Source organism: Bufo gargarizans, chromosome 4 (genome assembly GCF_014858855.1).
Source record: "Bufo gargarizans isolate SCDJY-AF-19 chromosome 4, ASM1485885v1, whole genome shotgun sequence".
NCBI classification, from domain to species: Eukaryota; Metazoa; Chordata; class Amphibia; order Anura; family Bufonidae; genus Bufo; species Bufo gargarizans.
This window is the reverse complement of record NC_058083.1, coordinates 291,574,929-291,647,017: the sequence shown is the minus strand read 5'-3', so window position 1 is coordinate 291,647,017 and position 72,089 is coordinate 291,574,929. Positions and strand designations below refer to the sequence as shown.

Genomic DNA, 72,089 nt, shown 5'->3' with positions numbered 1-72,089 from the left:
CTCCCACGTGGCAAGTATTCTCCCCTCTCCCTGACGACCCCCCCCAACAGTTGAACAGAGCAGGCTCCACATTTTCCTTGGTGTTAGTGGCCAGCCGTGTCACAGTGGGAAGGGAGCAGTGGCCAGTGGCGTCGCAAGGGGGAGGCCACGGCCCCCCCTACATCAAGCTGTGCCCCCCCCAACAAAAATGTCCCCCATTCATTTTAGTACTAGTTGGTCTGTGCTGCCTTCTGCGCTGCTGCGCATTGTACCGGACATCATCTTCGCATCTCTGATGATCTGACTGAGTCTCGGTGCCGTACTGCCGTTGCGGTCTCACTCTCTTCTCTAGTCTCACTCTCCACCCACCGCCGCCCCGCCCCCAGGACCTGACCAGTTGAGTCAGACTCAGTGGTAGCGCTGTGCATAAATCAGTGCGCCGCTAGTCGAGACTAGCTCAGCTGATCTGATTCATTCAACTACTGGCAGCAGTGCGGGCGGCGCTCCTGCTCCTCCTCCTAAGCGGGCCAGGCGCGTGACGTCACCGTGGGCAGCCCGCCAACTGCCTGTAGTCTAACTTGCTTAAGCCAGCCAGGCCCAGACTAGAGACTGAGACAGATGAGACAGTGTGTGGCGTGGCGTGACCTGGCGTGGCCCTACCCAAACCTACCGATACCGAACACACAGACTGGACTGAGACTGACCTAGTGGTAACGGTGTGTAGCAAGACACTCAGGTTAACTTAATAATATAAGGTACAACTTAAAAGTAGTGACTTAGTGCACTGACTAAGTCTCTTTCTATTCTAACTAGAGAGATTAGATCTGACTCTGACTGAGTCTGAGAGGAGAGCTGGCTGGCGGCTGCCCCTGAATCTTCCCGATTTAAAAGTTAAAGGGGTTCTGCACTTTCATTTAACTGATGATCTATACTCTGGATAGATCATCAGCTTCTGATCGGCGGGGGTCAGACACCCAGGACCCCCGCCGATCAGCTGCTTGAGAAGACACCGGCGCTCCAGTAGCGCCGCAGCCGTCTCAATGTTTACCGCCGGCCCAGTGATGTCACGAGTTACGACTTGTATCAACTAGCGTGGGCGCGGCTAAGCTCTATTCAAGTGAACAGAGCTTAGCCGCGCTCAGGCTAGTTGATACTAGTCGTGACGTCAGTCAGTGGGCCGGCGGTAAACAGTGAGAACGCTGCAGTGCTGCTGGAGCGCCGGTTCCTTCTCAAACAGCTGATCGGCGGGGGTGCCGGGTGTCTGACCCCCGCCGATCAGAAGCTGATGATCTATCCAGAGGATTAAATGAAAGTGCAGAACCCCTTTAAAGTTAATGTCAGTGCCGCCTGGATGATTACAGTCTTTACTACTTTACCGTTTAGAGAAATCATGTTCAAATGTGAGCGATGGGAGGGTGATCTGTGGATGTCATGAGTCATTACACTGTTATATGAGGGAGGGATCTGTGGATGATACTCTTATAGTGTTATAGGGAGGGGGGATAAGGGGTCTGTGGATGTCATGACACTGTTACGGGGGGGGGATCTGTAGATGACACTGTTATAGGGAGGGGGATCTGTAGATGACACGATTATGGGGGGGGGGGGGGGGGGGAATCTGTGCCACTCTGTGGATGACACTGTTAGGCTCCATTCAGACATCCATAACAGCGGCAATGTGTGGCCCCCACCAATCCTGAGAATGGGACATAATTGTGCCTGGAGTGAATAGTGGGGACACCTGCGTGTCCACCACTCCATCCATTCCCTAAGCATGTCTACATTCTCAGGATCGGCAAGGGTTCCAGCAGTCAGACTCCCACCTATCTGCTTGGTATCCCCTATACTGTGGATATATATAACTTAATGAGATGGGAAAAACCCTTTAACCCCTTCCCGCTTCAGGACGTATGCATACGTCCTGCATTCTCACTGCACCTCGAGATTGGTGGCAGAACCTGGCTGGTTGCAAGAAGCCAGTGGATCTCACAGGCGAACTGTCATAATATACTGACAGTTATACTATACTGCAGTGCTGATGGCCACAGGCCCAGCTAGAGTTGGCACACCTTTTGCACTTAGGAGTTTCTGCACTTTAATGTTATTCTATCATTTTGACAGGAACCCCTGCTCTTCTACTGTAAACAGGGATACGCTATTCAAATGTGTGTGTGTGTGTGTGTGTGTGTGTGTATATACAGTATATAAAAAAAAAAAAAAAATAATCAGCAGCACTATAAAGGATGCCGGGTGCAAATGCACAAATGCTCCTGGATAGGGAACAGTGCAATAGAGACAAGCTTGACAAAGGCTCCATTGAGAGGGCTGAAATGCTGCATTGCGTTGGAGTGTGAATAAAACATCACTGGATTTTCACAAGACCGGAGTGCTGCCCATCTTTCGTCGTCTCTATACAGTATTTTTTTTATCAATGCTGAAGGTCCTAAGAATACAAGATAAAACCCTGTGACACAAACTCTTGTATTGTGAAAGGGCAGTGGGTAAGGGCTCAGCTTCAGGGTGGCGAGCCCATGAGAGCTTGATGCCCCCCTGCAGAAAAGAAGGGAAGACTGCAAAGGTATGTATAAAACTGAAGATACCGTATTTTTCGCCCTATAAGACGCACCGGCCCATAAAACATTTTGGGGAGGAAAATAAGAAAAATATATATTTTTAACCAAAAGGTGTGCTTTTGGTGGGTTTGGAACTAATGGTGGTCTGTGGATGACGGACACTGTTATGGGGGGGATCTGTGGATGACAGACACTTATGGGGGGGGATCTGTGGATGACAGACACTTATGGGGGGGATCTGTGGATGACAGACACTTATGGGGGGGATCTGTGGATGACAGACACTTATGGGGGGGGATCTGTGGATGACAGACACTTATGGGGGGGGATCTGTGGATGACAGACACTTATGGGGGGGGATCTGTGGATGACAGACACTTATGGGGGGGGATCTGTGGATGACAGACACTTATGGGGGGGGATCTGTGGATGACAGACACTTATGGGGGGGATCTGTGGATGACAGACACTTATGGGGGGGGATCTGTGGATGACAGACACTTATGGGGGGGGATCTGTGGATGACAGACACTTATGGGGGGGATCTGTGGATGACAGACACTTATGGGGGGGGATCTGTGGATGACAGATACTTATGGGGGGGGATCTGTGGATGACAGACACTTATGGGGGGGGATCTGTGGATGACAGACACTTATGGGGGGGGATCTGTGGATGACAGACACTTATGGGGGGGGATCTGTGGATGACAGACACTTATGGGGGGGGATCTGTGGATGACAGACACTTATGGGGGGGATCTGTGGATGACAGACACTTATGGGGGGGATCTGTGGATGACAGACACTTATGGGGGGATCTGTGGATGACAGACACTTATGGGGGGGATCTGTGGATGACAGACACTTATGGGGGGGATCTGTGGATGACAGACACTTATGGGGGGGATCTGTGGATGACAGACACTTATGGGGGGGATCTGTGGATGACAGACACTTATGGGGGGGATCTGTGGATGACAGACACTTATGGGGGGGATCTGTGGATGACAGACACTTATGGGGGGGATCTGTGGATGACAGACACTTATGGGGGGGATCTGTGGATGACAGACACTTATGGGGGGATCTGTGGATGACAGACACTTAGGGGGGGGATCTGTGGATGACAGACACTTAGGGGGGGGATCTGTGGATGACAGACACTTAGGGGGGGATCTGTGGATGACGGACACTTAGGGGGGGATCTGTGGATGACGGACACTTAGGGGGGGATCTGTGGATGACGGACACTGTTACGGGGGGGAATATGTGGATGACGGACACTGTTACAGGGGGGGGGGGGGAATCTGTGGCTGGCACTGTTACAGGGGGGATCTGTGGATGGCACTGTTATATATGTGCCATCCACAGACCCCCCACCCCATAACAGTGCCATCCCCGAACCCCCCCCCCCGCCCATAACAGTGCCATCCACAGACCCCCCCCAGCCCATAACAGTGCCATCCACAGACCCCCACCCCTTAAACTGTGCCATCCACAGATTCCGTGTGTGTGTCCCCCGCCGCCGCCCCCCCAGTATACAAATATAAAATGTATTATTCAATTAAAAGTTATTAAACATGCCCCCCTCACTCCTAATAGTACCGTATATCCCAATTGCTTCTGTATAATGCCAGCAGGCGGGCCGGGCGGCCGGCGCGTCACTCACTGATGTCACTTGCCTGCGCCGCCTACTTCATTTATAAAGTAGGCGGCGCAGGCACGTGACATCAGGGAGTTACGCTGCCGCCCGGCCGGCCTGCCGGCATTATACAGAAGCAATTAGGATATACGGTACTATTAGGAGTGAGGGGGGCATGTTTAATAACTTTTAATTGAATAATAAATGTTATATTTGTGTAGCACTGGAGCGGCGGGGCGGGGCTATAGTACAGTGACTGCACCGCCCCGCCGCAATTACCGGCCCCCAGCTCCTCCTCCCAGTCCCTCCTCCGCTCGCACATCGCAGCCAGCGATGTTAAACATGTCAGCATTCGCCCCATAAGACGCAGGGGCATTTTCCTCCCATTTTTGGGGAGGTAAAAGTGCGTCTTATGAGGCAAAAATACGGTAATGCATTCCGTTTCCGTATATACGTTCCGTTAAAAGATAGAACATGTCCTATTATTGCCCGCAAATCACGTTCCGTGGCTCCATTCAAGTCAACGGGTCCGCAAAAAAAACTGAACACATACGGAAATGCATCCGTATGTCTTCCGTATCCGTTCCGTTTTTGCGGAACCATCTATTGAAAATTTTATGCCCAGCCCAATTTTTTCCATGCAATTACTGTATATCCCTATACGGAAAAACAGAATGGAAAAATGGAACAGAAACGGAAACACAACAGAAACAAGAAACGGAACAATGGATCCGTGAAAAACGGACCGCAAAATACTGAAAAAGCCATATGGTGTGAGAGAGGCCTTAAAGACTATCCGAACTTGAAGTCTTGCCCCTATCAGCAAAACAAGGGCTCAAGAAATTTTATGTGGCTAAAAACCTCAGTAGTATTTTGCCCATGTATCATGTATTCAGATGTACAATGTACTGGAATCTACAGATTAAAGGGAACCTGTCAACGGGATTTTGTGTATAGAGCTGAGGACATGGGTTGCTAGATGGCCGTTAGCACATCCGCAATACCCAGTCCCCATAGCTCTGTGTGCTTTTATTGTGTCAAAAAACTATTTGATACATATGCAAATTATCCTGAGATGAGTCCTGTCCCTGACTCATCTCACGTACAGGACTCATCTCAGGTTAATTTGCATATGTATCAAACCTTTTTTTTTCACACAATAAAAGCACACAGAGCTATGGGGACTGGGTATTGCGGATGTGCTAGCGGCCATCTAGCAACCCATGTGCTCAGCTCTATACACATAATCCCGGAAAACAGGTTCCCTTTAAGGCCTCTTTCACACGACCGTATGGCTTTTTCAGTGTTTTGCGGTCTGTTTTTCACGATCCGTTGTTCCGTTTTTTGTTTCCGTTTCTGTTCCGTTTTCCCGTATGGCATATACAGTAATTATGTAAACTGCAAGGTAGCGCAATCCACATAGTATTCACTATGAAACTCCCGTACTAGCAGGCACTGCAGACTGCCCGGTCACTCACGTGCCTGCTCCGCCTGCTTCATTAATAAAGTGGGAGGAGCATGTGCGTGAGGAAGTGAGTGACCAGCCAGCCTGCAGTGCCTGCTAGTTCGGGAGTTTCATAGTCAGTACTATGTGGATTGTGCTACCTTGCAGCTTACATATCGATTACCTACAGTTTACATATGAATACTGGTGTGTGCAGGGCCCTGTGTATTAGAGTACAGTGACTGCACCGGGCCCAGCCGTGAGTTGCCGGCCTCCAGCCCCTCCTCCCTCCCCGCTGATACATCGCAGCCAGCGATGTATCAGTGTTAGCGGAGTAAAAATTTCAGCTTTCGCATTTTTTTGGGGGGGGGGGGGGGAGAGTGTGTCTTATAGGGTAAAAAAAAACGGTAAGTTTTATTTAAAATATATATATATATATATATATATATATATATAGATAAAAAGAAACGTATGGCAGCACCAATTCACACCATTTAGACCGGGTGCTATGTCCAGGGAATTCACTGCTTACCCTTGCATATAATCGGAAACGGACAGCAACTCCAATGATACCAAAAATATTTATTGGGCCACAGTGGCACAGTGAGGCGACGTTTCGGCTCCAAATCCCGAGCCTTTCTCAAGCAACAGTTGCTTGAGAAAGGCTCGGGATTTGGAGCCGAAACGTCGCCTCACTGTGCCACTGTGGCCCAATAAATATTTTTGGTATCATTGGAGTTGCTGTCCGTTTCCGATTATATATATAGATAGATAGAGAGAGAGAGGATTTGCTCTGGTAGGCAGGGTAAGCAGTACAGAGGCAAAACAAGTTCGTAAATCTAAATGTCAGTGTTTATTTTACACAAAAGGCATAAGAAAAACGACTTAATACAGTCTTGGTGTTAAATTCACACAATGAAAAGTCCATAGAACAGTCACGTCACCTTTCTAGCCGTTTTATCCCCGGCAGTCCACAGCAGGCTTTAGGGGGCTGTTTCTCAGCATGCAGCCCTCATGCGGCTCTCAGCCCTCTAGCACAGCACCATGCTTTAGATCCCAGAACAGAGACTCAGCTACTGAGCCCAGCTGCCTATTTAATGGACAGCCAGGTGCTGCCAAAACCCAGACTGGCACTTAAACTCCGGTCCGGTATTTGATCTCACCTGGCTGGAAATCAGCCCAGCCGCCCATGTTGGGAGGAAAATACCTGCCTTCCCAAACAAAACCCCTTGCTATGTCACTATATATATGATCAAACCATTGGTGCCAAATAACACCAAGAGTTAGTTGAAATCAGAACATACCTGAGCCGTTACAGGATCGGAGATCCAGGACTGTCCAGTCAGATCTGGAACAGTTGAGAGGTACAGTATGCATTATGTGATTCTGCCTGAATAGTGCCATTATAGGGAGCAGGGGATCTCTGTAATGGCCCCAGCGCTATATAGAGAATGCCTAAGCTTGTCCGTGGTTGCGGACAAGAATAGGACAAGCTCTATCTTTTTTGCGGGGCCACGGAACGGAATAACGGATGTGGACAGCAAACGGTATTCTGTCCGCATCTTTTGCGGCACCATTGAAATGAATGGGTCAGCACCCGTTCTGCACCATTTATACGGTCGTGTGAATGCACCCTTAGGGCTCATGCACACGACCGTTGTTGTTTTGCAGTCCATTTTTCATGGATCAGTAGTTCCATAGCTGAGGTTTTTGTTTCTCTGATTTAAGTCCTCTTCTGTTCCGTTATTCCACAAAACATATCCGTATGGTTTCCATATGCGATCTGTTTTTTGTGGATCGGAAATGGAAACAGTAAAAGTAATTAATCACCAAACACATGAGCAATATGGGCTGGGCATAGCATTTCTACAGTATGGATCCGCAAAATATGGATAAAATACGGATGACAGACAGATGTGTTCCGTGTGTGTTTTGTATTTTTTGCGGACCCATTGACTTGAATGGGGCCTCGGACCGTGATTTGCGGACAATAATATGGATACGGAATGCACACTAAGTACCTTCCGTTGTTTTTGCGGACCCATTGAAGTGAATGGTTCCGCATACGGTCCGCAAAAAACCCCGCAATGGAAGCTGAAATAAAAACAAGATTTTTGTGAAACTCACCTGTAAAATCTCTTTCTCGCGTGGTTTATTGGGAGACACAGGACAGTGGGTATAGCTTGCTGCTGCCACTAGGAGGCGACACTAGGCTGAAAAAAGACTTAGCTCCTCCCCTGCAGGCTATACCCCCTCCAGCCTGGAGAGAGCATGTCAGTTTGTGCTCAAGCAGTAGGAGCACTAGAAAACATGTGCCAAGTAAAAGAGAATGCAACAACGCCGGCGGAAGCGAACCTGCTAAACACCCGACTGACAACCAAACATCACAATCAACAATAATAAATACTGGGTGGGTGCTGTGTCCCCCAATGAACCACGCGAGAAAGAGATTTTACAGGTAAGTTTCACAAAAATCTAGTTTTCTCGCTGGTATCATTGGGAGACACAGGACCGTTGGACGTCCTAAAGCAGTCCACGGGGAGGGGAAAAAAAATCTACGCCCATGGAAATAGCACTCTCGAGAATGCTTAATGCACTGCTGCCTGCGAGACCCGGAGGCCCGAAGCAGCACTGGCGATGCCTAGGAAGCACCTGGCAAAAAACTTGGTGAACGTGCGCCAGGAAGACCAAGGCGCTGCCTTATACAACCGCGAAGCTGATGCAGAGTGAAACATGTATCTCATGAAGAGCTGACCGCTGGTCAGATGTCCCGAACTCCACTGGGCGGTGCCTTGGAGACCATCGAGCCCTTCTAAGGACCTCCAGGAATGACTTGTCATGGACAAGCAAACCTCCGAACTTGAATTCATACCCCACATCCCCTGACGAAGCCACCGAGCGTGGCGAAACATGTCGGGAGGGGTGGTATGACGTCCTGAATTTTAAAACAGTGTCAGGAATGTTAGGTACAAGCATTCAAAGAGTACGCTGCAGAGGCAGCACCAGATATTGAGGAGTGGAACAGAGCGAGCCATATGAGCCATTAGAGCGCGAATAGTGACCTCTATGGATTAAATAGAGCAGTCAGAAGCACTAAAGCGGAGAGCACAGCCCAGAGAAAAGTGATCTGAGTGTATCAGAGGCAGCCCTGCAAATATATACAAACTTAGCAACATTGTTTCACTATTGTCCAGCCTGAGTATAAAGGCTGAACGTTTATAGGACTCTAACAGGAGCGCCCAATCTGCCACCATACCGCTTGTACGCATAAACAAAGTATTAGAGGATTGCAAGTGTGAACATTACCCCACATAAATGAGTGGGAGGAACTGCACTCTATAAGGGCTACACTTGATAAAAGGCGAACGCAACTATACACTCCAATTGTACTCTTTACAAAACCTGACACTGACAATTTTAATAGGTTATTTTTCTATAGTGTGTTTGGTTCTTTTATTTTAAAACAATAATTAATAAAGAAATATTTTTATTTTCAGTTAGGGACCCCTACAGGGAATTTTGGGTCCTAATAGACCATTGATGTGTTATTATTAACAATATCCCGAGGGTTCCTAAAAGGGACTTTATTTAACAAATCATTCTGATGGAGAACTCACTCTCTCGAGTGTGAGGGAGAAGGAAAAAGAAGGGAAAACAATGTCCTGTCGACGTAGAAGGCGGCGACTACCTTCAGCAAAAAAGAAGGTAATGGGCGGAGCACTGCCTTATGAGAGTACCTGACAAGAAAAACGTACGTACAAGAAAGGCGCTCCCAACTCCCAAATTCGTTGGGTGGTAAAGCCCGCCCCCAGAATGCCACCTTCCCAGAAATAAAAGGAGGGGAAGAAGATTTGCAGAGAGGGGTCATGTTTCTCAATGAAACGCCACCAAACGACCCATCGGTCGTCTGGACGAAACCAGGTACCTGGCCCTAACTCTGGATGCAGAGCCAAAATCCCAGACCACAGGATACCCCTGTGCAAGAGAGACGCTCCACAGAAACGGTCGAGTGGAAGACCGATGCCCCCAGAGCCGAAGAGGCTTGCAGGAAGGCTGAAAAGCTGGTTGATAACCCATAGAGAAAAATGCCTGAATCAGACACGCCCCACCGCAGGCCAAGGAACTAATACATGTGAGATAGGTAGAGTAAAGCTGGAGCAAGAATCGCCGACGGTGAGGAGCTCCGTCAGTGACCATATATTGACAGCGTGGCAACGCCGCTCGACGAAAATTTCGACCAAGCCAAGATAAGAGAAATACCCCTGCTGGATGGAGTGAGATGATGACGTCCAATGCCCCACCAGTACCAGAGAACACTGGTCAGATAGGAAAAAAATGATGAGGGGAGTCCAGAGCAGTGCCACGCATGGCTACTGGTCAGATAGATAGAAGGTAGAGACAAGCAACCAGCGGCTTGAGGAGGAAGAAGAAATAGAACAGGTGTTCCGTTCCAGGAACGAAACGTCCATAAGCGGTGGTAAGGCATGACAGGACCCCCGCTCCGTAGTCTACCCACGGAATGGGTAGTGAAAAGGTATGATCACCATCAGACTGACATGACAGACATTACTCATGCCGTAAGAGAGATAATTGTAGATACAGGTAGCGCACCCAGAATCAATAGGAAGGATTCACCTGTAGAAGGACGGTGTGGAGGCGTCACAGTCCACCAGCCAGGATTGGAACTAATACCCCATGCTAATGCAGATGAGGCGAAAGTAGTAACGTAGGAGCCACCAAGGCTTGCGGGGTGGCCGTGAACCCGGAGCCAGAGAAGGAAAAAGATGGAAGGAGAGAAAAAAAGTCAGGGCAAAGCTCACTCCCCATCTGGGACTGTCACTATACAGAAGAAGCCACAGGATGATAGTGGCGGTGCCATCCTTCGCCTAAGAAGGAACCCATGCAAGGGGAACCACAAGTATATTGCTAGCATCACATTCCAGCTGATGAGGGGGCCACACGGCAGAGGCCAGCGAATGCGGCGCTAGAAGAATCCGCCATCAAACGAAGGAGCTGTGGAGGATGGAGGAAGAACCCTAGTATGTTGTGACAACGTAAAGACCCCTCATGTCATTGTAGTCACAGCATGTCCCATCAATGCTGAGGGGAAGGTCTGAGGACTTGCAGTATAAGTCATGGAACCCTACTGCCCCAGTTAAGTAGAGCTAGCCTAAAACTCCCCACCAGACAAGGGCGCTGAACAGGAGCAACCGTCAAGCTAGCGTCAGGGAAGAAGCTCTACCTGAGGGGGGACGCCTCACTGCAACAGCTACGACCCTTAGCACCAGCGTAAAAGGTGCACATGCGGAGGAGTACACACTGTAAAACTTAAACCAGAGTGTCAGCATAACCACTTTCCCAGATAAGGTGGAGTGGAGCTAGAGAATACAGAGTCAGTGCGACCCTCGACCCGCTGGAGCGGAATCACAATATTATGTGCAATGGCGTACGCCCTCCATATTGTTGAGGACAAATACCATGACCAAATGAGATGTGGATCTCTAGGATACTGAAGTGTTGCCGGGTAACTCCCTGAGAGGACAGAGGGTGACATATTCAAGCCCCAAACCAGTATCGGCAAGAAAAAGGGCCACAACGGGGAAATAGCCACGGTATCCACTGGAGGCATCCATAGTTACCAGATGAATAGTCCAGGGCCCAAAAGAAGCTAAGGCATTTAGAGCCCTGGCACAGTGGAGGTGTAGCATCTCAAGATGCTTAGTTATCCACCCGTTAGCGATCACTAACAAAAGGGTAAAATAACAGTAAGCATGGAGATGTCGATGTGACTGAAGAAATAACCTCCAGTGGTAGTGCAATATTCCGCTTAAGGAAGGGGGTAGTGCAACCTTCAGAACCCTATCCAACGGTACTGGAAGTACCCCATCAATGGAGTTTGACAATGCCTACGTTGAGCAATGCCTCAGAGGTAGTGCAAAAATTCCACCCTAAAAGGGGAAAAACGCATGCGGCAAGAACTGTATCCTGAGGAAGTGAAAGCACCCCGCCTAAGGAAAGGGGTGATGCATACTGCAGGAACTAAATCCAATGGCAGAGAGATTATGCCACGTAAGGAAAAGGGTATGCATATCGCGAGTCCTATACCCGGTGAGAGTGCAATTACTCCACCTAGAGAGGAGTAATGCCTACGGGAAACACTGTGCCATAACGCCACCTATGGAAGAGGCTAATGCATACGGTAAGTATTGTACCCATGGAAATGCAATTCCACAACCTACAGAAGGGGGAACGCCTACCGCCGGCACTGAAGCCCATGCTAGCGCCGTTAGTCCACCTATGGAAGGAGGTAATGTCTAAGGCAAGTACTGTATCCAGTAAAAGTGCAAATACTCTGCCTAAGGAAGGGAGCAATGCATATGACAAATACTGCTGCGTACCATGAACGCAAACTTGAAAGATTGCGCTGGGTAATGACAGAGTCTGAATCAGTCTGAACCTCTCCAGGGAGGAAGGGTGCGTCTGAGCGGGAGGAAGGTTGGGGGTACGGGAGTGACCGAGGAGGAATTACATCCTGCTCTGGTCCGCTTGTGTGCAATCTTGACTCTCAGAGACTTGTCCATGGCAGCCACAGACAGCCCTGGTGGGATTTATCATCCAAACTACCCGGGGGTGGAATGGGAACTTCCAGAGGTTCACTCACCGGACTGCATAGGCAATGTCTTATCAACCAAACGACTCCAGAGGGTGGATTGGGAAGGTCCGGAGATGCTCCATTGGACTGAGCAGGCGGTGCTTTATCAACCAAACGACCCCGGAGGGTGAGTGGGAAGGTCCGGAGATGCTCCACTGGAGTGCGCAGGCAGTGCTTATCAACCAAGCAACCCCGGAGGGTGATTGCGAAGGTTCGGTGGTCCTCCATTGGATTGCGCAGGCAGTGCTTATCAACCAAGCGACCCCGGAGGGTAATTGGGAAGGTCTGGGGGTCCACCATTGGATTGTGCCGGAGGTGCTTATCAACCAAACGACCCCTGAGGGTGATTTGGAAGGTCCAGAGATGCTCCACTGAAGTGCGCAGGCGGAGCTTATCAACCACACGTCCTCGGAGGGTGAGTGGGAAGGTCCTGCGCAGTCGGTGCTCATCAATCAAACAACTCAGGATGGTGGATTGGGAAACCACAGAGGTCCTCCTCTATCTGGGATGCACTTTTGTCTTAATGTTATTTATTTATTTTAAAATGGATGCCCAGCCTCAAGTGGGCAAGAGGCAGGGAGGGGTTTAAATGCGCAGCAATAAAACCCCTTGCACCGCAGATAGTATAATACTGTGCCAGCCTCAAAGCGGTGGCTGGCCAGAAAGGGATAACCTCCTGGAGGACCGGGGGCAGGGCTCAGCGAGCTACTGCAGGAGGGGAAGGCTCCACGCCCCCCCCCCCCCACATAACTGGACGAGAGCTGCGGTCTAGGAGGCCGTGAAGCCGGGGCCTAAAGTTGTGGAGCACGGCCGACCGGGATGTCACTGCCGGCCGGAGTACAGAGCGACTTGGAGCTGCTGGGACCGGAAACGGAAGGGAGGTAGGCTCAAGTGAAGCCAGGGTCCGGTCGTCCTGTGCAGACTTTAACCCTTCCGGAGCAGCGCACACGGCGCCTGCTGCCTAGAAGGGTGGATAATAGCTCTGGGGAGCAGGAAGCCTCCTCCGCTCCCCTCCCTGCATGACCGCTGGCATTAAAGGTCCGGACCGCAGCAGCACGGACAGCCGCCCGCTGTGTTCGGACAGTGTCTGTGGGACGTGGCCATTAACCCCCTATGCACCGTGAGGGGTAGTGGAGGGATGCCCTCAGAAATCCTGGGCACAAAAATTGGAGCCCGGTGTCTGCCAAATTAAAAATGGGGGGAGAGTGGAGCCCGGTGTCCTGGCCAAAGAGCGAGAGGGAAGAGGGAGTCCGGTACTTGTCCAAAGAGGGAGGGAGGCAGGGAGAGGGTTAAACCTACTTACCTAGTCCCATGTACTCACCCCATCTTCCTCCTCTTCTCTTCACCCTCCCTAGTGGACCGGCAGGTCAGCTTTTCCAGCAGGGTCACCTCCTCAGCTGCTGGCACCGGAGTAGCAGGAGTCTGGCATGGCGGGAGGGTCTTCTTCTTTGGTGGACCTAGGTGACCCCTTGGCTGGCGGGAAGCAGGGGAGCGAGGCTGCCCCGATCCACCTTTTTCTTCTGTGAGGAGGTAAGCAGTGGATTTTCTCACCGGTCTTGCTCCCTGGGATAACAGAGAGGCTGAGCAACTCTGTTTCCCAACCTAAAAGGAAAACTATAAAATTAAAAAAGAATCAAATAAGAAAGCCTAGGTCTGCCTCCTACGACACTAAGCTAAAAACTGACATGCTCTCTCCAGGCTGGAGGGGGTATAGCCTGCAGGGGAGGAACTAAGTATTTTTTCAGCCTAGTGTCGCCTCCTAGTGGCAGCAGCAAGCTATACCCACGGTTCTGTGTCCCCCAATGATACCAGCGAGAAATAAGTTTGTGTGCATGAGCCCCTAGGGGCCTTTGACGAGCAGCACAGGACCAGATCGGGTAAGTTTATCCACTTTTCTCATGTGTTTGGGAATTGTTTTGCAGATTTTTTTTTTCTCTTCAATACAATGTGAGAGCTGTGTGTGACCCTCTTCGGCCCCCAAAAATCTTCCTGAAGAGCAACACTCAACATCCTCCAATTGAAGAATCCCAGGAGAAAGTGAAGAAGGAGCCTTCACCTCCCTTAAAGTGCCAGAGCCACAGAAATCCAAGACCATTTTATAAAAAAAATAAAGGTTTTTGTTTGTTTAAAAAAAGATTGTTGTTTTTTCTTAAATATTAAAATGATTCTGTCACCTCGTTTTCGGTTATAGAGATGCGGACATGCACGGCTAGATCGCCGCTAGCATGTCCGCAATATACCTGTCCTTTAGGGCTGTGTGGTTTTATTGTGTTCAAAAAAATGATTTTAGAGATATGTAAATGACCCTGGTAAGGAGCCCAAGGAGCTGTACGAACTTTCCTAGTGCCCAGCACCACCTGTATCCAGGAATCTCCTCCTTGCTCATGAAGTCAGATCGCAGTAATCTTGCGATGCGCGAGCTCGCGCATGCGCAGTTCCTTCTCTGAGGCTGATGCCAGCACAGGGAAGGAACACTATACCGGCACTGCGCATCGCGAGATTACGGCAATCTTATTGTGAGCAAGGAGGAGATTCGGAGGACGCAGGCGGTGCTGTGCTCCTTCACAGGGGGGCGTGGCTGGGCACCAGGAAGGTTCGTACAGCCCCTTAGGCACCTTACCAGGGTCATTTACATATCTCTAAAATCATTTTTTTGAACACAATAAAACCACACAGCCCTAAAGGACAGGTATATTGCGAACATGCTAGCGGCGATCTAGCCGTGCATGTCCGCATCTCTATAGGGTAAAACAAGGTGACAGAATCCCTTTAAATTATGCCATTTCTGCTGCACAGCAGCTTTTATAGGTATCCTAGGGGTGTATAGATGGGTACCGGGCTAAATCATTGAATGATTGGTAACCAATAAACTCCAGAAAGGAATTTTATTAAAGGGATATTATTTAATACCACTAGGTTATGCAATAAATGTCAGATAGGTGTGGTTCCTCTCCATTCACTGCTATGGGCCCCCTGTATTTTTAATGCTGCCGAGTACCCCCAATATTTATAATGCCCCCTGTAGTGCCCCCAATAGTTAAACTATCTCTTGTAGTGCCCTCAATTGTTATAATGCCCCCAGTATTTATAATGCCTCCTTAGTGCCCAATAGTTGTCCTGTCTAGTGTAGTGTCTCCAGTAATTATTATGCCCCTTTTCGTGCTCCCAGTATTTATACTGGGAGCATTAGAAAAACTGGGTGCACTACAACACACAGTATAACTATGCAGCAAGCCCATGGGAAGCCAGAGAGGAGGATGGTAGTAATAGTGGCTCTGGCTGTCCTCACACCATTGCTCCCTACAGCCGTGCAGTGAAAGAAGGACTTACCCTTTGTTCCCTCAGGGAACACCCCGATTCTGGGGCTCCTGCCTGATAGACGTCGGAGTGCCCATGATGTTAGGTGTCTGAATGGGCTCATGTAAGGGTGTGGAGAATGCAATGGTCAGCATATGGTGTAGGAGTAAGAACAATAGACCAAAGGTAGAATAATAAATGTCTCTTCTTATTGCACAGCAAAATTGAAGTTGTAGTGTATTCAACTACAGCAAAAAACAGTTCCAAAGGTACACAGTGCAATCCTCTACCAGACAGGGGTGTATGGATTTAGGCAAGGGTGGGAGTTATGACCCTCTTTGTACACTCTTAGTAAAGTCTCTCTCAGTAGAATCTATGGCTGGCAACAGTACCTTGGCAGTAATGGGTGTAATGTCCACTGCGGTACACAGGGTTGTGATGGCACATCTGCCCAGGGTGTGTCCAGATATGAAGGGTGTCTTAACAGTGTCCCTCACAGCAGCAAATTCCAAATGGCTGTAGTTGCAGATTACCTTGCTGACTCCTGTGCTTGGCTTTGCAGATTCTAAGTTCTTCTTTTCCCTCCTTCTCTCTCTATCCTTCTCTCTTTCCGTAGATCTTGCAGAGATTTGTTAGATCAGTAGTTTCTTGGGTCTAAGAAGAGGGAGAAGAAGGCACAACTTCCTTCTTCTTTGGACTCCTGGATCCCCACCCAAACTGATTCACTGATGTGTGAAAGAGACCTTAGGGTGTCTGCACACGTTGCGGATAACATTTTATCAGTGCGGAAAAATTGCGGCATAATACAGTTCTATATGAGGATTTCACCCTTTATTAAATACAAGAGTGAGACTGCACACAACCCTGCTGCATGCACAGCACACGCGCCCACACAGCCCTGTTGCATGCACACACCGCGCACACACAGCCCTGCTGCATACACACCGTGCATGCGTGCGCACAGCCCTGCTGCATGCACACCGTGCACACACATAACCCTGCTACACGTGCACACACAGCCCTGCTGCATGCAGATTGTGCATGTGCGCACACATATAGCCCTACTGCACGCACACAGCGCTGCTGCATGCACAGCACACGCGCCCACACACATAACCCTTCTGCACGCGCACACACAGCCCTGCTGCACGCATACACACAGTCCTGCTGCATGCACAGCCATACACACAGCCCTGCTGCACGCACACAGGGTGCTCCTACATGCATACTACTGACACAGCTATACCATATGCACATTACATATACACGTGCATTACATTGGCACAGTACACACACAGCTCTGCTGCACTCACACCCCTACTACATATACTTCTGTACACACACAGTCTGAGGTACAGCCTGCTACAGCCGCAGATGTCACACTGTAGAGTTGCACGGCTTCCAGGCAGGCAGGTTACAGTGGGTCACGTGACACCGAGACACACGCGTGACTCCTCCCACACACGTGACTGATCACATGGTGTAAGGTCCTGTAGCTCCGCGGTGTCTAGTGGCTAGTAACGGCCATAGATACAGAAGCAGCATGACCCAGTCTATAGTGGTGCAAGGTGAGTCCCGGAGCGGATGTTCCGTACGTTGTGCCGCCTGCCCCTGACTTACCGGATCTATTTACAGAACCCGGTGGTGTCCATAAGGACCGCATTGATTTACCCCTTGTCATTCATTACATAATAATGTGATTTATACTCTGTCTGGATTCATCAAATCTGCCTAGTAGTGTAACTGCCCTTGTTGCCCATAGCAACCTATCACAGCTCTTCTTTCATGAGTTGTACTGGGGACATGAGAGCTGTGCTCTGATTGGTTGCTGAGGACAAGACCCGTTTCCCTATATGAGATACCTGAGCTGCTTCATGATTATTCCTTGTGCCGAACTCTCAATAATTTGAGTTCACACTGGTGTCATGGATCCATTGATGGGAGTTGTAGTCTCCTGCTCTACTCTGCCTCATAGAAAATAACAGAAACCTTTTATAAGTCAATGGGAATAAGTAAGAGCCGACGAGTCACATGCAGAAAAACAGGACCCATAGCACCAGTCTGCACAGAGCCTTATATATGTATAGTTAAAGGGGGGTTCTGACTGCCGGGACAGGGGTCCCTGGTCCCCCATGCTCTGTGTGCTCTGCTGCTCCTTTCTCTCATACCGTTAGGGACCCATTCCCACCCGTATGAACGGGTCCACATCCGTTCCATAGTTTTGCAGAACTGGTGCAGACCCACTCATTTCAATGGGGCCGCAAAGAATCGGACAGCACATAGTGTTGTGTTTGCATCTGTAGTTACGTTCCGTGGCCCCGCAAAAAATATAGAGCATTTTCTATACAGCACCGGCCATGGGTGGTCCACAAAATGAGGAACGCACACAGCAGGTATCTGTATTTTGCGGACCAAAAAACAAAACACACATTTCCCTTATATTTGCGCCTGCGCCATCTGTTACCTGATTCAGGCAGCGGCTTCAATAACTGAACTGCGCATGCGCCAGTAGTATTTAGTTCAGTTATTAAAGCTGCTGCCCAAAGAAGGTGACAGACACACCTAAAGAGCACCTGTGCAAGATTTCCTGCGGACTCATGATGTCACCGCGGCGGGGAGATGCAGGGCTCAGTTCTAATGGGCTCCAGCACCCTGGGCACTAAAACATGTTTTTTCTTGGGGCTAGAAAACATTGATTAGCACATAATAGTATATTTGTAAAAGGCGATATGAGAGCTACGGTCACAACCGGTCCTGGTGGATTTGCAGCAGCACATCCCCTGTTTACATGTGGAGATCTGCTGGCGACAAGCGCTACTTTTTGCAGGGGTGTGAGAGATGCCATCAGCCCACCTTCCAGCTCATCAGTCTGCTGACTGCTTCCCTGTTTTTTACATTGGGCGATGATCAGGAAGACCTTAGGGTACGACCACGCAGTGCGATCGTGTTGCAACGCAGCCATGCTACAGTCATGTACCGTTTAGTCAGTCTGCATTGTTAATGACTGCGTGGCGGTGCCTATAGGAAAGGTTTTTCAGCTGATCACTGGCCCCAGTACTTCTCACACTGACAGTAAGGGCTCATGCACACAACCGTATGTATTTTGCGGTCTGCAAAAAAATACGGATGATGTCCGTGTGCATTCCGTATTTTGCGGAACAGCTGTACCCTAATAGAACAGTACTATACTTGTCTGTAATGCGGACAATAATAGGACATGTTCTATTTTTTTGCTTAGCGGAAATACAGACATATGGAAACAAAATGCACATGGAGTAACTTCCGTTTTGTTTTGCGGACCCAGTAAAGTGAATGCTTCCGCATACGGTCCGCAAAAAAAACCAGAACGGACACAGAAAGAAAATACAATCGTGTGCATGAGCCCTAAGTCAGTCAGTAAGATTCGCGTGAGGTTTTTCATTTGCAGAGTAGAAGGTTTGTCTCATGGGAGAAGACCCCTTTCCATACGGAGCTCAAGCATCAAACAGCTGATTTTTCCAAAGGCAGCCATGTTCAGCCGTATACTACATAGGCAGCTCGAGTCTGAACAGGAGCCACTCATATAGTGGGATGTCTGTTCTAAGCGGGGAGACAGAATTTCATGCAACTAAGGGCTCATGCACACGACCATATGCCCTCCAAGACATACGGTCCGTGAGCGCCATACATCGCGCGCACAGCATCATAGGTTACCATGATGCTGTGCGTATCGGCCCGCCCGCGGGGCTATTGTCCCGCACTCATATGATCATATGAATGCAGGACAATAGTCCTGCGGGCGGACCGATGCGCTCCCGTGCACGCGATGTATGCCGGACCGATGCGCTCCCGTGCACGCGATGTATGCCGGACCGATGCGCTCCCGTGCACGCGATGTATGCCGGACCGATGCGCTCCCGTGCACGCGATGTATGCCGGACCGATGTGCTCCCGGACACGATGTATGCTGCTCCAGGACATATGACCTGCTCATGGATCATAATGTCTCAGAGGGCATACAGTCATGTGCATGACCCCTAACATGTATGCGGCACACTACAATGGTGGGAAATCTTCTCTTTGCCTTGGACATCCCCTTCGCATGCCCCATGTTAGGGAATGAGAATATAGTAGAGTTCCCAATGCTGTATTTCCTATGCACCAGCCCTCATGGTCCGCTTCTCTCTGTAGTAACTGCCATTTTACAATTTTCCATTATTTTTATGTTTCTAGTTGGACAGTGTGGAAACCAAATTGGCTGCAGGTTCTGGGACCTTGCCTTGAGAGAACATGCTTCAGTTAACAAGGTAAGAAATGGAGTTCACTACTTTACCTTCTAATGCCGGGACCAGTGACAAATCTGCTGCGTGGTCGTTAAGGCCTGGGCTACACTGCGACTTTTTGTAGCGTGACTGATTTTAACTATTGAATGGCAGCTGCAGTCCACAAGATTACATTCGCTTGAGTGCCTTCATGTGGACTGCTGCTGTAGTTCAAGAGTTAAAATCAATGAGTCGCTCTACAAAAAGTGGCAGTGTAGTGCTAGCCTAAGAATCGCAGCTCTTTCTCCCACGAGAACTTGAGCTCCTTTGGATGCGCTTGCAAACAGGGAGAAGATGACCACGCCCAGGAGAAATACAAGTCTACGCCTAGTATAACCGAGTCGTCTCATTCGCATATGAGGCGCCAAAAGATACAGCGGACAAACGGGGCGGTTCTTTAGAAAAAGAAAGAAGTGCCAAGACATCAGTAGGGGCCGCACTATAAGGGCTCATTCACACTGCCGTGCCGTTTTTTTGCGGTCCGCAAAAAACGGATGCCGCCCGTGTGCCTTTCGCAATTTGTGCAACGGAACAGGAGGCCCATTATAGAAATGTCTATTCTTGTCCGCAAAACGGACAAGAATAGAACAGGACTTTTGCGGGGCCACGGAACGGAGCCACGGATGCGGACAGCACACAGAGTTGCGTTGCGTGAAAATCGCAACATGTTCTATATTCTGCGTTTTTCATGCAGCCCTGGCTCCATAGAAGTGAATGGGGCTGCGTGAAAACCGCATAGCAAGCAAGTACGGGTGCGATGTGTTTTTCACTGATGGTTGCTAAGAGATGTTGTTTGTAAACCTTCCGTTTTTTATCACGAGCGTGAAAAACGCATCAAAACGCATTGCACCCGCGCGGAAAAAACTGAACGCAATCGCAGACAAAACTGACTGAACTTGCTTGCAAAATAGTGCGAGTTTCACTAAACGCACCATGAACGCATCCGGACCTAATCTCACGCTCGTGTGAAAGAGGCATAAGTGCCACCAGCCAACTATTCTCCTGCAAGCTGTGAGAGGGGGGAGAGATCCAGCAGAAAGGACCCCCACCCTTCCGAGCTGTGAGAAGGGAGCTGCACCAGAAAGGACACATCCCCTGAGATGTGATGGGAAGATAGCTGCAGCAGACAGGACACATCCCCTGAGATGTGATGGGAAGATAGCTGCAGCAGACAGGACACATCCCCTGAGATGTGATGGGAAGATAGCTGCAGCAGACAGGACACACCTCCTGAGCTGTGATGGGAAGATAGTTGCAGCAGACAGGACACACCTCCTGAGCTGTGATGGGAAGATAGCTGCAGCAGACAGGACACGCCCCTGAGCTGCAGCGGAAAGGACACGCCCCTTGAGCTGCCAGCTTGATATAAATCTAGCAGAGCAATGAATGGGGAGATCTCTGGATCCATGTGAGGTACAGGGCTGGCTATAGCTTTGTTAGAAAGAGATTGTCATGTCTGGTTTTCAGTTTTTACATTAATTATGGGATAATCCCTTGCACCCACGAAGGCCAGTCCAAGCCCCTTCCTTTCCTTGATTGACAGGCGAGATGACTATGCAGGTGTGACATGACTTGGCCCTGTCAATCAAGAAAGAGAGAGGAGCGGGTGGAGGAAGCGGGAGGAGCTAGGGTGCGCTGAGTGGCTTTGGCCCACCCCCAATGCTCTTTACTGCTCATTAGCATAAGGATTAAAAGTACTTTTTCTCTATAATGAAACAATGGAGTAAGTGAAAGGTACCATTGCATTCAGCTGAGCTAGCCCTACAAGGCATTGCGCCAAAAAGATACTAACATCACAAATCAAAAGTGGTGATTTATTTCACCTCATACATCAAAAGGCACGCTCCACTTTTAAAATGTGACTTTTTAAAATATAAACTTGATGATTCGCCTATTTCTCTCGATTTGCGACATTTTAATGCCAATAGCAGTAAAATGCAACTTCTTAAAACCAAAATGCGCCATCTCAACCAACCCTTGCGACTTTTGAAGCATATTTGCGACATTTCCACTGGTAAATTGCAACTTTTGCCTCAGAATTGGGACGTTTTTGTTATTGTTTTGTTGAATGTCAATTTACTGCCAGAACCCTGCTGTTTAGCTCCGTTATATTAGATAAAAATAAGCGCATCCTGATTTAATACTTACCTGTCACTTGTTCCCACGACAAGTTGGTTTTCTTTTCATAAATGTAAATTTTTTTACGCGAAACACAGCCAGATAAGCTGGCCTAATTGTCTGCATTAATTTGTGGATGATAAATGAGGCGTAATATATGCCAGTCTGATTGCCCCGCCCACTTTGACATTTATAACTCATTTCTGATGCATTCTTTATGGTGAAAATTCTGGAGAAAACTGTTGATATTGCTGGCGTAAATCAAAAGCCCATTCTTTTTGGCACATTTTATGCCATAATTCTGGTGCAACATGCTTCGTAAATGTCCCCCGTTGTGTCTGGATGATAACTTGATGATGAGCCACCTGAGGGGTCGTCAGATGGATTTCACACTGAAGAGAACGTAGCAGCCTGCATTGAGCGTGAACACATGAAGGCAGCAGAAGACACCCTTCCCGACATCCGCTGTACATGTATGACTCTTTAGTGCTGGCGGACACTTCGGAGCACCCTGCATCACGGATGCGGACCCCTTTCACTTGAATGGGTCCCCAATCTGGAAGGTCCGATGCGGAACGAAGGTATGGAACCCCACGGAAGCACTACGGAGTGCTTCCATGGGGTTTCTCCCCATTCCTCCGCACCGCAAAAAATTAGTTCTATTTTTTTGCAGTGCGGACGGATCACGGACCCATTCAAGTTGATTGGGTCTGGATCCGATTGTGGAATCCGCACGGATGTTGCCCGTGCATTTGTGGCCCCCAATGCACGGAACGGCTGACCAACAGCCGCGTGCATGAGCCCTAAATCATCATTTCTGGGCAGCAGATTGTGCTATCCAAACATGGGGACGAGGGATCGCAGGAGCAGTAGCTTGTCTCCATGCATGTAACTGCACCTGTAGGAAATGAACGGTTTGTCCCCAATAATTGCCCGCTGTGACCACCTGTGTAAAGGGCTGAACCAGGACATAAGCTGCCCTTCACTTATTTATCCTGTATAGGTGAAGGGGAGGAATGCTGTAATGCTCCCCCTTGCCCTGCGCTGTTTGTTTACTGCTGTGACGTCCCCGGCCTTTCCTCGGCGGTGCCTTCTGCCTAGCAGTAATCCCAGTAACATCACTAGCACTAATGGGCGGCTGATAGCACTGCCCTAGCCTGTAAAACAGACTAGGGTTACCGTTAGGCTATAGACCGCCTATTTGTGAAGAAAAAGCCCTTGCCCTGCGCACTGAAGGGCAAGGGGGAGCATCGGGGCATGAAATGCTCCGATGCTGCAGTCATACCGGCTAAATGAGTGAAGGGGAGCTGAACCTGGACAACCCCTTTAAGAATAAAGGAATAAAATGTGTGATCTGTGATGGCCTGTACAAATACCCTATGTCAAAATGAATTTTCTCTTCCAGAAAGGAATATATGATGAAGCACTATGCAGTTTTTTTAGAAACATCGATTCAAGGTATGTTTAGATGACTGGTGTAAAAGATTGAAAATGGTCCCAGCAAGCGGATCAAAACGTTGCATGGGTGAATAAAGGATCCCACTTTTTTTTACCTATCGGATGTGCTGCGGTGTATTTATTTATTTTTATAGTGTAAAAGATTGCAATAAAAATTCTAATATGAGGAGAGTTGGTAATGTGTCTCTCAGGAGAGGAAATATTTCGAAATAACGGGCTTGCTGACCTAAAAAAATAATGAAAGAGATAATGTAATGGCTTAATGCCTAAAAAGACAAACGCACATTCAAAGAGTTTTCTTTATTTTCATGACTATGAAAATTGTAGATTCACACTGAAGGCATCAAACTATGAATTAACACATGTGGAATTATATACATAACAAAAAAGTGTGAAACAACTGAAAATATGTCATATTCTAGGTTCTTCAAAGTAGCCACCTTTTGCTTTGATTACTGCTTTGCACACTCTTGGCATTCTCTTGGTGAGCTTCAAGAGGTAGTCACCTGAAATGGTCTTCCAACAGTCTTGAAGGAGTTCCCAGAGATGCTTAGCACTTGTTGGCCCTTTTGCCTTCACTCTGCGGTCCAGCTCACCCCAAACCATCTCGATTGGGTTCAGGTCCGGTGACTGTGGAGGCCAGGTCATATGGCGCAGCACCCCATCACTCTCCTTCATGGTCAAATAGCCCTTACACAGCCTGGAGGTGTGTTTGGGGTCATTGTCCTGTTGAAAAATAAATGATGGTCCAACTAAACGCAAACCGGATGGAATAGCATGCCGCTGCAAGATGCTGTGGTAGCCATGCTGGTTCAGTATGCCTTCAATTTTGAATAAATCCCCAACAGTGTCACCAGCAAAGCACCATCACACCTCCTCCTCCATGCTTCACGGTGGGAACCAGGCATGTAGAGTCCATCCGTTCACCTTTTCTGCGTCGCACAAAGACACGGTGGTTGGAACCAAAGATCTCAAATTTTGACTCATCGGACCAAAGCACAGATTTCCACTGGTCTAATGTCCATTCCTTGTGTTCTTTAGCCCAAACAAGTCTCTTCTGCTTGTTGCCCGTCCTTAGCAGTGGTTTCCTAGCAGATATTCTACCATGAAGGCCTGATTCCCACAGTCTCCTCTTAACAGTTGTTCTAGAGATGTGTCTGCTGCTAGAACTCTGTGTGGCATTGACCTGGTCTCTAATCTGAGCTGCTGTTAACCTGCGATTTCTGAGGCTCGTGACTCGGATGAACTTATCCTCTGCAGCAGAGGTGACTCTTGGTCTTCCTTTCCTGGGGCGGTCCGCATGTGAGCCAGTTTCTATGTAGCGCTTGATGGTTTTTGTGACTGCACTTGGGGACACTTTCAAAGTTTTCCCAATTTTTCGGACTGACTGACCTTCATTTCTTAAAGTAATGATGACCACTCGTTTTTCTTTACTTAGCTGCTTTTTTCTTGCCAGAATACAAATTCTAACAGTCTATTCAGTAGGACTATCAGCTGTGTATCCTCCTGACTTCTCCACAACGCAACTGATGGTCCCAACCCCATATATAAGGCAAGAAATCCCACTTATTAAACCTGACAGGGCACACCTGTGAAGTGAAAACCATTTCAGGTGACTACCTCTTGAAGCTCATCAAGAGAATGCCAAGAGTGTGCAAAGCAGTAATCAAAGCAAAAGGTGGCTACTTTGAAGAACCTAGAATATGACAGATATTTTCAGTTGTGTCACACTTTTTTGTTATGTATACAATTCCACATGTGTTAATTCATAGTTTTGATGCCTTCAGTGTGAATCTACAATTTTCATAGTCATGAAAATAAAGAAAACTCTTTGAATGAGAAGGTGTGTCCAAACTTTTGGTCTGTACTGTACACGTGGGCACATATACCAATGCAGACTCCCTTTAACCATTTAAGGACTTCTTTTAACATGGTGCCTGCTCAGAAACTGTGAGGGCAGGGTAGCCACCTGGTGCCTGCAGTTTTACACAGCAGACACCCAGAGGCAATGTCTGTGATCGGCAAGAACGCTGATCACAAACATTTAACCCCTCAGATGCTGTCGTCGATGGTAACCACAGCTTCTGAGCTGTCTTTCCCCTGGAGCGCTAAGCTCCCACGGCCTGAACGGCTCCGCCACGCTGAGATCTAGGGAGCTGCTTGTTTGCAATGGCAGCCTCAGGCCCTATGAAGGATCCGAGGCCTGCCACAACAATTTTCCCATGGAGCCCTGTCTGTGGCTGAAAAACTTCCTAAAAAAAAATGGAGACCCCAAAGGTCGAAACTGAACTTTAAGTCAAGTTTACGGATCATATGGAATATAAAAAGTACACAATTAGGGTAATACATTGGAGTGTTCGTTTTATTTTATCACCTGCTGTGTTCCAAAAAGGGGATTGAAAATCTGCAAAAATGTATTTTTAAATTTCATGTGAATGTAAACGTCAAGTTCTTCCGCTGACCTCCTGGTCTTATAACTACACGCTGCTAATTGCTGTTTCAGCAGTCACTGTTTACTAACAGGGCTCCATGGGAAAATTGCTGTGGCAGGCCTCGGAACCCGTTTTATAGAAAAGACTGATTGTATGCCTAAAAAAAGCATTTTTGTGCTTTGAAATGTTGCTTTTGTCTTTCAGGGCTGATGCCGGTGGCGCAGATGTTCAGAGAGGAAAGATTTGTTCACTTAAAGCGCGTGTAAGACAAATGATGCAGATTACACCCTGAGCCATTCTTCCTAGAAGCCCCTTACACTTACATGTCCTATACTGTAACTGTTTAAACACAAATCACAGTCAGATTTTACAAAAATGACCACTCTTTGTATGATAAACCATAGCACACTTGCAAGTAAGTGATTTTTGATTTCCTAGTTAGTCTTTCACCTATACTGACCATTATAGAACACTAACCCCATGATCAGCATTATAGCCCCCATATTTGAATGCTACTTACCTTATAGCTGTCCGTCGCTTTTTTCGCTAAAAAACACTTTTATTCAATATGTAAATTAGGTTCTGAAGGTGCCCAGGGGCAGCGTGCAAGCGGCCGGTGCCCAGGCCCCTCGTCGCTTTTCATATGAAACCCCTCCCCTTTCACCCCTCTGGCCCGCCCTAGGTTCTTCAGAAATCCAGCGCCAGCAGCTTTCACAAGATTCGCCGCTCCTGCGCACTTCATTCCCCATTATGGGCAGAGGCACAAGAGTGTTTAATGCGCATGTGCCGCCCCATACATCTAGCCGGCCTTGTGCCTCTGCCCATAATGGGGAATGAAGTGCGCAGGCGCAGCGAATCTTGTGAAATCTGCTGGCGCTGGATTTCTGAAGAACCTAGGGCGGGCCAGAGGGGTGAAAGGGGAGGGGTTTCATATGAAAAAACGACGAGGTGCCTGGGCACTGACCGCTTGCATGCCACCCCTGGGCACCTTCAGAACCTAATTTACATATTGAATACTGCATAGCCGGACAGCTATGCGGTAAGTAGCATTTCAAATATGGGGACTATAATGCAGATATTGGGGTTAGTGTTCTATAATGGTATTTTCCAGGACTTAATATTGATGCCCTATCCTCAGGATACATCCTCTATATCAGATCGGTGTGGTTTTGACACCTGGCACCCACTGATCAGTTGTTTCAGGCTGGTGCCGGAACCTGTACATTGTATGGTATGGAGTGGGAAACAGCTCCATACATTGCGTAGTGGCCATTATGGCGTATTGCAGCTTAGAGTTTATTCAAGTGAACGGGAGCTAAGCTGCAGGATACTGGAGACTACACGGTATACAGAGACGTCTGCTTTCAGCTCCGTTCACTGTATAGTGTCCGACGCCACAGCTGATCAGTGGAGGAGCCATATCTGACGCTGATGACCTGTCCTGAGGAGAGCTCATCAATATCTGTAGCCTGGGCAACCATTTAAAGTGGAAAGTAATTAACCAAAGATGAAAACAGGAGAATACATATTGCTAATTATTAGTTTGTGTCTTTGCATAAAGCCCAGAACTACTCTTCTTTTCTTTAGGCTGTTTTAATAGACATGGAAGAAGGTGTGGTTAATGAAATACTACAAGGGCCACTTCGAGACTTGTTTGACAGCGCGCAGTTCATTACTGATGTATCGGGATCAGGAAATAATTGGTACTTATAATTTATTTTATTCGCTGCTTAGAGGGGTAAATTCAGAATTCTGCTGATTGCCTGTTACTAGACATTAGTGCATTGTGTCAGCTCAGATGGCATGTAAAAGGGGTTATCCCTTGATTAATGTAAAAAATGAAAATCAGGCATCATATAGTAGTTGACCATCTTTTTATAACAAATCTAGAACCAGACCTGTACCTCACATGGATCCAGAGATCTCCCCAATCATTGCTTTAATTTCTCTGCTAGATTTATCTGAAGCTGGCAGCTCAAGTGGAGTGTCTTTTCTGCTGCAGCTCAGGAGGCGTGTCTCAGCTCTCCCTATCACAGTTTAGGAGACAGTTGAAGGTGAAACTGAGCATGTGCGACCATCTTAGTGAGCAGGACAAAGAAATAAGAAAAATAATAAACAGCGGGGCGCTATACACATACATTTTATTGAATAAATCAGTGGCGATACAAAATTTTTAATTACATGCAATTACAAAAGTATTCAGATCCACGTGCTGGTTTGAAAACTATAGAATCGCTTTTGTTTAAGTACTGGATAGGTCATCCGTATCTGATTAGTGGCGGTTATACACCTGGGACCCCCGCCAATTAGCTGTTTGAGAAGGCTGTGGTACGGCGATCAGCTCCATTCACTTCTAAGGGGCTGAGCTGCGCCTAGGCAGTGTGAGTGAACGTGTTGTCACTCGGCCTAAGGAAAGCTGAGAGAAGGCGGCTGTGTTACTGCAAGCGCTGTTGCCTTCTCAAACTGTTGATCAGCGGGGGTCCCTGGTGTCTGACCCCCACCGATCAGGTTCTGATGACCTATCCAGAGACTAGGTCATCAGTATTTAAGTCTTGGAAAACCCCGTTAACATTGCATTTGAGCCCTATATTTTCGGTATATACACCTTACATTTTCCTAGAAAGCTCCTGGCATATACAATACGTCAAACATACAGGCTGTAGGGCTCCAATCACTTGAAGGAGGCTAAAAAGGAGCTCTTTTGGCTTCTGTCAGGCAGATATACAGGTCCTTCTAAAAAAATTAGCATATTGTGATAAAGTTCATTATTTTCTGTAATGTACTGATAAACATTCGACTTTCATATATTTTAGATTCATTACACACAACTGAAGTAGTTCAAGCCTTTTATTGTTTTAATATTGATGATTTTGGCATACAGCTCATGAAAACCCCAAATTCCTATCTAAAAAAATTAGCATATCATGAAAAGGTTCTCTAAACGAGCTATTAACCTAATCATCTGAATCAACTAATTAACTCTAAACACCTGCAAAAGATTCCTGAGGCTTTTAAAAACTCCCAGCCTGGTTCATTACTCAAAACCGCAATCATGGGTAAGACTGCCGACCTGACTGCTGTCCAGAAGGCCATCATTGACACCTTCAAGCAAGAGGGTAAGACACAGAAAGAAATTTCTGAACGAATAGGCTGTTCCCAGAGTGCTGTAGCAAGGCACCTCAGTGGGAAGTCTGTGGGAAGGAAAAAGTGTGGCAGAAAACGCTGCACAACGAGAAGAGGTGACCGGACCCTGAGGAAGATTGTGGAGAAGGACCGATTCCAGACCTTGGGGGACCTGCGGAAGCAGTGGACTGAGTCTGGAGTAGAAACATCCAGAGCCACCGTGTCCAGGCGTGTGCAGGAAATGGGCTACAGGTGCCACATTCCCCAGGTCAAGCCACTTTTGAACCAGAAACAGCGGCAGAAGCGCCTGACCTGGGCTACAGAGAAGCAGCACTGGACTGTTGCTCAGTGGTCCAAAGTACTTTTTTTGGATGAAAGCAAATTTTGCATGTCATTCGGAAATCAAGGTGCCAGAGTCTGGAGGAAGACTGGGGAGAGGGAAATGCCAAAATGCCTGAAGTCCAGTGTCAAGTACCCACAGTCAGTGATGGTCTGGGGTGCCATGTCAGCTGCTGGTGTTGGTCCACTGTGTTTTATCAAGGGCAGGGTCAATGCAGCTAGCTATCAGGAGATTTTGAAGCACTTCATGCTTTCATCTGCTGAAAAGCTTTATGGAGATGAAGATTTCATTTTTCAGCACGACCTGGCACCTGCTCACAGTGCCAAAACCACTGGTAAATGGTTTACTGACCATGGTATTACTGTGCTCAATTGGCCTGCCAACTCTCCTGACCTGAACCCCATAGAGAATCTGTGGGATATTGGGAAGAGAAAGTTGAGAGACGCAAGACCCAACACTCTGGATGAGCTTAAGGCCGCTATCGAAGCATCCTGGGCCTCCATAACACCTCAGCAGTGCCACAGGCTGATTGCCTCCATGCCACGCCGCATTGAAGCAGTCATTTCTGCAAAAGGATTCCCGACCAAGTATTGAGTGCATAACTGAACATAATTATTTATTAATTATTTATTAAGATTGACTTTTTTTGTATTAAAAACACTTTTCTTTTATTGGTCGGATGAAATATGCTAATTTTTTTAGATAGGAAATTTGGGTTTTCATGAGCTGTATGCCAAAATCATCAATATTAAAACAATAAAAGGCTTGAACTACTTCAGTTGTGTGTAATGAATCTATATATATATAATATATGAAAGTCTAATGTTTATCAGTACATTACAGAAAATAATGAACTTTATCACAATATGCTAATTTTTTTGATAGGAAATTTGGGTTTTCATGAGATTTATGCCAAAATCATCAATATTAAAACAATAAAAGGCTTGAACTACTTCAGTTGGTGTGTAATGAATCTAAAATATATGAAAGTCTAATGTTTATCAGTACATTACAGAAAATAATGAACTTTATCACAATATGCTAATTTTTTTAGAAGGACCTGTATGTTGGAATACCTTTATATATAGTAAGGCCTAGACGCCTATGTATTTCAATGCAGAGGCATCCAGTTGTTTTTTTTTACAGTTGGAGACATATGCCATTGTATGCCTATACAGTGAAATATGTTGGAGATGTACCCCCAGCATGTATATCTCACATGATGTCAGATGTTAGCTCACATGTCAGACAGAAGGCAGCTTGTATGTTCCTGCGTCTATGTTTTCAGGAGCTCCAGAACCAGGCATTGGTACTATACAGTTCTGTTCCCTGTGTAGTGACCGTTCCGAGAGCTGGACCCCCATCTAATATTGATCTATTCTAAGGATAGGTCATCAATAAGTAAGCCTTACCACTAGAGTCTGATGAGCAGGACTTCTTCCCATGTGTGGGGCTATCCCCTGCAGGTGAAGAAGAGCCCACCTGCAGCTAGATTGACATTATCGGACATGTAGCGCAGTCCTGACAATTTCCTGCCTGCACCTCAGCTCTGATTAGCAGAGCAAGGGCAGAGGTCCAGCTTCGGTGCAGCGTCTGCGCAGTGCACCACAGGTGAAGAAGACCTGCTTATGAGATGAATGCATTTGATTGAATCGATTGGCTCATCTACTTTTTTAAAAGCAGTCTGTCACCACTATATGACCATATACAGCGCTTACATGGCGCTGTAGCACACCTATACATGATTCTAATGGTACCTTTGTTATTTTCTTTAGACATCCAGAAGCAGGAAAAACTACGTTCATTTCATATGTAAATGAGCACTCGCAAGTGCCCAGGGGCGGCGTTCAGTGTGTAGGTGCCCCATTACTCCTCCCCCAGCCTCTTCCTTTGCCCGCCCTCCTATTCCCTTGTATCATCCCTAGGTCCGGCCGAGATCCCGTGCCTGCGCACTGCTTCGCCGGCTGGCGCATGCGCACTAGTTGAATTGATGCCGTACCCAAAATGAGCATTGCAGTGTGCATGCCCTGGCCCAGCGAAGCAGGGCGCAGGCGCGGGATCTCGGACGGACCTAGCGATGATACAAGGGAATAGGAGGGTGGGCAAAGGAAGAGGCTGGGGGAGGAGTAATGGTTAAAAAGGCAGAGCAGCCTGGGCACCTACACACTGAACGTCGCCCCTGGGCACTTGCGAGAGCTCATTTAATAATAAAACATCGTTTTTCCTGCTTCTGGATGTCTAAATAAAATAACAAAGGTACCATTAGAATCATGTATAGGTGTGCTACAGCGCCATGTAAGCGCTGTATATGGTCATATAGTGGTGACAGACTCCCTTTAAAAGGAAGCTTACCGAGTTCTTGAGGATTGCCCTTAGAAAGGATGACTCCATTGTGGGATAAGTGTTTTCTGTATCTCTGTACATATCTGTCTATTTCTGCAGGGCGGTTGGCCACAAGCTGTATGGTTGCCAGTATCGGGAGCAAATAGTGGAAAAGATAAGGAGGACAGCAGAACAGTGCGACTGCCTGCAGTGTTTCTTTGTGGTTCATTCCATGGGAGGAGGTGAGAACAGGACTTTGTTTTACATTTGCAAATGAACACGCATGTGTAGTGAGCCCTACCGCTGATGTGGTAGATCATGTGATATTTTTATAGAGCTGGGTATTACGGGTGCGGTGATACCAAATATGTCTTTTTTTTTTTTTTTTTTCTTTTTTTTTTTCTTCTATTTTTAATAATTTTTAAAGGACTTAATTAGGGAAAAGTTTTACATATGAAACTTTTATTCTTTATTTTTAGCCCTTTTTTTTGGGGGGGGGGAATTTAACATCACTTTTTTTTACTATTGATTTCTCCTGTAAATAGGGCTGACATAGTAGCCCCAGTTACAGGGGAAATACACCTTCCAGAGAGGCTGTACAGCATTATACAGTGCTGTACAGCCTCGGTGCAGGGCTGCTTGTGGTCTGTGGAAGACCCGACAGCTCCTGCACTCCCCCGGCCTCAGCAGTCACATGACCTCCAGGCCGGGACTGGAAGCAGCATATCGCTTCCTTGCTGTATACACAGCGCTCATTTAGGGCTGTGTATACAGCTATATAGAAGGTAGGGACAATGGGGTGCCCGGCGGTCACTGAATGCGGGCCCCTCACTCAGTGGCTCCACAATTATCGTGCAGCTGCCATTTCTGAACGGATGTTCAAAAACCTGCAGTCAGAGATAAATCCCGCCCCCCAGGACGTTTATAGTCTATATGCGGTCGGGAATCGGGGAATTTTTTGTCTTGAACCAGAGGATCATTTTAAATCGGAAGTGTTTTTTAAAAAAAGACCACCACGATCTGTTTTTCTAAACAGCAGTTCTAGAACCGCTTTTCTTAAATCTCTATGTTCAGCTGTTCCTATGTTATTCCTTCTAGAAATTTCTGAATACATAGAAAAATGGATATTACCAGTTCGAGGTGTGCTTTGCGCAGTTTAGCCAGTGATTGCTGAACTTGTCAGGCTGTGTAAGAAACACCCCTTTCACACGGGGTATGGTAACACCAAGCTGTCAATTGTTATTCATTAATTTCTAGGAAGAATAACAGAGGAACAAAACAACATGGAGTTCTGAGAATAGATGCTTGAGAACAGTTATTTCAAAGGAAATACAAGTGTTTACTATGAGTCATTACAGTAGAGGTGATGGGTCCTTTTTAAATAATAGATCATAGCTTTCCTTATCTATTAATTTCATGTTGTAATTCATTTCTGCCCTCAGGCACAGGTTCAGGTTTAGGTACATTTGTACTGAATGTACTAGAGGATGAATTCCCTGAGGTATACAGATTTGTCACATCTGTCTATCCATCAGCTGAGGATGACGTTATCACATCTCCGTACAACAGTGTCTTAGCCATGAGGGAGCTTACAGAACACGCTGACTGTGTGCTGCCCATAGAAAATCAAGTAAGATATCTTCTGATACAGTGCTTTGTCTGTAGTTTTAAACTGTATGTTATGGAGTATCCCCATTTAGTGTTTCCAAAAACATTTAGACTTTTAGACCAAGCATAACTTGGTTAATAGCTAAGTCAACATCTCATCTGCTTATAGTTTCTTTCCAGGAGATTACCCTTTAACAGAGCAGAGAAAATTGGCTTAACTAGCTGAGTGGGGTCTGGGGGGGGGGGGGGTTTACTATTTCTCATTATGGAGAGGGCATATTATGTGTGAGGAGTATTGTAGGTCAGGCAAAGTATGCAAATAAGCATATCTTTCTTCTGCTGGCGTCGGACAGGCTTAAAGGAATTCTGTCACCTGCATCATTGCTATTTAAGTAAAGGAATTGCATAGTAGCACGTGTCACCTTATTCACAAATGTACCTTTCTTTTAGCCATTGGTGGTTCCAGTCTTCAGAAAACAAACTTTGTTTGAAATACAAGTCAGCCTGCAAAGTGCCTAGCAGGGCGTTACTCTGCACAAGGAGCCCAGGCAATTCCTTTACTTAAATAGCAATGATGCAGATTACAGATTTCCTTTAACTGTCTTTTCCTTTTTGGAAGGAAAGCTCATTTGCATATATTTGGGTTACTGGTAAATATATTAAAATTAGCTTTCCTTCCATAAGGAAAAGAAAGCTAAGCCTGTCTGAAGCCAGCAGAAGTAAGATATGCTAATTTGCATACTTTCCCAGAGGGCCATAGTAGTGTTGCCTGACCGACAATACTCCTCACACATAATATGCGCTCTCCATAATGAGAAATAGTAGCCACTAGACAACGTGTGGATAGATGGCTAGAACCCAGCGTAACATACTACTCTCTCTCTCTCTTCTCTTTCAAGAAATTAGAGTTTGTTATAATTCAAACTTTTTGGGAAATTCAGGACAAATTCCAAATCAGTAGAACTAATTTGCTTATCTACAGGAAGTAGAGATCAGAATTTGTGTATACTTCTATGCATGTGGCTAAGCAGTTGCCAAGAGGCAGAGCTCCATCATTCCTGCATATGGGGTATTCTGAGATTTAAATATTGATGAGCTATCCTCAGGAGTGCCAGGAGTCGGACCCCACCAATCAGATATTGATGGCCTATCCTGAGGACAGGTCAGCAGTATTTAATTCCCGGAAAACACCTTTGAGTAATGAGACATATTCATGTATACAAATTATTTTATCTATTAATTTTTGCAGAGATGCAGACCTAGGGTAAACTGTTACATTATGCTATTAATTTACCTTCTCCAACGAAAAGATCAGCTCACCTCTGTTGCTTCACGCAGACTGCTAGGTACATGGAAACCTGGAGCGGGGCAGGTGAATATGCAAGATAAAGCGATCCAGCACTCTAGCTTTTTGATCAAATCCACAGACTTTATTGAAGAGACAAAATGTCACCATATCATACAGCGTGTTTGTTCTGCGCATTTCGAACCCTGTGGTTCTTATCCACGGCCCCAAGGGCATGGTGCAAAAGGCGTTTGCGGTCTTCTGGTACATAGTATCATTGTTATCTCTTCAATAAAGTCTGTGGATTTTAGCAAGAAGCTAGAGTGCTGGATTGCTGTATAATGCGTTAATATACACTATGCTTGTAGTTTGAGGGGTTTTCCGGACAGGTCATTAGTATCTGATCGATGGGAGTCCAACACCCAGGACCCCCGCCGATCACCTATTTGAGAAGGCACCGGCGCTCACAGTAGCACTGTGCCCTTTTCACAGCTTGCCAAGCACAGCGCCGCCCATTTGATATCAGCTTTGCTTGGTATCGCCGCTCAGCCGCATTCACTTCAATGAGGCTGAGCTGTGCCAAGGCCATGTGACTGACGAACGTGAGGTCACATGGCCTAGGGTAGTGATAGCTAACCTCCGGCACTCCAGCTGTGGTGAAACTACGGCTCCATTCATTTCTTTGGAGTTCTGAGAACAGCCAAGCAAGGGGGCATCTTGGGAGTAGTAGTTTTACCACAACTGGAGTGCCGGAGGTTAGCCATGGCACTACTACCAATGCCTTCTCAAACAGCTGATCGCCAGGAGTCCCGGGTGTCAGACCCCCTCCGATCAGACACTGATTACAGTCATCAGTCTAAAAGTCTCAGAAACCCCCTTTTAAACCTTGGTCGCCACAACTAGAGCTGAAAAAATAGTGAAGTCTATTATTTAGTTTGTTTGATCATTTGTGATATTTACACTTTATAGTAATCCTCTTTTTTTTTTTTCTTCTTTTTTCTTTAGTCATTAGTTGACATAGTGAATAAAATTCATCAGATGTCAAATTGTGGAAAGCTTGGTGCTGTGAAGCCAAATAGTCTTCTTACTTCTAATAAAGGGGGCGTTAAAGAAAGTGAGAAGCCATTTGATGCCATGAACAACATAGTGGCTAATTTACTCCTCAATGTGACCAGGTGACATGCCTCGTATAGCTTATGTGTATTGTCCATATCTGTCCTAATCATCCAAGAAAACCCTCTTCATCATGCCTCCTGATCCCTACCATTCAGTTTCAGTCCCCCTGTATACAGATAGCCAGCAGCCAGCGTCAGTCCCCGTTTTGAAGAGTGGGGGAGCACTCTACTCATGAATACACCCATTCGGTGTATTCTTTGACGGCTCCTATCAGCCTTGCACCACTGCTGCTAGGTAGGTAGTGTGCAGGTAGACCGACTAAACATTGAGGGGCCTCAGTGCCTCCATAAACAGCCAAGTGGAAGAAGTGCTGTGAGTCAGACCCTGAGGTTAGTTTCTCACCTGCGGTAAAGATATTCACCATATCCGGCATGAGCACCGGGTTTTGGTCAGACAGAGAATAGTGCACGCACTGGTTTTTGTCCGGCTGCATGACCATCGGATCCCATTATAGTCAGTGGGGTCTTGCTGTGGTGCACGGCAGTGTCCGGATATGGTGAACTCCAGAAGGCTGTTCCTCTGCCTGCCAAATAGCTTTACCGCGGGTGTGAAACTAGCCTGACCAATCATGAGGATAGGCCATCAATATACTGACCCCAGAAAACTCGAATGTAAATAAAGATTTTAATCTGTATATGTTTCTGCTTCTTATGGGTGAACTTTTTCATGTTAAACTCGGCTTCATCAGTATTACTCTGTGCATACCTTTACTCTAGCATGAAGAAGAATGCAAACCACTGGGAGGTTGATCACACCTGGTGTAAAGGCCCATAGCAACCAGATCAGATTCCGCATTTCATTTTTCAAAGCTCCTTTGGAAAAGGAAAGGTGGAATCTGACTGGTTGTTATAGACAACTAAGCCAGATTTCCTTTACACCAGTTTGGATAAATCTCCCCACATGTCTTTTCATCATTCAGCTCTGCAAGGTTTGAAGGGCCGCTAAATATGGATCTGAATGAAATCACAATGAACTTGGTCCCATTTCCACATCTCCATTACCTGACGTCAAGCTTGACGCCACTCTACACACTGGCTGATGTTAATGTGCCTACAAGAAGGTAAGATCTGAGGCTCATTATATAGAGGGCATATGTACTTTTATGGTCACTAACTGGAGAACTCTTTTAGCATTAGGGGATGTTCTTTTCATAGTTAGAGGAACCTCCATACTCCACTGCTAGGTCTGCCAAGGATCATGGGGGGACGGGGGCATGGCAGCAACTGTTCATCTTCCTAACAGTGCAACCACAAGAGAAATGAGAGATTACACTTTGTCCATTGAAATCAGTGGACTGTCTGTATATTGCATGGAAGTCCTCCATAGTTAGAGGCTATCTTTGTAGCTGGTCTGTGCTTGAGTTTACTGATTTATGGCTTTGATAATGGTTAATCACTATTGACCACAGGGTCTAGCCTTAGCCATTAAGATCATACAGCAGTTGATCATCAGCATCTGATCGGCGGGGGTCCGATCAGAAGGCAGCGGCGCTGGCAGTACTGAAGCAGCCTTCTCGCTGTTTACCGCAAACCCAGTGACGTCACGACTAGTATCAATGGCCTGGGTGGGGCTAGGCTCCATTCAAATGAACAGAGCTTAGCCCCGCCCAGGCCATTAATACTAGTCGTGACGTCACTGGGCCTGCGGCAAACAGCGAGAAGGCCAACACCGCTACCTTCTTAAATAGCTGATCAGCAGGCGTCCCGGGTGTCGGACCCCCACCGATTTAGATGCTGATGATCTATCCAGAGGATAGATCATCAGTTTAAAAAAAAAACTTTAATGCAGTCTTTGGCAGATCTTCTTGAGACGGTGCCTAGTGTCTGCTGAGAGTTTGTATTGAGATGTCCTAGAAATGTAAAGGCAGTGACCAATTATCAGTAGCTTTACATAGACTGTTAATGCTGCAATAGATCTGAAAGTCCCCTTTAAAGGGAATGCGTCATGGGAAAATACCTATTGTTAAAATTGTGATTTAATGCTTCAATTTTTGATGAGTTTTTAATTTTCCATGTTATTAACCGCTTGCCGCACACCTAACGCCGAAAGGCGTCATTGCTGCGGCGCTCTCAGGCTACACTAACGCCAATTGGCGTTACAGGAGCGCGCTTCACAGGATCGCGTAGTGCACAAGTTCATCTACAGCCCACCGGCCGCGATCATTGGCTGGCAGGCTGTGGATTTTTGAATCGACCAATGAAATGGTTATGTCAGACGCTATTTTGAAAATAGCGTCTGATATAACTGCTACCTGCTCCTCTGGTGGTCCCTTTTGCTTGGATCGACCACCATAGGACACAGGCAGCTCTGTAAGTAGCACCAAATCACCACACTACACATTAGATATTACCCTGTCATTTATTAACCCCTTATTTAGCACCTGATCACCCATATTAGACTCCCTGATCACCCCCTTATCCACCCCCCTGTCATTGATCACCCCCCCCCCCCCTGTAAGGGTCCCTCATCCCTGCCAGGTAGTTAGCTACTTGCTAGGTAGTTTAGCGCCCAGCCCACCGCACCGCAGTCACTGATTAGTCGCTAATTAGCGTCATCGCTGTCGCTAATCAGCACTAGTACTATATAGTATCTGTAAGTGATCAATACTGATCGCAATCAGATCTATATCAGTACATTAGGGTCACCTTAGGTTCTACAAAAATGCAGTGTTCGTCCGATCAGGCCTGATCTTGTGCGCACACTTGCGTTAAGTCCGCCCCACTGCAGTGACAGAATATTTTTTTTTTCTGATCACTGCAAAAACACCATAAAATCGCTGCGCCGCTATAAAAGATCACTTTTGAGCTTTTTTGGATCTTTATTAGCGATCTCAGCTTTACTTCGAAGGCACTCCTTTTTACTAGGTAGGTATGCTCTTTTTCCCGGGTAGTCTGAGGAATACCCCCTAAATTTAGTGAACCCAAAATGTCAAACAAGGGGTATTCCGCTGAAGAGGCCTACAGGATTCTGGCCGTGATGGATGAAAGCGATGGGGACGCCTCATCTGCTGAATCCAGTGGTTCAGAATATGAACCTGTAGACAGCAGTGGCACTCTAACCGCTAGCGAAGATGACGAGGTAGAGGTCCCTGCTACGGTCAGGCGTACCCGATCCCATGTTAGAGTTCTGCATACCCCGCATGATGATCCTCATTTGCAGCAGAGTGGTGCTAGCGCTGATTTTGTTTATGGTGCGGCATACACCAGCAGCGCAGCACACCCTGGACCTTCTACCAGCACTGCCGTATTCCCTGGTGAAGTGGCGAGCACCAGAAGGGCAGTTCCAGCTGGTACGGTGGCACGTGCAATAACTCCCCTGTCGCAGCCACCGCGTTCACAGGCCCGTAGAACCCTTAGTCTCCCAGCTGGCAAATCCTAATTGGCAACCCCCTGCTTCCGCCGCACCCGTATTGCCCCCTTTCACCGCCCAGTCTGGAGTTCGCGTGGAGACGGCTCATTTAGAATCGGTCCTTCAGTTTTTTGAGCTGTTCTTCACCGCGGATCTCTATGACCTAGTGGTGGCAGAAACCAACTGCTACGCCACACAGTTTACCGCCAATCCGGAAAGCTTCTATGCCCAGCCTTTCCGGTGGAAACCAGTCACAGTTTCCGAGTTTTCATTTTTTTTGGGCCTGTCCTCGGCATGGGTCTAACTAAAAAAAATGTATTGCGGTCATATTGGTCTAAAGACACAATACATTACATGCCCATGTTCTCTGCTGCAATGTCTAGGGCGCGTTTTGAGGCCATCATGTGCTTTATGCATTTCGCTGACAATAGCACCTGTAATCCAAGAGGCCACCCTGCTTATGACCGGCTCCATAAAATTCGGCCCCTCATAGACCATTTGTCATCCAGATTTGCAGATGCGTATACCCCTAATCAAAACATCTGCATAGACGAGTCCCTAGTACATTTTACCGGGCGCCTTGGCATAAAACAGTACATCCCCAGCAAGCGTGCCCGGTATGGGGTCAAACTGTATAAGCTCTGTAAAAGGGCCACAGGCTATACATATCGTTTTAGGGTCTATGAGGGAAAAGACTCAAAACTGGAGCCGGTCGGATGTCCTGACTACCTGGGGAGCAGTGGCAAGATTGTCTGGGACTTGGTGTCACCCTTACTCCACAAGGGGTACCACTTATACGTGGACAATTTTTACTCAAGCGTGGCCCTCTTTCGGCACTTGCATCTAGTCGGAATTCAATGCTGTGGCACCGCGCGACCTAGTCGCCGGGGCTTCCCCCAACGGCTCGTTAGTACCCGACTTGCACGGGGGGAGAGGGCTGCCTTGTGTGACCAAGAACTGCTCGCGGTGAAGTGGAGGGACAAGAGGGACGTTTACCTTCTGTCCACCATTCACGCAGACACGACTGTACAAATTGAAAGGGCAACTGGAGTCATTGTGAAACCCCTCTCTGTCCACGACTATAACCTTCACATGGGAGGGGTGGACTTCAATGACCAGATGTTGGCTCCCTATTTAGTTTCCCGATGCACCAGACGCTGGTATAAGAAGGTGTATGTTTATTTGATCCAATTGGCCATGTATAATAGTTTTGTTCTCTACAGTAAGGCTGGGAGAACAGGATCCTTCCTAAAATTCCAGGAAGAGATCATTTCGGAAATCCTGTATCCAGGAGGGTCCGTGCCCCAAGGCCCTGATGTAGTGAGCCGGCTACATGGCAGACACTTCCCATCTGTCTATCCTGGTACCCCAACTCAACGTTCCCCAAGAAAAAGATGTCGTGTCTGTAGCAGGGGTGGAATAAGGCGTGACACCACCTTTTTTTGTCCTGACTGTCCTGACCAGCCTGCCCTATGCATAGGGGAGTGTTTCCGCAAGTTCCACACTCAGGTACACTATTAGCGTAGGGATTGCGTACACAGGGCAGGCACACAGGGGTCTTAGGGCCCATTCACACAGAGCTGCCAAAAACCTCTCCTTTTACCTGGGACAAAGTGCATAATGTACTTCGCCACATCGCTTGGCGCTTTGCACATTGTCCCATGGGGAAGGAGAGGTTTGTCTTATAAAGGTTTAAAAAAAAAAAATCACCGGTAAGCAAAAATGTTATTGTTCAGTTTCAAAAGTTTATAAAAGTTAATGTTCTCTAAAGTTAATGTTAATAAATTTATTGCGTTGCGGCCTGTTTTTTTTTTTTTTTACCGTCTAGGTGGACCAAGCGATCAAGCAGCTGCAGCACTGATGTGCATTCTGACAGAAGCATTGCGCTGCTGTCAGATTACACAAAAGGTGGTGTATGCGGCGCTGCAAGACGAGATTTCTCCTCTGCAGTAAAAGATACGTTTGCCGAGACATATGAGCTGAGGAGGTGGCGGTGTTCATATGCTTTGGCAAACACTTTGTGTATATATAAAAAAAAAATAATAAAAAAAAAAAAATCCCGCCAATGATTTATTCATCCACATTGATTGATGTGAATGGAGAAATCTGGTTTGCCTGGGCATACGAGCTAAGTGGGTATGGATGTTGGGCGGAGCTCCTATGTCCTGGCAGACGCCTTTCCCCTCCTTTTTTTTTTTTGGCAGAGATTTTTTCATCCACATTGATCAATGCGAATGAAGAAATCTGTGCCGTTCATTTTTTCTTTCAGCCCAGAGGCTGAACGGAAAAAAAAAATCTCATTACCTGTATGCTCAATATAAGGAGAATAGCAGAAACTCCTAATGTTGGCCATACATGTAATGACTGCGGAGACCCTCAAATGCCAGGGCAGTACAAACACCCCACAAATGACACCATTTTGGAAAGAAGATACCCTAAGGTATTCGCTGAGGGGCATATTGAGTCCATGAAAGATTGAAATTTTTGTCCCAAGTTAGCGGAAAGGGAGACTTTGTGAGAAAATACCCCAAAAAATCAATTTCAGCTAACTTGTGCCAAAAAAAATTAAAAATTCTATGAACTCGCCATGCCCCTCATTGAATACCTTGGGGTGTCTTCTTTCCAAAATGGGGTCACATGTGGGGTATTTATACTGCCCTGGCATTTTAGGGGCCCTAAAGCGTGCAAAGAAGTCTGGGATCCAAATGTGTAAAAATGCCCTCCTAAAAGGAATGTGGGCCCCTTTGTGCATCTAGGCTGCAAAAAAGTGTCACACATGTGGTATCGCCGTACTCAGGAGAAGTTGGGGAATGTGTTTTGGGGTGTCATTTTACATATACCCATTCTGGGTGAGATAAATATCTTGGTCAAATGCCAACTTTGTATAAAAAAATGGGAAAAGTTGTCTTTTGCCGAGATATTTCTCTCACCCAGCATGGGTATATGTAAAAAGACACCCCAAAACACATTGCCCAACTTCTTCTGAGTACGGCGATACCACATGTGACACTTTTTTGCAGCCAAGGTGGGCAAATGGGCCCACATTCCAAAGAGCACCTTTCGGATTTCACAGGCCATTTTTTACAGATTTTGATTTCAAACTACTTTTCACGCATCTGGACCCCTAAAATGCCAGGGCAGTATAACTACCCCACAAGTGACCTTTTGGAAAGAAGACACCCCAAGGTATTTCATGATGGGCATAGTGAGTTCATGGAAGTTTTTATATTTTGTCACAAGTTAGTGGAATATGAGACTTTGTAAGAAAAAAATAATAAAAAATTCATCATTTTCCGCTAACTTACTAAAATAAAAAGTTCTATGAACTCACTATGCCCATCAGCGAATACCTTAGGGTGTCTACTTTCCGAAATGGGGTCATTTGTGTTTTTTTTTCTACTGTCTGGGCATTGTAGAACCTCAGGAAACATGACAGATGCTCAGAAAGTCAGAGCTGCTTCAAAAAGCGGAAATTCACATTTTTGTACCATAGTTTGTAAACGCTATAACTTTTACCCAAACCATTTTTTTTCCCCCAAACATTTTTTTTTTCTCAAAGACATGTAGAACAATAAATTTAGAGAAAAATTTATATATAGATGTCGTTTTTTTAAAAAAAAATTAACAACTGAAAGTGAAAAATGTCATTTTTTTGAAAAAATTTAGTTAAATTTCGATTAATAACAAAAAAAAAGTAAAAATGTCAGCAGCAATGAAATACCACCAAATGAAAGCTCTATTAGTGAGAAGAAAAGGAGGTAAAATTCATTTGGGTGGTAAGTTGCATGACCGAGCAATAAACCGCTAAAGTTGTGGAGTGACGATTTGTAAAAAAGGGCCTGGTCACTAGGGGGGTATAAACCTGTGGTCCTTAAGTGGTTAATACATATTTAAAAATGTATATAATCGTGCAATTTTCGCACTGGCAACTACGCCTCATAATAGGTCATGAGTTCCCGTTGTACAGGTAACTTTTCAGTAGCCATCGTATTATCATTATAGGCAGAATTACAATGACAAGTAACACCTCTGTATAGATAACACAAGATGAACCATTCACATTGGTTGATGTTGGAGCTTGTCAGCTCCCTCCTGACCCCTGCACAGGTCATAGAGCATGCCTTGAAAACTCTCCCATAAGTCAGTGGGGTCAGCTGCTGTGTCTGTGGCTCATGTAGCTGCTCTCAAAAGAGAGGAAGTCTGAACATATTATTAGTGGCCAGTGTGAAAACTGCAGGATTTTATGATTGTTTTTTTTAAATATAGATAGGGACATAGAGAATGAAATATAAAATTGCCCAAAATCCAAAAGAAGTATGATTTAAACAATGGGTCATTTTCTGATGACACATTCCCTGTGTAATATAAAAAAAATAAATAGCAATACAATAAAAGCCATTTTTAAGTATTTAAATATTAATGTTAATTTTCCGCTCAATATACACAGGTTGGATCAGATGTTCTCAGATGCCTTTAACAAAGATCATCAGTTGATTCAATCAGATCCTAAACGCAGTCTGTACCTGGCATGTGCTTTGATGGTTAGAGGAAACGTCCATATATCAGACCTCCGCCGAAATATTGAACGGTTAGTATAAGAATGCAATTGTCTATCAACACTTACAGAAAATGTGCGTAATCCAAATGTTACAGAGATAAAGCTCTATTTATCCTGAATGCCTTTTCTGACACTGCGTCCATCCACTGTGCATATAGTAACATGGCTGTACATGCAACTTGGTCCCAACCAATGTCACTGCATGTGAATTGGGTATATGCTGTACTACAGTCTACAACAGATATGCACATGTGAACTACTGCTACATGGCTGCAGCTTTTTAATCCGAGAGCCCATGGATGTAGCTCATAAGACCCCAGGCAAGCAGCAGCTGGTTGATGGTTTAGGCTACTTTCAATCTGGCCTTTTGGTTTCCGTTTGTGAGATCCATCATGGGCTCTCGCAAGCTGTCCAAAACGGATCAGTTTTGCCCTAATGCATTCTGAATGGATAAGGATCCTCTCAGAATGTATCAGTTCAGTCAGTGTCCATTCCGCTCTGGAGGCAGACACCAAAACGCCTGCAGCGTTTTGCTGTCCGCTTGACGAAACTGAGCCAAACACAATCTGGCACAATAGAAAACTGATCCGTCTCCCATTGACTTACAATGGAGTTCATGACGGATCCGTCTTGGCTATGTTACAGATAATACAAATGGATCAATTTATGACTGATGCAAGCGGTTGTATTATTGTTATATCGGATCCGCCCCAAAACGCGAGTGTGAAAGTAGCCTTAGCTGGACATGCAGTTTCCCTGCAGAAATATTGTACTATATGTCACCCATTAAGATGATTGACTGCTTGTATAATACATTGACAATGAAAGCTGCAGCTTCTCAGTGGTTTAATTCTGATTTATAAAGGGGTGTTCAGAACAGGGGGATACCCCTCTATGATCTCTATGAGCCCTTGTAGGCCATATGGACCGAAGATGTCCAACTAGGACAGCTCCGTTGATCCGTTTTTGCATCTCTTCAGGCTTTCCTACAGATGTGATTAGGACTAGCCCTATAACATTCGGATGGGTTTGCATGCTACGAATTGCGAGCAAGCCAATTAATTCTGACTACCTCTAGCGATAATAAATTCAAAAAAGAATTGATTTTAATTAAACATTTTGCTTTGCCTCCTGCAGCTTGTATGTATTCTCATACATTGCAGGATGTTGAGCCCCTTTCAGTGTGAAATCTGTCAGCTGAGCTCGCTGACAGCTCGGTCTCTGCCTAATATGTACTAGTTCTACATAAAAGTTTATATAGAGTCCACCTTGTGTACTGTACATTTGTAGTATGATATTGCTATTGTGTGTAGTTATGTCAGTACCACATTTTACATATAAGCAGTTGTAAAGTAGATTTATTGAACCCCACCACATTAGACTGAGCAGGATCTCGGAAATGCTTGCAGAAAGTGGGCTAAGATTGTAAAAACATGTCTGCCTTGTTGAAACAGCTCCACACCCTTCCGTAGGTCATGTCTGGTATTACAGCTTATCTCCATTGAAGTGAATATGGCTGAGCTGAAGTACCAAAAAACAACTTGTAGACAGGCTTGACTGTTTTTAGAAGAAATAGACCATGTCAATGGGTCTGCGCCGCAATACAAGATTCACACAGCCGGTACCGGTGTATTGGGGAGGAGCAGTCGCTAATGCCATTGTACGTCCCCATACTGAATCATTGTTTGCCGGCAGCAGATCGTGATTACACAACACAATCTGCCGCCAACAAACAAGGATTTCTAAACCTGCTGAAAGATTCGTTCATCGGATAATCGGCGCCAGTATTTCACTGACAGATCATCGCTAACAAGCGTTCCTTCAAACGCTTGTTGGTGATGATCTGCACAATTATCTGAACGTGTAATATAAGCCTAAGGCCTCATGCACACAACCAAATGTTTTTTTCAGTATTTTGCGGTCCGTAAAAATACGGATGATGTCCATGTGCATTCCGTTTTTTACAGAACAGCTGGCCCCTGATAGAACATGTCCTATTATTGTCCGCATAACGGACAAGGATAGTACTGTTCTATCTTTGAACTGAAATACGGAAACGGAAGGCATACAGAGTTCCTCCCGTTTTTTTTTTTGTTTTTTTTGCGGATCCATTGAAATTAATGGTTCCATATACGGACCGTATACTAAACGCAAAAAAAAAATCGGAACGGAAACAGGAAAAAAAAAACGTTCATGTGCATGAGGCCTAAGTGTTTGATCAGTGATTTTCATCAATAATTGTGAGCCAGATCCAGGTCAGAAACACGGAAGAGATGCAAATCTGTAGGATCCATTCCTGGTTTTGGCTCCCAATCGCTGATGGAAATCAATGATGAAACGCAGACTGTGTTAGTAACAGATTGGTCATGTCATTACTTCTTCTGCATTAAGCGTCTCTTGATAAATCTGTTTTATGTCAGGCTGAAGCCTTCCCTGCAGTTTGTCTCTTGGAACCAGGAAGGATGGAAGACGAGCCTGTGTTCTGTCCCTCCTGTTGGTCACACCCATTCCCTCCTTGCGTTGGCGAACAACACGTGCGTGAAACCCACATTTCTAGACCTCCGAGACAGGTTTACTAGACTGTACAGAAAGAAGGTATGTATATCACTGCTGGTAGTCATTTCAGCCACGTGTATTGGGATGCATCTTCATTACACGTATACAGAAGTTCGAGCTGATGACACGAAACTACTGCGCAGGACACAGAAAGGGGAGCAATTTACCACTGAACAGTGTGGGCGAGATTTATCAAAACTGGTTTAAAGGAAAACTGGCTTAGTTGCCCTTAGCAACCAGATTCCACCTTTCATTTTCCAAAGAAGCTCTGAAAAATGAAAGGTGGAATCTGATGGAAGCCAGTTTTCCTTTACACCAGTTTTGATGAATTTCCTCCTTTATACTAGCAGTCCGTAATCATCAAGAAGCTAATGAGATTGGATTATTATTTTATACTTATGATAAAGATTATCAAACAGATCTTCACTATGAACTATAAATTGTGTCAGTAACTCTTTTACATTTATTAAAAATGATCTCCTAACCTGTGGAATAGAGTACTTCTGGAGTAGTATATGCTTGCGTTATTTCATGTGTACGATCACCCAGCTTCAAGGCTGGGGTAAAGAGAGGCTTATCCAACCCCTATAATGCCCCCACCCTTTCCTCCAATGCCTAGGACCCTCGTATACATTAAACTTGCCTGCTTCCCGGCACCTGCGTCGCTCCGGATTCCTGCACGGCTGCTGCTGCATCTTCTTGTCACTCGGATTAAAACATCCAGCGATGGGGGGAGCAGCCAATAGACTGTCGCGATGGGGATGAGCCTCCTTAGCGTCACCCTCGATGCTAGGGTAGCTCGTCCCCATCGCAGCCTCCTATTGGCTGCTCCCCCCATCGCTGGATGTTTTGATCCGAGCAACGGGGAGATGCAGCCGCAGCCATGCAAGGTTCCGGAGCGACGGGAGTGCCAGGAAGCAGGTAGGTATAATATATACGAGGGGCCCAGGCATTGGGGGGGTCATTAACCCCTTCCTGTCTGCCATAGGGCTATATATGTGATATCTGTGCAGACTAACCAATTGGATCACTGCAGTGTAAAAGTGCTGGTTTTAGGCTCTGATCTGCACTCTGCAGATCAGACCCTGAAATCAGGTACCATATCCTCCGAGCCCCCAATATGTGAGCGCCCTGCCCCAATCTGTGCGCCGTGCCTCCAGCTTTGCCGGCCGTGCACTGTGTATGTGCCTACAAATGTGCCAGCCTACCCCCATCCATGTTCCCTGCCATCTGTGTCCCCTCCCCAGCCCTCATCTGCGCCCCCTTGTGCAGTGCCCCTGATGTATCTGATGGCGACGGCTCTGTTACTGAGCCGCCACCATCAGCAGCTAGTATAACACCTTAGATGCCGCTGTCAGCAGCATCCAAGGGGTAAACAGAGGAAGGGGGTCCCTCTCTCAACAATCGGGCTGCCGCTCTGCGATGGCAGCGGCCTGATGGTTGCCATAGCAACCAGACTCCTTGCAAAGGCATTCAGTGTGGCCATCTATGAGTGTAAAACTGATAGTATTATACTTTGCAATGCGAGAGCATTGCAAAGTATAGTACAGCCATTAAGCCCCACTGGATCTACAAGAAAAAAAAAAGAAAGTGTGAAAAAAAAAAAAAAAAGTTAAAAATAAATGTAATTTAATATGAAAAGTACATTTAATATGAAGTAAAATAAACTGCCTTTTCCCACATCTGCTCATTTTAAGAGATTAAAAAAAATAAAGGAAACTACACATAATTGGTATCGCTGCATCTGTAATGACCTGATCTCTAAAATGATCACGGTACCAGTCCCGTGTGGTGACCGCTGTAAAAAAATAAACACCTCCCAAAGATATTTAATAAAAAGTGATCAAAAAGTCATATGCATCTCAAAAATGATGCCAATAAAAACTACACCCCATCCTGCTAAAAATAAGCCCTGATAAAACTATGTTGACGGAAAAATATAAAAGTTATGGGTTTTAGATTTTGGTGATGCACAAAAAATTTTTTTTTTATAAAAAGTGATTTCATGATTTAAAAGTGGTAGAAAATGAAAAAAAACTATACAATTTTTGGTGTTGCCATAACTGTATCATCCCACAGAATAAAATTATCATATCAAATATACCACATGGAGAACCCCATTTAAAAAAAACACTGACAGAAATGCAATTTTTGGCCGCTTCACCTCCTAATTTTTTTTTTATAAAACAGCACTCAAAAATCCATATAGATCCCAAAATTTTACCAATAAGAAATACAGACTGTCCTGCAAAAAAACAAGCTCTCACGCAGCTACATTGATGGAAAAGTCAAAAAGTTATGGGTCTTCGATTTGGTGATGCAAAAAAAAAAAGTTTAATAAAAAGTGGTAGAACATGAATAAAACAATATAAATTTGATATCGCCAGAACCGTATCAACCCACAGAATACAACCATCTTATCAAGTATATGACATGGAGAACCCCATAAAAAATAAAAAAGACACTGGCAGAATTGCAATATTAGCCACTTCACCTCATAAAAAAAAAAAAAAAAAGCCATCAAAAAGTCATATGTACCCAAAAATGGTACCATTAAAAACTAAAGCTCACCCTGCAAAAAGTTAGCCCCCACACAGCTCAGTCAACAACAAAAAAAAAAATGATGTCCCTTTAAATCTATTTCAGCAAATTTCATGTTAGAAAATGCAGATGCCGCTCCTTTCCTTTTGAATTCTGCCGTCTGCTCATACAGCAGTTTACAACCACATATGGGGTGTTTCAATATTCAGGAGAATATAGGTAACAAATTATGGGGTGCATTTTCTCCTGTTATCCCTTGTTAAAGTGAAAAATGTGGACTTTTTGGCAAATTGTTCTTGTAAAAAATATAATTTTTAATTTTCACAGCCATGTGTTTCCAAATATTATGAAACGCCTCTGAGGTGAAAGTGGTTAGTAAACCTCTCAATGAGTTATTTTGGGGGTGTGGTTTCCAAAATGGAGTCACTTTTCGGCCATTTCTACTGTATGTCACATATGACACAATACTCCAAAGCTATTCCAGCAAATCTCCTCTCCAAAAACCATATGTTGCTCCTTTCATTCTGAGCCCTGCCGTGCACCCATACAGCTGTTTACAAACATAAATGGGGTGTTTCTGTAAACTGCAGAATCAGGGTAATAAATATTACGGTTCATTTTGCTGTTAACCCTTGCTGTGTTATACAGAAAAATTGGATTAAAATAAAAAATCTGCATAAAAACTGAAAATTGAAAATTTCACCTCCATTTTCCTTTTAATTCTTGTGGGACACCTAAAGGGTTAAGTAATTTGAGTGGTGTAGTTTCTAAAATGGGGTCATTTATGGGTGGTTTCTATTATGTAAGGATCTCGGTGACTCCAGAACTGAATTGGTCCTTGAAAAAGTTGGTTTTCAAAATTTTATAGAAAAGTTGAAAAATGTGATTTTTCAAAATGATGCCAACATGAAGTAGACATATAGGGAATCTTAAGTAAAAACGATCTACTGAGGTATCACTATCTGGCTTTAATGCATAGAAATTCAAATTTAGAAAATTTATGTTTTTTCAAAGAATTTTGTAAATTTTAGATTTTTTTTTATAATATAAAGATAAAACTTATTGACCCAAATTTACCCCTAAAATTAAGTACGAGATGTCACTAGAAAACAATCTCAGAATGGCCTGGATAAATAAGTATTTCAGTTATTAGCACATAAAAGTGACATATGTCAGATTTGCAAAATTAAGCCTGGTCACGAAGGTGAAAAATGGCTTTGTTTTGAAAGGGTTAAAGATTGGTATACCTACATATATTTTTATGCAAATTTGTCATCCTGTGTGATTTATCTACCATAATACAATGTTTTCTGTCATTGTAGGCTCATCTGCATCATTACCTTCAAGTGGATGGGATGGAACAAAGCTTTTTTACAGACGCCCTCTCATCATTATCCTCCCTAATTGACGAATACAACCAACTTGATGTATCTAAAGGGGTAGCTATACCTGACGCTCCTAGAATTAGCATAGCCGTCTAAAAATATTTTATAGATATAAATATTCTATAAATATTTTATTATATAAAATATGAATGTGTTGTATGTGAGGTGACACTATGAAAGTTACATCCTGCATTTATGTGCATGAATGTTACCCGTCATCTATAAAATGCTGCTCTTGTCTTTTCCTTGAGTATTTTTATATAGAGAACAAGCTCCTTTTTTTAAATTTATCTTTGGCAGAATTTATATTTTATTCTATTTATTATGTCGATTTTTTTTTTTTTTTTATTGTAATTAAAAATAAATATATTACTGATTATATAGGTATTCTTCATTTATTAGTTTAAGCAGTGTTCATACCTTACAATAAAGGAATTCAAGAGGGGACTGGATGTATTTCTGGAGCGTAATAATATTACAGGCTATAGCTACTAGAGAGAGATCGTTGATCCAGGGAGTTAGTCTGATTGCCTGATTGGAGTCGGGAAGGAATTTTTTTATTCCCCTAAAGTGGGGAAAATTGGCTTCTACAGTTTTTTGTTTTTTTTGCCTTCCTCTGGATCAACTTGCAGGATAACAGGCCGAACTGGATGGACAAATGTCTTTTTTCGGCCTTATGTTATACTATAGTCACCAAGATATGTTTGTAAAAGGGCCTCTACAGAAAAAAACTGGGAAGGAGCAAATACTTTCACAGCACTGTAAATTTCAGTCTTGGGGGAAACCCTTGAAGAGCCTCTGCCAGCACACAGCCTGTGAATAAACCAGTAATATGTATTCACTTTCTAAGCATAGAAAACCTCTATTCTCAACACGGTAAGGCTATAGGAAGTAGTGTATATCAGTGTTTCCCAACCAGTGTGTCTCCAGCTATTGCAAAACTACAACACCCAGCATGCCTGGACAGCCTTTGGCTGTGCGGGCATGCTGGGAGTTGTAGTTTTGCAACAGCTGGAGGCACACTGGTTGGGAAACACTGGTGTATATGATATTTACCAGCTCTGTCCTCAGCGCTGTCAATCAAGGGGAGGGGGAGTATACAGAGCACAGGGAGTGTTACAAAAGCAGTGCTCCAATGATTCATCCTCGCCCCCTGGTGCTCAAACATGCTCATTTGCATATGAATAGACACACAGGTATCTCTGCAACTGTTTAACATACAGGCAAAAGGTATTTTTGTAATTAGCATGGTTAAATCTACCAGGCAGTATGCTTGATTTAATAGGGTTGATCATTGTTTTCCCGAGATTTTAATTTATGGTGCTGTGAAAAAGTATTTGTCCCTTTCTAGTTTTTTTCTGTTTTTGCATATTTGTCACACATGAAGGTTTCCGATCTTCAGAGCTACTTTACATTAAGCAGCAATACCCCAAGTAAGCAAAAAATTATGTTTTAAATGATTATTTTATTTATTGGAGGAAAAAAGCTGTTCTGCCATGCCTGGCTGTATGTGAAAAAGCAGTTACCTCCTTAACTACAAAACCAACCAGTCAACCGAATACAGTTGACAATTGGGTTCAGTTTCTCTAGCAACACCCAGGCATAATTACTGCATTAGTTTACTCCTTTAAGGGCATCTGTCAGCAGGATTGATCCTATTAAGCCAGTCATAATGCCTAGTAGTGCTGACCCTACTAGTTAAGCCTCATGCAGGCGTCCGTGGAACACGGTCCGTAAGATACCGGACTGGCATTGCAGGAGCGCACGGCGTCATAGCAACCAATGACGCCGTGTGCTCCTGCAATGCCAGTCCGGTATCTCACGGACCGTGTTCCACGGACGTCTGCATGAGGCTTTAAAAACATACCTTTCTTCCCCCGATCCATTGCTCTGTTTAGGAGGCATAAGTGTTTGTAAGGATTTGAAAATTAGGGCTTAAGTGCACCAAGGCTGGAACCTAGCCACTGAGTGCACCTTAACCCCTCCCCTTTGCTTCCCTAGACACCCCCCCAGACACTTGATTTAACAAGACCCGACATCCACGTGAAGGGGAAGTGTCCGGGAAGCAGCTGGAGCTAAGGTGCACTGACTGGCTAGTGCACTTAAGTTTTAGTTTGTATATTTAAAGACTACTTATTTCTACTCAAAGCAGCAACAAATTGGGGGGAATTTTTTTTAATCGGGTCAGCCCTACCAGGCATTATAACTGTTTAATAGGGTTGATTCTGCTGATAGATACCCTTTATGAATGCAGCCTATTTTTTTTTTCTCTGCTGTGATGATGGGACCGCACCCCAGCCAGGGAGAAGTAGACGCCGACTGAGAAGCGCTGGCATCTCCTCCTCCTTGTACCTTTGCTATCTATTAGCATAAAGAGTGCGAAAACAGAACGGGGGTACACCGGGGCAGTCGAGGGGCGTTTGAAAAAAAGGAAAGTTATAGCAGCATCAGTGGAGCGCACCCCGATTGTAACGGTACTTAGTTTAACAAAACTTAAAGTCCTCTGTAAGGCATGTTGATTTTTATTTATTTTTGGGGTTTTGTTTTTTTGGTTTTTTGATCTCCACATTTCAAAAGCCATTCCTTTTTTTTATTTTGCCATGTTATGGCAAATTTTATGCCCCAGCAGTCCAGTACTGTTATATTTTTAGCAATTCTGGGGTCACACACACACGCGAGTTGTGCTGCGACCCCATTCATTTCTATGCTAGTGGCGCTAAACTGCAATCCTTGGGCGCAACCCAGATTGCCTTGTGTCTAAACCCTAATTCATCAGTTTGGAAGGAGGATGTTCCTGCTGTAGTAGCATGCTGTGAAAGGGGAGGGATAGCAGTGGAGGGAGTTACATCTGATTGGTCACAGTTATTATATGCCACATGGAAGAGGTACAGTCTTGTTGCATTCACACAACCATATGTATTTTGCGGTCTGCAAAACGGACAAGTATAGGACATGTTCTATCTATTTTGCAGGACGGCAGAATGGACATAGGGATGCAGACAGCATGCGGTGTGCTGTCTGCATTTTTTTGCAGCTCCATTGAAATAAATGGGTCTGCATCTGATCCACAAAAAATGCGGATCAGATGCCGACTAAAAATATGGTCGTGTGAATGGGTCTAAGTGACAGTTTAAGGCTAGGATATATACCTTGATATTCGTGAGACTGACTGTCGGAATAACTGTGATTCAGCCCCATTCAGATTAATGAATTGAAGTTGCTGTACCTACAAAGCACCAGGATGGGGATTATTATTGTTATTTGAAAGCGCCATTAATTCCATGGCGCTGTAAATCAAGAGGGGGTTAGGGTGGGTTTGCATCACTTTTTTTACCATCCTTTTAACGTATATGTTAAATGGATGCCTCAGACTGATGCCATACAGTGGCATCCGTTCACCATAGAGTTCCATTGTAAAAAAAAAACAACAACACTTTTTTACCGGACTGTGCAGAAGACAAGAACGTGATGTGCTGCGTTTTTGCATCCTTTTTTTGGAACGTATACTGAGGCATAAAACATGATGTGAACCCTCCCTTACACATACATAATATAAACATACAGTAAACAAGAAACTATTAAGACTGGTACAGTCTGCCCACAAGAGCGCCGTGCACAGAAAAATTAATTATCAATTTTTGAAGGTACCTGAAATCGGAACCTCTGCAAGAAATGGCCTATCCTAGCAATAAGCTGTCACGTGCAATTTAAAAAGAAGCTCCATGTGACATCCAGCAATTAAACATCAGGTACCCACGGGTAAGGATTTGCCCCCTATAACATGATATTGATGTGTTTTTGAATTCACAAACAATCTGAGATCTTGCAGAAATGAAATACTCCTTTACTTTGCTGCCATTGAAAGTGATCTTTACAGTCAACTACAAAAAGACATATAAACTTGTCATTTACTGTTTGTTGAATGTGATACTTGAGTGATTATAGGGGTCCGCTGCTCCAGGGAAGAAGCTATGTTTATTTAGTACCACATGCATATTACAGTGTATGAGGATGTGATACATTTGATAAACCTTCATGTAGATATTCCATATACACTACTGTGAGGAGCTATGCTCAGAAATGAGTCCACCTTCACTCTGCTGCATCGGTTCTCGAAACCCATACTGTGGCTGCTTTCACACTTGCATGTTTCTGCAATAAGGTTTTTTGTGCAGCATAGGTGGGACTGCTCCGTTTGGTGTGCATGGCTTCCCCTGCGTCATTGGTCATTACTCGTAAATCTCAGGGGCTGTCAATCAAACAAGAGTGGGAGGTGCTGGGTGGTATTACGACGGAGTGGTGGCGCCGCAAACATTGGCTCTGCCCAAGGTGCTTCAAAAAACGTTTGCATGAAAAGAAGCATTTTTATAGGATTAGAGGACAGAATTTCACTAGGGCCAGGCAGGCGAGATCATGTTTAGACCATCTGGCCCTGTCAATGAAAGTGCAGAAGGCGCCGCAGTTGCAGAAAGAACTGGGCCGCTAGGTGTAATAGTAACGCCCTCATTGCTCCTAGAGGCTCATTTCCATATATTAAAACATCATCTTTCCCAGCAATTGCGAGCACATATGAACATGGGACCCACACAGATGCCTTCAGCTGCCAAGTGCACATGTAACAGGTCAGCCAGTTTCATAGGTACAAATCTGCTGACAGATGCCCTTTAAGAACAGAATCCCTTGATATAAACAATAAATAATTACAATTCAATTGTACATATTACAATAATATCCACTTCAATCACAATACATTTTGCTTACATATATAGTGTGGAAACATTTTAATATGAACGCTAGGGGTCATTTACGATCAGAAATACGCCTAGATCAGGTGTATTTCCGGTACAGATTGCAGCACAAAGGTTATTTGTGCCGCAATCTGCCACTTTTTCCTGCTCGCGTCTGGTCTAAAAAAGTGGGCGAGGAAGGGGACTGGCAGGCAGGCGGTCTAATTTATAATTCTCTACGCCTGTTTTAGTAACGCCACATACAAAATGGTCTAAATGTAAGCAAGCAAGGAAGCGGTCTTACATTTAGACTGGCGCTGGATACGCCAAAGTTATGTAGAGGCCCACGCCTCTACTTAATGTTGGCGGATCCCTCGCCAATGCATGGGCTTATTAAGACCGGTGTCTAAAATGGCAGTCGTCATAAATGACCCCCTGTTTTTCTTTACATATTTCATTACTTTTCCTTTGTATTAGGACCAAGACGGTATTATATTACTAGAATGAAATACTATATCATCAAGGTGCATCACCAATGACTCCCATCATCTCTCACCAAACAAGCCCCATCCTTTCCTTCCAGCCAGACCTGCAAAGTGAAGCATGCTTACCTGCTTCCTGTCACAGGGTCCCAGCTCCTTCGCTGCCTCGCTCAATTCCCCCCACTGTCAAAATCTGCTATGACGCCACTGTGGTCGATGACTAGTTTTGACCTGACCCTCTTGCGTCACTTGACCAATTGACATGATGCAAGGGGCCAGTCACTGCTGTACCCAGTCATTGAATGTTGATAGTGGGGGACCTGAGCGAGGCAGGTGGGCAGTGATAGGTCTGGGAACCATTGGTGCTAAGCAGGTAAATATGCTTCCCTTTGCAGGTCTGGCCAGGAGGAGGGGTCGCCCAAACCCTCCCAAAAGGTAAACTCCCCCTTTAAAGAAAACCTGTCCGCTCTTGTGACTTGTCTGTTTTAGTAAATAATTATAAATCTGTAGCGTGCCAAATAGTGTGGTTACTGTAGGTAGCAAAATTAATTGTGGAAATGCTGTGATTTCAACACAGATTTGACCCTATGCAGTGCAAAGGGTGAAATCCACAACATAAAGGGACACGTTGCAGAATTCTTTGGTTCCTTAAAGAAGTTGTTCAGGTTTAGAAAAACATGTCTGTTTTCTTCGAAAAACAGTGCTATGATTGCCCATGGGTTTTATCAGGTACTGCAACTCCGTTAATTTAAAGTGAATGGAACTTAGCTGCCAAACGACATACAACCTGACAGTCGTAGCACTGATTCTGAAGTATAGCAGCCATATTTTTCTAAACCTGGACAACTCCTTTGAAGGAAAACTAAAAAATACACACAAAAGAAAATCCTAGCACATGCTACTTTTACCTACTCCTCTCCTTTGACCCTATTTTGTCTGCTATTGCAATCGAAACTGAGAAATGTATCAGAAAATGTTCTCCTCTTCTACTCAGCCTTTTCTGCAGCAGGACAAATAATTGTCAAGCCCTTACCTTCAGTCAGTCTCCAGCCAAAAATTAAGCGGATCAGCAAGAATTAAGTCGTGTGTTCCCTGCAGGATTTCTAAAAGACTGTTTTCAGGAAGATGCAGAAAATCACGGACACTGACCAACCATATGACCAAGATCATCACCTGTTTTTCCCTTTTATAGGTAGCTTGTCACCTCCAAAATCAGTTTCAAAGTAAGCAAACCACCATGTATGGTAGGTGCCCCGAAACATACCCATCTAGTCCTGAGAAATTCTTCTTTTTCATTTGTATCTAAATACGTTTTTCGGTACTCTGTGGATGTGGGCGCTCCATTCGGTGCACTTGGCTTGGTGTCTCAGTGCCAACAATGAGATTTTAAGAAATATAATCCATACTCTGCAATAAAATCCATAGTGCAAACTGACTTGCGGTGTGCATTTTAATTCTGCAACATGTTAATTTATACTGTGGATATCCACTGCGGATTCCACCCATTACAATGCATAGGATGATATCCACAGCAAAATCCGCAACAAATTCAATTGCGGAACGCGGCACAATCTCCAACAGACATTTAACTAGTGAAAATCTATCTCTTGTGGCTATATCCAGAAAGTGGTTATTCCACCATAACAACTTATGTCCTATCCACAGGACGGAGGATAAGTATCTGATTGGTGGGACTGCCAGAGATAGCTGAACACGCTACAGCTTCTCTTCAGCAGACCCATAGGGTTGAACAGAGAGGCAGCGCACATACAGCTCCTCATTCCTGTGATCATTGGGGTCCTGGCAGTCAGATCCTCACTTATCAGATACTTATCCCCTATCCACATAAGTTTTTATCGTGGTACAACCTCTTTCAGATATCTGATTGGTGGGGGTCCTACCGCTTAGGACTCTTTGGGACTGCCGGAGATACCGTAACACGCTACTCGGCTTCTTTTCAGCAGATCCATAGGGTTGAACAGAGTGGTTATGAGCATATGGCTCCTCATTCCTGTGATCAGGAAGGATCCCAGCAATCAGATACTTATGCCCTACCCACATAACTTTTTATGGTGGTACAACGTCTTTCAGGTATTTGGTGAGGGTCCGACCGCTGAGGTTTCCTTGCGACTGCCAGAGATAGCTGAACAAGCTACTCAGCTTCTCTTCAGCAGACCAATAGGGTTGAACAGAGAGACAGCTCACATACAGCATCTCATTCCTGTGATCATTGGGGGTCCTGGCAGTCAGATCCTCACTTATCAGATACTTATCCCCTATCCACATAAGTATCTATCGTGGTACAACCTCTTTCAGTTATTTGATTGGTGAGGGTCCAACCGCTGAGGACTCTTTGGGACTGCCGGAGATAGCGGAACACACTATTCAGCTTTTTTTCAGCAGACCCATAGGGTTGAACAGAGTGGTTATGCGCATATGGCTCCTCATTCCTGTGATCAGGAATGATCCCAGCATTCAGATCCCCAATTATCAGCTACTTATGCCCTACCCACATAACTTTCTATGGTGGTACAACCTTTTTCAGGTATTTGATTGGTGAGGGTCCTACCGCTGAGGACTCTTTGCGACTGCCAGAGTCAGCTGAACACGCTACTCGGCTTCTCTTCAGCAGACCCATAGGGTTGAACAGAGTGGCAGTCCGTATATGGCTCTTCATTCCTGTAATCGGGGCGGTCCCAGCAGTCAGATCCCCAATTATCAGATAATTATGCCCTATCCACATACGTTTTTATGGTGGGACAACCTCTTTCATGTTAATTACATATATGGGTATTTTCAGGGCCAGTGTAGCATTTATAGAGTATTACATTGATCTGTAGAAGATGGGGTTTTACTTTAAAGAGGACCTTTCATGGGTCCAGACATTATGAAATAAGTAGGGGGTTGTGTAGCGCATAGTGCAGGCATATACGATCACTTAGTAGCTTATGTGTCCGCCGCTCCGTTCCCCCCGCTGTGTCCCCCTGCAGTTTTCCCGGCTGGTATGCTAATGAATTGCATCGGTACAGGGAGGAGACTGCCCTGTTTCTCAATGGGCGTATCCTCAATGGAAAGAGTCACAGCCAGGGAGAAAAAAAAGCTTACCTTCTTCCTGGCTGTGACACTCTCCGCTGTGATTGGACCGCGCTACAGCCAGGGAGAAGGATACGCCCATTGAGAAACAGGGCAGTCTCCTCCTCCCTGTACCAATGTTATCCATTTCCATACCAGGCGGGAAAAGTAAAAGGGGGGCACAGCGGGGAAACGGAGCCCTAGACAGATAAGCTAGTAAGTGATCTTACATCCCTGCACTATTGCCTACACAACCCCCTACTTATTTCATAATGTCTAGACCCATGAAAGGTCCTCTTTAACATTGACAGCCTCTAAACCTACTGAAGAATGATGGTGTAAGACTTGTATTGCAGATCCCTGCTACATCTCATCAGCCACAGTCTGAATGTTGTTCACTGCTACATGCTCTATATCATTGGTTCCCAATCGAAGTTCTCAGGAACTCTAGGGTTCCTTGAGGTCTGATCAGGGGTCCTTCAGAACACTGCAAGATTTGACACTCTTCCAGTAGAAATTTCAGCCAACTCAAAGATGCCAAGATGCTGTGCAAAGCTGCAACTATGGCCGAATGCACACGGCTGTGTTCCGCGGCCGAGAGCGGTCCAAGGTATGCCGGGCTGGATTCCTGTTCAGAGCAGGAGCGCACGGCGTAATTGGTTGCTATGACGCTGTGCGCTTCATGCCGCCGCTGCTGTACAGTAATACACTCGTGTGCATTCGGCCTATATCTGATATAAAATACAACGCTACCAGAATTATAGAACGCATTCCCTGTCCCTACACCAAGACTCTCTGAGGCCGAAATGGCATTAATGGTTCCCAAAGAGAGGAAACACTTTTTAGGTTTTGTCCTGCTGTAACAAGGTTGGGGTTCACTATTATATAACATAAAACATTACAGTTTTCTGTACTTGAAATAAAAATCTAAACATAAGTAAAGGTTAGGGTCCATTCACACGTCCATAAGTCTTTTGCGGATCCACAAAACACGGAGACTGGAAATGTGCATTCCGCAATTTGCGGACCACACATCGCCGGCACTATAATAGAAAATGCCTAATATGACTTGTTAAATTTTTTTGCGGAAACGGAGGCACGGATGTGGAAGTGCGGATGCGGACAGCACATTCCGGCCCGATTGAAAATGAATGGGTTTGCACCCAGTCAGCGAAATTGCGGAACAAATGCGGACCCATTTTGCGGACTTGTAAATGGACCCTTACAAAACCGAGCCATTCACAAATTTTCACCAAAAATTGGGAAGACTTCAGCACGTTTGTCATGAATATTTACTAACCCCCTTATACCTTTCTTGTTGTACCACTAGTTAGTGTACAGTGGATATAAAAAGTCTACACACCCCTGTAAAATGTCAGGTTTCTGTGATGTAAAAAAATGAGACAAAGATAAATCATTTCAGAACTTTTTCGACCTTTAATGTGACCTATAAACTGTTCAACTGAAAAACAAACTGAAATCTTTTAGGTGGAGGGAAGAAAAAATATAAAAATAATATAATATGGTTGCATAAGTGTGCACACCCTTAAACTAATACTTTGTTTAACCACCTTTTGATTTTATTACAGCACTCAGTCTTTCGAGTCTATCCGCATGTCACATTTTGACTTGCCAAGATTTGCCCACTCTTCTTTGTAAAAACACTCTAAATCTGTCAGATTGCGAGGGCACCTCCTGTGCACAGCCCTCTTCAGATCACCCCACAGATTTTCAATCGGATTCAGGTCTGGGCTTTGGCTGGGCCATTCCAAAACTTTAATCTTCTTCTGGTGAAGCCATTACTTTGTTGATTTGGATGTATGCTTTGGGTCGTTGTCATGCTGAAAGATGAAGTTCCTCTTCATGTTCAGCTTTCTAGCAGAAGCCTGAAGGTTCTGTGCAAATATTGACTATATTTGGAACTGTTCATAATTCCCTCTAGCTTAACTAAGGCCCCAGTTCCAGCTAAAGGAAAACAGCCCCTTGGCATGATGCTGCCACCACCATGCTTCACTGTGGATATGGTGTTCTTTTGGTGATGTGCAGTGTTGTTTTTGCGCCAAACATCTTTTGGAATTATGGCCAAAAAGTTCAACCTTGGTTTCATCAGACGATAACACCTTTTCCCACTTGCTTTTGGGAGACTTCAGATGTGTTTTTGCAAAATGTAGCCTGGCTTGGATGTTTTTCTTTGTAAGAAAAGGCTTTCGTCTTGCCACTCTACCCCATAGCTCAGACATATGAAGAATAGGCCTCTTGGTAGCCTCCCAGACCAGTTTTCTTTTCAGCAATTTTGGAGGGACGTGCAGTTCTTGGTAATGTCACTGTTGTGCCATTTTTTCTTCACTTGATCATTGTCTTCACTGTGTTCCACTGTATATCTAATGCCCTGGAAATTCTTTTGTACCCTTCTCCTGACTGATACCTTTTAACAATGAGATCCCTCTGATGCTTTGGAAGCTCTCTGTGGACCATGGCTTTTGCTGTGGGATGCGACTAAGAAAATTTCAGGAAAGACCAACTAGAGCAGCTGAACTTTATTTGGGGTTAATCAGAGGCACTTTAAATAAGGCCAGAATGTATGCTGACTCCTATTTAACATGATTTTGAATGTGATTTTTCAATAGAGTGGCACAGTTTATAGGTCACATTAAAGGTGGAAAAAGTTTTGAAATGATTTATCTTTGTCTCATTTTTTTACATCACAGAAACCTGACATTTTAACAGGGGTGTGTAGACTTTTTATATCCACTGCATGTTCTAACTTATAATCTATGATTTAGAATTTTATATATATATATATAAATATATATATATATATATATATATATATATATATATATATATATATATATATAGTCAGTTTTAGTGGTATGGGTCACTGGTCTTTACATAATAACGCAGGATGTTGACTTCTCAGATATACAGGCTAATTTTACAGGCAGATACAATTCAAATATGGAGCCAGAGCAGATGACTGAACTCTTGCATGGGGTGCACCTACATGATCCAGTTTGCTTCCTAATTTATTTTATGCTACATGCAATGTGACACGTCTATCTGTAGCATTCAGTTACTGAAATCAAGCTGTCAGGCTGCAACTCACAACATTTTAAGATGAGAAAATATATCCCCAGGGTCAATACAGGTCTTTTGACAAACACAGGATGTGATCCACATCATTTTCCAAGAGAATGATCCCTCACTAGGACATTGGAAATGGATAGTTATCATTTTAGATTTGTTGGGAATGCAGCATCTCTGATCCGTGCACACTCCGCAATATGTGGGCCGATAGCTTTGCACTGTAGAGCACTCAGAGAGAGACAGTTTAACAGGTTGGGGGTCTTTGAACGTAGGCTGGCAGGTTTTTCCTTTAGGGATCTGTAAAATGACAGAAGTGGGTATAGTTCAATCATTAATGGTTGAATTACAAGCATAGTAGTTTAAAGTGTTCTTCTCATTCCAGTTTATTGTTAATGTTGCGTAGGACAGTGATTTATGTAATGTATTTTATTAAGGAAAGGTGGTTATTTTTACTAGAAAACTATGTGTAAAGAGTCTGCTTAGCAACACTCTGAAAGTACTACTAAGGAGAGTAGATGCTGAAGACCACTATCTCTGCCTGCATCCCTACCTATGTAACTTGTTGCCCGGGCTGACTGCTGGCAGCTCTGCTCTTATAAAAATCACTGCAGCAAATGCACCAAAATGATACGCAACTGACAATACTAGCTAATTCCTCAGGCCGATGTTAAAAGCTGAGAACTTTGCCAATATCTTCCAGTCAGGAACATATCGGAGCCCCTCATGGTGCATTTTCTGCAGTGATTTTTGTATTTATATATTTTTTCATCTGCACAATGTATCTTTTTGTGTAAGATGTTCTTGTGGTGCCTGCGGTCCGCACCGGCATCCTCCATTGTACGCATTTTTTGCTGGGGATTGCCGTTATCTGCAGACCGCATGCGGAGGAATTGCTCACCTGGTTATAGACACGCTACAGTGTCTGGGTTTGGAGCATTTCCACCCGTTTAGGACACTTTTTTCAGTGAGTTTTTGTCTTTATGTGTATGGAATGTGCCACTTTATTTTGCTGGTAACATTCTTTTGCACCTGGTAGCTTCTGTGTCACATGGTCTGTTGTGGGTGCGGCTTCTGTGTCACATGGTCTGTTGTGGGTGCGGCTTCTGTGTCACATGGTCTGTTGTGGGTGCGGCTTCTGTGTCACATGGTCTGTTGTGGGTGTGGCTCACAGCTTTATTTTACCTCACAATGCATTGGTGATACCACTATGGAGGCATGTGAGAGCCTGGCTGTGAGTTAAGACCCTGTTCACACACCACGGGCAGGTTAGTGGTAGGGCCCCATGCGTGCTGAGACACCGTGACGTGGTGCATGAGGGGCTCCGATATGTTCCTGACTGGAAGATATTGGCAAAGTTTTGTCAGTTGCATTTCATTTTGGTGCATTTTCTGCAGTGATTTTTGTATTTATATATTTTTTTCGGAAACATACGGAAATGGAATGCACACGGAGTAACTTCTGTTTTTTTTTTGTGGACCCATTGAAATGAATGCGCAAAAAAAAACGGAACGGACACGGAAAGGAAATATGTGCATGTGAAAGAGGCCTAACACAGTGTTGCTAAGGAGACTCTTTACACCCTGTTTTCTAGTAAAAAGTATGTTTCACTAATAAATTGCCTAAGGTGCATTTATTTTGCCCACAAATTGCACCACGATTCCGGGAAAAATTCAGTCTCAAATTAAGCCAACCAACCACTTTGTATAGAGTCAGAGAAAAGTGTCTGTCCCTACACCAGATTTATCATCCAGACTGAGCCCCTGGGATAAATCTGGTGCAGGTCTAGACATCCATAGAATTAGTAAATCTGATCTACACCTACTATAACAAGAATTCATCCCTTTTTTATATGTTTCAAAGTCGTTTCCATTTTTTTTCATAAATAGGTATCTATGTAACTGACAATTTGTGGCTGGATGTGAAAATAGTTGATATGCAACTTGAATGGGGTGAATAATTTTATCGGATGCTGTGTAAACACAAGTCACACGGAATTACCTTTACATTACTGAGCAGAGTTGTATTACATGGCCTGAGGAAGCAGAGTCGCCTGTCTTTTCTCATTTCACATTTGCTATTCTCATTGGTAACCCGTATAGATATGCCCATTCCACATGTTTTAGAACATGGACTCCATGCAGTTGCCTGCACAAGACATTTTCTTTTCCAAACGAGTGGCAAAATCTTGTACACTGAAATACAATACACCATGGTTATTACACACGGAAATGCACGGTGTGTTCCTTATCAAATGATGATGATGAATGTGTAGAGTGTCTAGTTCTCAGAACAGTGCTTAATAAGAGACTATACCAAAAGTTTGCATTGAATGGACAAGCGGCATGAATGGTTTTTTTGCGCATGCAACTTCAGTGCCTCAACATATATGATTAGCAGCGACCATACAATAAACGTAAAGGCATTTGAGTTACCTTTTCATTGTGGATGATCAAATTAACCTACAGATGTAGCAGGGTTAACACCCAAACTCTTAACACTTAAATTTCTTAACTCATCGCGTTATCTTGAAACAAAAGCCATTGAAAAGCAATTGAAGGCATTTACTTAATGCGTTTAGTTTAGATAACACGTCTCAGAAAGCATGTGTGTTAACTCTACTACATCTGTATTTGTAAAAGCTCTTTAGTGAGTTAATATGGAATTTAACAAAGACCTGTTTGCACTCCTGACGTGTCTGTTTCTGTAAATAAGGGTGGTCACTGAAAAAACGGGGTACATATATTTACCGTCTCAGATATAGACTAACTCACTGAAAGGAAACGACGGTGGATCAGCTCTGGCTCACTGGACATAGTGCAAACAGCCAGCTGACTGTCTATTTAAACTGTGGGGGTTGGAGAATTTTCCATCAAGGGACTAATAGATTTTAACCAGCAATATAAATAAAGTTGTTTTTTTTTTTTTTTTGCTTTTTAAACCGTTGATTCCTTTCAGTGTGTTTCTGTAAATACCTGCGTTTTCCTTGAAATCACAATTCGGGAGCATCTTTTCTCATAACTGGCATTTCTCAGTCATTCCTACTTAATATTTATGAATAAATTGACAACTGGGTGTTACCTCTCCCCATAAATGGGTGTGTCTCCACATAATCTGATACTGTCAGCACTGATTGGACACTGCCAACTGGTAACACCCACTTGTCATTTGTATTCATACATTTCATAAGGTGAGGCCACACAGGGTTGCACTGTCACAGTTGAGATGCAGCTGAAAACTGTGGCAGTTTGTGGTTGCTGAAGTTTTTAGATTGAAGGTTTTGTTCCTTTACAACAACTTATCCTCTATCCAGAGGATAGAGGATGTGTCTGATCGTCAGGGATTCGGCCACTGGAGCCCTATGGACTGGCGGTCAAACGGGGAGCACAGGTCCCCCACTGATCAGACACTTATTCCTTATTCTATGGAAAGAGTATAAGTTGTCTCCATGGGGTAGCCCCCCTTAAGCGGTTCCATGATTGTACCGTAAAAGAACGAACCATGTAATTCTGTTTAGAGAATGTGCTGACCAGAAAGCCCTTTATACACAAATCAACTAAACTCAGCTGCTAAATAAACAATCAAAGTGAGGCGGTCTTAAGATCTCGCACATGAAGTGACTTGCTGGTTTTTGGCAAATCTATAGTGTACCTGAAGGGTAGACATAGGTGTAAAGCTGTCAGAGCAGGAAGCAGGTTAGAAGCCATATATATCTGCAATACACAAAGGCATGTTATATTATTGCATATGTAGAAGAGTATTTGCCCATGCCATCAAGATATAAAGCAAAAGCTGACTTGTGCCAGAGCATTTGATAAAATATACCGTTATGAGAAAAACAAAAGTAAACCCTCTTTATATTCTATAATTTTATCTATCAGCATATAATAAAGAAAACATCTGGTTCTTATAAGGTCTTAAAATTAGGCAATTACAAACTCAGATGAAGAACACACAACAAATGACACAGTGTCATTATTGAACAAAAACTAGGTCAAAATGCTTACTTTTTTCATAGGAATTAAGAGGTTAATTAGCAGTCGGGTGCTGCTAATCAAATGCTGTTGATTAATCAGCAAGTGTGACCATCTCTATAAAAGCAGAGGTTTTGGCAGTTTGCTGGTCTGGAGCATTCAGGAATGTGTTAACACAATGCCAAGGATGAAAGATGACAGCAATGATCCTAGAGAAGCAATTGTTGCTGGTAATCAATTTGGGAAGGGGTATAACGCCATGTTCAATCAATTTGATTAGTCCCTCATTCTACAGTGAGAAAGTTTATTTGCAAGTGGGAAACATTCGAGACAGCTGACAGTTTTCCTAGGAGTGGAGAATGTCCCAGCAAATTCACCCAAAGGACAGACCATGCAATGCTCAGAGAAACTGCAAAAAGCCCAAGAGCTACATCTAAGACCACAGCTCTTCAGTTAGCATGTTAAATGTTCAAGTTCATGACCGTACAATTAGAAAAAGAATAAACAAATTTGGCTTGTTTAGAAGGGCTGCCAGGAGACTCTTTGTTCTTAAAAGAACACGGCAACACCATTTAAGATTGCAAAGCTGCATCTGAATAAACCTTAAGACTTCTGGAACAGTGTTCTTTGGTAGTGATTGGCGGCATAGGCAATATTCGAATTTGCGATATTTCGCGAATTTTTGGCTTAATATTTACCATAAATTCGCAAATTTGTGATCTCTAGTCATTATCTACTTGATTGCGAAAATCGACAATGTAATATATTCGCAATAAAAAATTTTGATTAGAATATTTGCGATCAACACTATTTGCAAATACGAATATATAGCACTATATTCTAAATATTAGCGAATTCTCAAAGTGGCGATGTTCACAATTAAAATTTGCGATTCGAATATTCGTGTTCAACACTATTCTTTGGACAGACAAAACCAAAGTGGAGATTTTTGGCCATGATGCACAGTGGCATGATGGTGAAGGAGTTTTGATTTGAGCATGTTTTGTAGGCTCAGGACCTGGGCACCTTGTTATTGAGTCCACCATGAACTCCTTTGTGTACCAAAGTCTTTTAGAGTTAAATGTGAGGCCATCTACCCAACAGCTAAAACTTAGCTAAAAGTGGGCCATGCAAAAAGACAATGATTTCAAGCACAACAGCAAACGTACAACAAAGTGGGTAAAAAAGAAAAGAATCAAGGTGTGGCAATGGCGCAGTTAGCGTTCAGACCTTAACCCAATTGAAATGATGTGGACGTTAAGATCGCTGTATATAGAAGAATGCCCACAAACCTCAGCAGGGGTAGACTGGCAACTTAAAGGGAACCTGTCACCCGGATTTTGTGTATAGAGCTGAGGACATGGGTTGCTAGATAGCTGCTAACACATGCGCAATACCCAGTCCCCATAGCTCTTTGTGCTTTTATTGTGTAAAAATTAACATATGCAAATTAACCTGAGATGAGTCCTGTCCCTGACTCATCTCACGTACAGGACACATCTCAGGTTAATTTACATATGTATCAAATCGTTTTTTGGAGACAATAAAAGCACACAGAGCTATGGGGACTGGATATTGCAGATGTGCTAGCGGCCATCTAGCAACCCATGTCCTCAGCTCTATACACAATATCCTGGTGACAGGTTCCCTTTAAAGTGGTCCGGAAAACCCCCCCCCCATAAAAGTGGTCCCCATGTTGTAGGCAGGTCCAAATTTGCCCGGCAGGGCAACACACGTACGTAGGGCCAACGCAAGTAGGTGGGGTCAGCAATACTATAGTGCAGCACAAATTACCATTCTGGCAGAACCAAATACCACAATGCAACACAAAATAGATGTCCTTCTGTGGTGGCCCTCAATGCCTTCTATGCTTGATCTTCCCCCAATTGTTTATAATTAAAATATGGAACAGGGGGCTTAGAAGGTGAGATGTGTGCCACAGCACCAAGCCAGCCCTACTATCAGCATGCTGCTTGGACTTCCTTTGAGTAATAAACAGGCCTGTGGCCTGACATGAATATGTCTCTGCGCCATTTGTACAATGACAAATATAGCGGTCTGTGGCCTATGAAGGTATACAGCAGGACAGGGAACCTTGGGCTCACATGTCCTGCCGCAGTAACCTGAGGACAGAGATATAGTTGAATTCAGGGGGGACCTCGGTCCATCGGTCCACTGGGAAATATCCCTGTAAGGTCTATGGCAGTCTGCCCCTGAAGCACAATGAACTGAAGCAACATTGTAAAGAAGAGTGGGCCAAAATTCCTTTAGAACGATGTGAGAGACTGATAAAATCATAAGAAAATTATTACTTCAAGTTATTGCTTCTACTTCAAACTATTGATTAGTGGGGTGTACTAAGCTTTTCACACGTGGCTTTTTTTATTTTTTCATAAAATGAAACTGTGGAATCTGTTCTATGTAGTTGCATCCAGATGTTTTTATTATGTTCTGAAACTTAAAGCCATAGATTCAAGAGGTTTTACTGTTTTTCTCATGACTGTACATAAACATACAGTTTCATGTTTCCCAACACATTCACCTTTCCACTTTTCCGCACCTGGTTTTGGCTCAAAATGACTGATGGAAATCACTGACCAGAACACTAACGTGTGAATAAGGCTTTACTGTGGTGTACTGCACACTACAGAAGGGCCAATCTCTTCCCCTGATTTGCCATTACACCAAGCTTGCCGAAATGAGGATTCAATAGTCCATAGACCACAATAGTTGAATCAGTATGCCTATTATTTTCTTAAACTGCCAAAAGTGAAGCTCAAACCTACAATATATAACTTTGCCAATGCATTCTAGTGGCTAGCAAACCACAAGCCTGAATCGGACAAAATTATTGTCTTCTCCCTACAGACTAGTATTGGCAACCAGACGGGCGAATACGGTTTTGGCAAATGCTAGGACAATATTTTGTACATGGGTGGACAAAACAGATGATATTAGTAGGTACAAATGTGATTTTATAGGTTTCTCAAATTCAGTCTGTTATATACAGCCTAAATGATAATCTCACATCAGCACCAAACTACAAATCCCTGGTAACCTGTGTTAGGCACTAGATTTCCGAAACTAGACTAAAATGATATTGTGCAAAAAAAAAAAAAAAAAAATCTAAGATCGGTATATAGCTAGAAAGAACGAGTGATAGATAGATCGTTAGATCATACCTGGTATAAATTTGTAGGCGGCCATTGTGGGGTTCTTCTCCAATGCACAGTTTGTTAGATCAGCCTTTTTCATGAGTCCAGTGGCATCTGTACAGCGGCTATCAGATTCTTTGGAATGAAGTATAGGAGTGCATCCAATTGTATCACTTATACACAGACATGTGTAAAAGGGACTGGGCTGGAAAGACTGGCCATTTTGATAAAGCACTCCATTGAGTTCACATCCGACAGCAAATATATCTGTAAGTGTTAAAAACAATATATCGCTCTGTATGTAGGTAGTGACCTATAATAACATCTGTAGGTTAAATGTGCCCCTTTTGTTACATAAAGGCCCTTTACAGAGGCCGAGAATCCTATGAACACTCGTTAGCGATTATCCGGTGGTGTAAACGTGCCGCCGATTACCCGATGAACGAGTGAAACACTAATTTCATCAGTTAATAGATCATTCATGCGGACACAAAAATTGTCCTTTGATGGCAGCAGATTGTGCTGTGTAAACACGTTCTGCTAGCAGCAAACAACAAGTCAGTATGGGGAAGAATGATGGCATTAGTGATCGCTCCTCCCCATACTGTGGAGGGGACCTCCGCATGTAAATTGGCAGTCCTTTGCTTGAACAGTGCCACAATGGGTAGTTGTGGCTAATAAATAAATTTGTGATTTACGATAGTGGATTGGAAGACTTCTGTTTTATTTTTAACGTTATCAATCGTATATCAAGCAAGTTATACTTTAATCATAATAATACCAAAACTGCAAGCGTTACAATTAAAGGGGGATTACAACTTGGCTGCTCTCTTTCTAACACAGCACCACACCTGTTCGTGGGTTCTGTCCGGTATTGCTGCTCAGCTCTATTGGTGTCAAGGAGAAGACTGCAATACTACACACACAACTAGCTCAAAAAGTGTTGGTCGCAGCATACATATCTCCATGTTCTAATACAGGCGTCAGCGACCTCCAGCACTACAACTCCTAGTATGCTCCATTCTCTTTTGTGGGAGTTTTGAGAACAGCCAAGCAAGTGTGCATGCTAGGAATTGTAGCTTCAGAACAGCTGGCGTGCTTGAGGTTGATGACACGAGTTCTAGTAACTGTGTCATACAACTCTTTTGATTAAAAAAAATCAAATCATGTGAAACACACCCTTAAAGGGGTTGACCACCTTCGAGGACCTGTCTCGCCCACATCGCCAGACCTGAGGAGGGAAGCATACTTACATGCTTCCCACTGCTGGGTTCCAGCACCTTTGATTCCCCTACTTCCACTCGTGTGTCAGCATCTGGTTTGACGGGAGTCACGTGGCCAATGTAGCCAATGACTGCCCCCCATGTAATCACAAAAATGTATTATGGAATTTGTGTTTCTGCAGTTCACTAATGAAAGTGGACCTCCATTTTAGCATTTGGTGCAATAAGTCATTACAGATATTTTGGAAATTAGTTACTTACATTTACAAATCCCAACTTCATATTTGGGCGCATCAGCAGAGTAGTCACAGTACAGGCCTCTGTGATGGTCACATACTTCTGCTTCATTACAACTTTCCCACAGTTGTTTGGCACAGATTTTACAGCATCCACAGCCATCCTTGACCAGACTCACACCCAACAGGCATGATCGCTGATGGGAGCATTTACATGGCCAGCGACAAAACTCCCTCCGCTGGAAGACCTCCGTCTCTGCTGCTTTATCCGGTGTCATGACTGAGTTTGCAGGTTCTTCAGCACTGCAAACAAACTGAAGCATATTGCACTGAATCAGAATAGAGTCCTGTACAAAAAAACGACTTTTTCCATAATATGAACTTTATTTCTCTTAATTCAACTCTTCAATCAATAATCTTTCATTTACATTTCATAATTCTCCATATAAGACTGAAAAATACTCATGAAAAAGGAACAATTGTTTTCATTTAGTGATTACTATACAGAGCCTGACAAGACATTTGCTTTGTGTACCTAATATGTTGCTGTTCATATATTAAAAGCCCTTGGTGTATCCACTGGCATTGCTGAAAAGTCCGATACTGGCGTATTAATTTCTCAGATGCCACAGTCAATACTGACTGCCGCATCTAAGGAATTTCCAGAGGGAGGGTCCTCCCTCTTTTACCCCTTCGGTTCCTTGCAATGTGATCGCAGGCTGCCGATTGATGTGATGTCAGCCCAAGGCCTTATGAAGGCCTCAGGACCTGCCAGCTACATAAAAAATTGCCCCTTTTCACATCATCAAGCCATTTATTACTGAAAAATATGAAAAAAAAAAACATAGACACATAGGTATCACTACATCTGTAACAACCAGATATATAAAAATTTCACATAAAAGTAGTGAAGGCAGTAAACCTGGTCACCCCACTTCACACAAAGCAGAATACTGAGTGAAAAAAAAGTTGCATGTACAAAATGTCGACTTATCCCGCAAAAATGAGCCCTAGGATAAGACTACCACTAGAAAAATTTAAAAAAATTGGGCTCACAGAAAATGGTAACACAACATGTTTTTTTGTAATGCTTTTATTGTGTAACAGAGGTAAAATGTAAAAAAAAATATATATATATATATAAAATTGGTATCTCTGTAATAGTACTGGCCAGCAGAATAAAGATAATGTCATTTTTCCATCACTTTTCCCTCATAAAAACAAAATTAAAAAAGCAATGGCAGAATTGCTGGATTTTCTTTATCCTGCTTCCCAAATAGCAAAAGAAAATGCAATCAAAAAGTCATATGTTCCCCAAAATAGTACCAATGATAGTGGAAATTCATCCTGCAAAAAATAAGCTCTCACAAAGCTCCATTGAGAGAAAAAAAACTAAAAACTTACTGTTCTCAAAAAAGTGGCTGTACTACTACCCAGAGGCTGTCCGAAAGCAACATGGCACCAGTTTACTAATCCATCAAAATCTATGCTCTAAAAGCCAAAAGGTGGCCTTTCCCTTCTGAACCCTGCATCTTACCCAAACAGCAGTTTATGTCCAACAGCAGTTTAGAACCCACCTAACACTTTAAGGGGTGTGGTGTGTCTCAGATGGCACACGCTGGGCACAACATATGAGGGATGTAGTTTCCAAAATGTGGTCACTTCTAAGACGTTCCATTAGTTATTTCACTCCATAGTCTCTACGGTTGTCAACAACATGTGTAAATCACCACATTGGCCCTCAAATGCTCGTGGTGCTCTTTTACTCATGTATGTCTAAGCAAAAGATTATGGCCACGTGTAGGGTGTTTCAAAAACCAGGAAGCATAGAATAATAATAAGAGGGCTCACTTTTCACACTAGCATACTCTGAGGTCAACATATTGGGAACTGAAATGGCTATGTGTGTAAAAATTGCAATTTCATCTGCTGTGAATTAATTTTGCAAAATACTTGTGGGGTCAAAATGCTTACCACACCCCTTGGTAAATTCTGA

The 72,089-nt window shown here is 44.5% G+C and overlaps 2 protein-coding genes across 2 annotated transcripts in view; one reads left to right on the top strand and one right to left on the bottom strand.

Annotated features, from left to right (window-relative positions):
• Positions 1 to 17,043: 17,043 nt before the first annotated feature.
• Positions 17,044 to 50,464, top strand: TUBE1 (tubulin epsilon 1). Its single transcript, XM_044291535.1, has 12 exons — positions 17,044 to 17,157; positions 19,802 to 19,875; positions 23,414 to 23,466; positions 26,103 to 26,160; positions 27,486 to 27,601; positions 31,804 to 31,925; positions 33,126 to 33,313; positions 35,582 to 35,751; positions 36,672 to 36,812; positions 43,548 to 43,688; positions 46,079 to 46,253; positions 50,078 to 50,464. The coding sequence occupies exons 1-12, from the start codon at positions 17,133 to 17,135 to the stop codon at positions 50,234 to 50,236; spliced, it is 1,422 nt and encodes a 473-aa protein (XP_044147470.1). The 5' UTR covers positions 17,044 to 17,132; the 3' UTR covers positions 50,237 to 50,464.
• Positions 50,465 to 61,523: 11,059 nt separating this feature from the next.
• CCN6 (cellular communication network factor 6) overlaps positions 61,524 to 72,089 on the bottom strand; it is a 16,293-nt gene continuing 5,727 nt past the window's right edge. The window contains exons 2-5 of the mRNA XM_044292313.1: positions 70,119 to 70,407; positions 68,662 to 68,901; positions 63,507 to 63,700; positions 61,524 to 61,805 (exon numbers count right to left, since the gene is read on the bottom strand). Of these exons, the coding sequence (XP_044148248.1) occupies positions 61,524 to 61,805; positions 63,507 to 63,700; positions 68,662 to 68,901; positions 70,119 to 70,407 (1,005 nt within the window). The remainder of the gene's footprint in view (positions 61,806 to 63,506; positions 63,701 to 68,661; positions 68,902 to 70,118; positions 70,408 to 72,089) is intronic.

Bases quoted from the DNA above. Each gene is read 5' to 3' on its own strand.
- TUBE1 (XM_044291535.1), top strand. From the start codon at position 17,133: ATGACCCAGTCTATAGTGGTGCAAG. The intron at 27,602-31,803 runs GTACTTATAATT...CTATTTCTGCAG, and splicing joins TCGGGATCAGGAAATAATTG to GGCGGTTGGCCACAAGCTGT. The intron at 31,926-33,125 runs GTGAGAACAGGA...TTCTGCCCTCAG, and splicing joins GGTTCATTCCATGGGAGGAG to GCACAGGTTCAGGTTTAGGT.